Below are 72,089 nucleotides of genomic sequence, written 5' to 3' on the forward strand. Positions count from 1 at the left end.
AAATGAAATATATTTGTAATTAATTGCTCTGCAGTATGGAACTGGGGAAGATGAAGTTTCAGAGATTTAATAGTGTATGGACAAGAGGAGTGAACTCTTCCAAGATGTTTAAAAAGCTAACAAGGGGATAATTCTTAGAAATAAAACTATAATTATTCCCTGAGAGACTTCTCACATTAGGAAACTCCTACATATACTTTCATCTTATAGATGGTCAATCAAAAAGCTATTGATGTTTTCTTCAACAACCGCTTGTCCCAACTTCCTTGATTAGGAGGAAACATAAAGGTTCTCCCAAATCAGGTCAACACTATTGGGAAAAGACTGGAATTAGAAAAGATGTAAATCCAAACACTTGATATAAGAGGAAAAACATAGTATCTGTACCCAAGGGAAAGTTATGGGTTTAGAAGTATAAGGCATATTTCAACAAAGATGAAACTCTCTTTGAGAAAGGAAAACAGAATAACAAAAGGTTGATTCTCTGTAGGAGATAGATATTAAATGGATAAATGATATCTCTTGGGTGGATTTGCAAGGGTAGAAAATGTATGTTTGAAAAAATGAACATTTTTATGAAAATTAAGGTTTGTAGAATTCATAAGCTTTACTGTGAGGAATGGAAAAGATTTTAGGAACAGAAATGTCTATGTCTGAAAGCAGAGAGAGAGAGAAATGAAAAAAGGCCCACAGATTTAGGCCTACAGAGAAGGTGAAATCTTCAGAATAGCTACCATTTTACAAACTTAAAAATATTTCTCATAGATACAGGAGAAAGAAAATGAGAGATGGAATGTAGGTGGCATATTCTACTGTTGAATAAAAATGAAGGAACGAATGGTCTGCTCTTACTGAAGTAGTACAAGTTGTGTGCGGTTTGGTAAATTCCAAGAGTGAAAGTAAGCCAAGTTCTTAAGAAGAGCCCTTGGCAAAACAAGTCTTCTCCTGGGCCTAAGCACCAGAGATATGAAGAATTCTCTAAGTTGGAAATTAGCCAATGCAGATGTGAACACAGGATAAAAGTCTTTTTCTTGAAGGGAGGGTCATACGCTGGGGAAAAAAAAAAAATTACAAAACATGAATCTCCATTTTATAGGGGTAAAAACTGTTCAGAGTCCCTATGGGTAGAGAAATTGAGAGACAATAGGAAATCAAGACTGAGAAGTCTTTAGAAAATTTTCTTTTTTTCTTTTTTCTTTTCTTTTTTGAAGAAAAAAAAGGTAGGAGGGGTAGAAGGAAAGGAAGAGAGAGAATCTTAAGCCAGTATAGTTCTTGATCTCATAACCCTGAGATCATGATCTGAGCCAAAATCAAGAATCAGACACTTAACCAAGTCACCCAGGTGCCCTAGAAAATTCTCTGATAAAAGATGGGGCACATTGTTCACAAAGAAGTGGAGGCTATGACTATAGAATACGCCTTTTATTTAGCCCTAGTTTACTGGGTACACAAGATAAATACAAATGAAGACATTTTAAATATGTTATGTTGTAAATAATCTAGAGGTTGACTATATCACTAATATTCTGTCTGTCAGCTCTCTCTTTCTAATCTCTATATCCATCTCTATCTTTCTTTCTTAATAGAATTATGATTTTATTTTTCTATTTCCTGATGGACATGAGTTTCCAGAGAAGAATTATTATTGTAAACCAATTCTATTTTTATTTTGTAATACCAGTTTAAAAATACCATATCTGTGCCATGAAGAATGAGATATGAAGATGACATGCCAATGAGATATGAGGAAGACTTACTGAAATTAACTACTTCTGAAAAATGTATCTTCAATCTCAGAAAAAAAAAAATATCATGCTTCCACAGAATTCCCACAGCATTCCAAGGATGTGCCATCATCCTTGTGAAACTATCATAATTCCCCAAACCCCAACAACTATTACTTCTCATGGGGAAGAAGACTTATGGCTAGCGTCAAATAGTTTTCTATGCATTTTTAAATTGAAAAATAATTAACATATAACCTTATAATAGTTTCATCTGTGCAACACAATGATTTGTTATCTAAAACAAACCAAAACCTAAACTCATAGATACAGAGAAGAAATTGGTAGTTGCCAGAGTTGGGGTTGGTGGTGTGGTGGGCAAACTGTGTGGTGGTAGTCAAAACGTACAAATTTTCCATGCTTTCCCAAAACATTCTTCTTACGTAATCTTATCTTTAGGACGAACTCTAGAAACATGCTATAGTATATTTGAAAAAGTTGTCCTTAGATACCTCGCTAAACAGAGGAGGGAAGTCAAATAGCTTGAATTGAAAGATGAAAAAAAGAAATATATAGATTTAAGATATTTAAGGGGCACTTGGATGGCTCAGTCAGTTAGGCATCTGACTCTTGATCTCCACTCAAATCTTTATCCCAGGCTTATGACTTTGAGCCCTGAGGTGCACTCCACACTGGGCATGGAGCCTACTTTAAAAAAAAAAAAAAAGAAAGAAAGAAAGAAAAAAGGAAAATCATTAAAATATTGAAGATCTAGTGTGTCAAGTTCATGGAGAGTAGTGAATTATAAGTCGAAATCTTCAACTTATTTTTCCCCCTGATTTTAGGACTTAATCATTCTGGGAAGTCTGATTCTTTGTTGCTAAGAAAAATAGAAAGAAATAAAAGAGCTGCTTTCAGTTTTACCAGTATAAAGCAAAGACTCTTTCAGGTCCAAAGAATTTTTGGAATAGCTTTAAGAAGCTGAACAAATCAAAACTGCTTTGAGGTCTTTGCTACTTACATGAAGGAGAGACGAATTTACCTTTAATAGAAATGGATTTTCTGAAGACAGAAAGGGCAAAGGGAGGACTGTCAGATGAGCATTGCTTACCTATCTGGACCCCTGAACTGATTTTGAGCTTCATTGTTATTTTGACAGCTACAATCAAAACCTAGGGAGTATTCTAGAATCCCTCATAAAACTTCAAATATTTGGATTCCAGGTTTTTTGATTTGTCCAAAGGTTAGAAAATATTTCTGATATTTGTCATTGTGCCATTAAAATTATTGCACCTTTTCCTAGGAAAGAAGGCTATGTAGCTCTCTCATTGTTTTAGAATTACCTCCCGTTTTTCCATTTGCTATATTTAATCTATATGTTTCAGGTATGTATTTGGACATAGAATAGTCATAACACCAAGCTATTTTGTAACATTGGATCCTTCAGAGCTCCAGATTTGCAGCATTGTCAATTGTACACAGGGAGGTTATAAGGGAACCCCCACGTCAGAATGAGGTTGACAAGCTGATGTTCTTCTGTCTTCTTTGAACAAGCCTCATTTACTCTGCTCCCTTATATCACAACACATTGCAAAGTAGCCTACATGAAATGTGAAGACTAAAATCAATGTAAACTGAAGGCATTTTTTTTTACCAAATAAAATTGTAAATGTATAATTTTGAAATGCTGCATTGTCCACCTATGAACCTTTCTATGCTACTTGCAATAAATAGAATCCCTTATTTATTAGAGAGTTGTGACAATCTGTCTTTGTAGTTTGCTTTAGGAACCTCAAAGAGACACAAATGGTGAAGAAGGAATATTGACTTTAGGGAGTGAAGACCAGGAACTTTTTCATTGTGGTTGTTTTCACTGTTTTTCATTAGAAACATTAACTGGGATACTGTTCAAGAAGAGCAACTGGAGGCTAAGAAAAGAGTTAATAAGAACAATTTCAAGGGCACTTAACTCAGTGGGTTAAGCCTCTGCCTTCAGCTCAGGTCATGATCTCAGGGTCCTGGGATCGAGCCCCACATCGGGCTCTCTGCTCAGCAGGGAGCCTGTTTTCCTCTCTCCCTCTCTCTGCCTACTTGTGACCTCTCTCTGTCAAATAAATAAATAGAATCTTAAAACAAAAAAAAGAAAAAAGAAAAAAGAAAGAAATGAAAATAAATAGAAAAAAATTTCAAGATGTACTCTGCGGTTTAGGTGAGAAAATATCAGAAGTGGGTAGAATGATGTTTTCTCTGCATACAGCCGGAAAAGAAGGTTAGCCTGACACTCAAGATCAATGTCTTAGGCACAGCATTTCTGCTATAGATCAGAGATTCCCAAACTTTCTCAGCTCACAGACTCCTTAGTATATTAAGACCTTTCTCATGGTGGACCTAGTTCAAGAGAAATACCAATCAGTTTCATTTAAATAGTTAATCTAAATTCATATAATCATCCAAAGCTTAATAAGCATAAATTAAAATATAAAAAGAATACTTTTACTTCATTCTAAACATAATTTCTTATCATTGGATAGGTATAACTTTTGTACATTTCATAGCTTCCCAAATATTGGAATTAATTGAATAGCATTACCTTCAAATTTTGTTCCATAGTAATTTTTGCACAATATTTGGTTTTTGCAGCAGCAATTGCTAATAATCTAGATTTACAAAGATGTGGTGTCATTAAAAGAAATGCTGTGTGGATTATGTTTAACTGTGAACTCTCAAGTGATACCTGATGTTGAGCTGAGTATTACTGTGTTTCTCTTAAATTTTTAAAATACTCAATTGCCATTGGTTGAGTTTACCTGGGCATGTCAGTTTGGGAACTGCAGCATAAACACTGAGATACTCTAGGGGATATAAATTGTAATAATAACAACAACAAACTGGGGTTTTTAATGGCTTTGCTGTTATGTTAGTGTAGTGTCTGATGGTATGGATGCCAGGAAAAGAAACACCATATAGAACCCCACCACTGTCCTTTACCAGCTCTGGTCCAGTGAGCTCTTTGTTTTTCTGTACCTTAGTCTCCTCATGTTAAGCTGAAGTTAGGCAAAGCCATTGTTCTCTATAAAGGGCAAAATCCAGATCATACATAGAATGAAAATAAGAAGAATAAATAGTACCTGTCTCATAAAGGTGTTATGAGTAGTAAATGGAATAAAATATACAAGGTTTCTTTAAGTATATGGCAGACTAGTCATGCACAGATTTTTATTTAGAATTATTATTATTGCTGAATTTTTCTGAAGAAATGTTATATTAACAATTACTGCCCCCAGAACCTGGCCAACAATTGGTATGCTATATATAAATATAAATTGAAATAAAAAATCATTAAAAATAAGTCCACATAATTATTTTAATGATTCAGCATGCCATTATTAGTTTTAACCTTATTGAGGTAAATCACATTAGCAATTAATATTTAAAAATGTTTTGGCTTAATTCTGTTTATTTGTATACACATCCCTTGCCTCATCTAATGGGTTAAATCTTCATTAGAATAATGATCACATCTTGTGAAATTTTAACATTTCTCAAACATCCAGGACTTGTCATATATATACACACATACATCTATATTTTGTTAGATGACTAAGCTTCTTGCAGTTTAATAGCCTACAGTACAGTTGCTGTGATAATACATTAATTTTTTAGATAAACATATCTAATAGTTGTTGTATATCAGACATTGTTCTAAATACTTTAAAATATTAATTCACTTATGACTTATAACAACATCCTAAGTTATTGAACACTAGGTTAAGCTAGCATTAAGCTTTCTTTAAAAGGCAAGATCCAGAACAAAAATAATTAACAATTACTTGTGTTTTATTATATGTGAGGCAGTATCTTAAATGCTCTAAATGTATGTAAATAGTTCAATCTTTGTAATAATTTGAAGAAACAGAGACAGAGACAGGCTATAAAACCTACTGAAGATAAGGAAAAAGTCAAGTACAACTAGAGAAGGATATAGAGAGAAGAAAAGAAGTAGAAAAAGGTGAGAGAGAAAGAAGAGAAGAAAAAGGAGAAGGGGAGGAGGAAGAAGAGGAAGATAATTTGAGGTGGTTTATAAAAGTGCTTCTAATGCCAATCATTGGAAGTAAAAAAATCACGGTCATGAAATGAGAACAAAAGAAGATAACTAGGTTCTTTCCATCTAGGTTCTTTCCATAGTTTGGCTATTGTGGACATTGCTGCTATAAACATTCGCAGACCTGTACCCCTGGGGATAAAAGTGTATGTTTATAAAAAATAAAAAATTAAAAAAAAAAGAAGATAACTAGATAACTGTTTTTTTAATTACTCAACCTGACATTTGATCACTTCTCCTTAGCCATTACATTAAAACCTAGAGGGATTCTTGCTAAATTTTACCATGAGATTTTCCATTCTTACTTAACTTACTCCCTGATTTTATTTGTTTTGGCATTGAGAAATCCCATAGAGGTAGCTTGATATTCTTAGGAAACTACAGATTATTGTTATAAGCTGTCATATAGTTGTCATATAGTCATAGTGATAGTTTGATTTTTTAAATTTTATTTACTAAATTCTTGGATTATATGATCTACAATCCTGTATTATAAATGAGAGACACAAGTTCTGCTAATTTAATAAAATAACATGTCTACATTTTTATTACTTAAAATTGTCCTGAATCAAAACCGATTCTTTAGGATACCATATTGGAAAACTCATTCACTACAAGATTTGTAAATAAAACTTGAGTCTGTGTATGTAGTAGGCAGCTTTTGTGGTGGTGAGGGAGTAAGGTGACTCTTAAAATGTATTGGTAAATGGCTATCTTGTTCTTAGAATAGTTATAATTTTGTGGTCTAGAAAATTAAAATTAAAGATTAAATGAACCCTAGAGAGGTCATCTAATATTTTATGCTTGTTTATTTGTCTTTTTAACATTCTAAAAAGACTGGGCACCTGGATGTCTCAGTCAGTTAAGCATCTGTTTTGAGCTCTGGTCATGATCTCAGGGTCCTGAGATCAGGCCTCCAACAGGCTCTCTGCTCAGTGGGGAGCCTCTCCCTTGGTCTGCTGCTCCCCCTGCCTGTGTTCTCTCTTCCTCTCTGTGTGTAAAATAAATAAATAAAATCTTCAAAAAATAAATAAAACAAAAGTCAGTAAACTACCTCAATATGTGATTATCCATCATATTTCAAGACTACAGGAAAAGAACAAGCACATCTTTCTTCAAACGTCTTTTACATTTTTTAATACCACTTATATTCAGAAAATATTTCTTTGCAGTCAATCCAAATATCTTCCACTTTATCTTAACTCTTTCCTCTTACTTTGTTCTCAGAGAACCTGTAGAGTAAATCTTCGAACTGAGCCTCATCATGACTAGGGCAACAGGTATTTCCAATTAACAGGTTAAAAATCTCAATTTCCATATTTTCTCTTATAAATCTTACATTTTAACCTCTTTATCTACTCTGTGTCTCCATTTTAGATTTTTAATATCAGAAACCCAAATGAGAAGAAAATTACTCCTCAAATATCTAAGTATAAAGGATTATTTTAAGATTCTTAGAAAATATTTAAATAACCAATGCATGAGCTCCCTCCATCTCTCTCTCTCTCATTCTCTTTTCTGATCCTTGATCCTTTTCTTGATACTTTATACAAATATTCAAATAGTACATGAAAATGATAATTGTATTATTTAGTTTGAATTACAATTTTAATTAGCAATGATAGTAATAATAACACCTGCTAGATCAATGAGTAATTTATTTGGTATTCCCAATATGTGACATATGTGTATGTTACTATATATATACATTGCTTTCATTGCTCACAATAAACTCTACAAAATCCCTGTTATTTGCCAAATATAAAAAAGATAGAAATTAAGATTTGGAATGGTCAACAAAATTGTCTATGATCATGCAGTTATTAATGCAGCTTGGATGTGACCCCTGGAATTTGTGAATATTATTTTATTGAAGTAGACATATACTCAGAAGGGGACTGGAAATCCTTGCTTTCTATAATGGTGGGTAACAATATAATGTGAATCAAAGTTTCCCTTGAAAACAATAGTACATCAGTAATTATATTTTTTAGTTTTTTAAAAAGTTTCAGAGAGTTAACAATGCAATGAGGAATTTATAGATCAAAACTCAAGAATAAAAGAAGGGAAAAAGGGAAGAAAGGAAAGCAAAATGGAAAAGGAGAAGGAAGAAAGGAAGGAAAGAAGGAAGGAAGGAAGAATGTAATCTCAATAACCAAGGCCTATTATTCTGAAGCCATTTATAATCAAAGAATAAATAACTTCAAAAAAGATCTGCGTGTTTAGTTCAAGGACCTAGAAGAAGACCACAGTCTGAAAAATTTGGGGATTCTGATTAACCATCCAGTATGTTAAACTAGGTCTTTTAAACTAGTATGTTAAACAAAGGTTTTTGCCATCAAAGTTAAGGTTCAAACAGACTAAAGCAGCCTATCGTGCCTTATAGCCTGTTTTCACATTGTCTTCTCCTCCTTTCTTCTCCTTTCTCCTCCTCCTCCTGCTCCTCCTCCTCCTCCTCCTCCTTCTTCTTCTTCTTCTAATGCTTTTAATTCTTCTTATTCTTTATTTATTTGAGAGAGAGAGAGAGAATGAGAGAATGAGAGTGAGCATGAGCAGGGGAGGGGGGCGAGGGGTAGAGGGAGAAGGAGAAGCAGACTCCCTGAGGAGCAGGGAGCCAGAAGCAATGTGGGACTCCATCTTAGAAACCTAGGATCATGACTTGGGGTGAAAGCTGACACTTAACTGACTGAGCCACTCAGGGACCCTCACATGGTCTTCTAAAGCTTGAATTTAAAAATAAATTCTGAACTTAGATTTATATGATCTGAGATTACAACAAAAACAAGCACAACATTTCATCTTTTAAAGAAAATACAATCCACTAAAGTTAAATAAGCAAGTATTACTAGAAATATTTTTTCCAACACAAAATCCAGTATAAAGGCAAAAATACCCAAGCACACCAAGAAATGAGACATTGATCAAGAATAAGCAGAATCCACACATAATTGAAATAGTCTTATATGGACTATTTAGAAATATCAAACAGGCTATAAATTCAAATTACGGTTACTATAAGCTATAGCAGTTAAATTTGAATACTTTGACATCTGAAAATAATTATATTTAAAAAGGCATGAAATATTTGAAAAATAAACTGAAATACATAAACATAACCAAAATTAAGAACACAGTTGATGTCTTTTATAACAAATGAGACAGATATGAATGGAAAAGTAACGAATTAGAAGGCAGGACACAAAACACCAAACTGAAGCATAATTAAAAAAACAAACAAACAAACAAAAAATTTCAAAACAAACAAAAAAACCAAAGCTTTTCTTTAAAGCAAGTATTAAAAATATCACAGGACTAAAAGCATACCAGATATTTTTGTTATATGCATTATAGCTAGCTGAAAATATTCATGTACTTGAGCAATAAGAAATACATTTAGAAATACTATATATACCAAAGAAAAACTTACCAGAAAAGGGGGATTATTTTATTTATTTATTTGTTAAATAGGTTTCATGCTCAGCGTGAGGTCCAGTGCCAGACTTGAACTCATGATTGTGAGGTCAATACCTGAGCTGAGATCAAGAGTCCACACACTTAATCAAATGAAACACCCCAGTGCCCCAATAGGGAAATATTTTAAATTACAAGATTATTCCTAAGAAGGTAAAAAGAAGGTAAAATTCACAGCTCATTTTCACAGACAGGAACACTTTACTATGAAAACCTAACAGTGAAATTAGGTGAAAGGACAACTATTAGCAGCAACCTCTTTCTGTAAAGGATGATGAAGCAAACCTTTTAAACTTCCCAGGATCTGTGTTAAACAGATTCAAACGGGCTATTGCATCCTGAAAGCCACCAGAGACAATATATAAACAAAAGAGTGTGGCTGTGTTTCAGTAAACTTTATTTACAGAAATTGGTGGTTGTAGTGGGCTGAACTAGATCAAGTTGCCCTAAAATGATGACTCCGGAACTTGAAGCAAGAATGGTCATATATCACCATGGGGGAAATTGTAGAAGGAACAGTTTATTAGGAACAAAGTTTTTGACATGTTATGTAGGAGATGTTCCTTTAACGTCTTAGTAGAGATATTGGGAATGCTCTTGGACAAAATATGCGATCCAGGAGAGGAATCTGGCTGGATCATGTACCATCTGTATGTTTCCTAATGTAAGTTATGAGTCATTAGTATAAAAACACGATACAATGCAGGAAAGTGTATAGTTAAAGAGATAATCTCTTCTCCGTTCAGCTTTGCTTTACCAAGAAAAATAAAGAAGTCACATGATGCAGCCAAATCTCCTTATAAATATGATAATGAGAGTCTTCCTGATAAAGAAACAAATAATACCTGATTGCAGAAGAATCTTTATCTTTGGAATGGTTTTTAAAAAAATGCATTTGATCTAAAATTGCTTACAGTACACTTATAATCTGTGAATTTATGTAAGTGGCCTCCAGAATATGTTATGTATCTTATTTATCTGACCAGAAAATGTTCTAATTTCTTGACCAAAATGATCCCTTCTTTGTAAGTGATCTGAACCACATATATCACTTAGAGACCACTTGCAATAATCTTCACTCAGAGCAGGTCCAGGGCAGAATGAAAGAACCTGTGGACACCTCTATTGATAGTCCTGGACCTCTCTGTGCTTCAGTTGTGTCTCAAAATTCATTAGTCATCTTTGATACAGGGTAATATTTCTGAATTATAGGAGTCTGAGTTGACAATGTGATCCTATGTATTTATTGATAATAGCATTATATAAGATCAGATTTTTATGGGGGTGACTTTTCAGAAGAAAAGAGCCAAGAACAGATATCCTTAAGGTCAAAAGAAGAGGGAGACATGCAAAGAAGACTGGCCGGAGGCAGGAGGAAATCCAAGACTGAGGCTAAGCCAGAGGCCAGTGAAAAAAGAGTATCAAAGAGGAGGAAGTATTGACTATGTCAAAACAGCAGGGATAGGCATTAAAATTGAGCATAATACATAAAGCATGTTGGTGACCTTGGCAAGAAGAGTAGTTTTAGTGAAAAGTCTGGGGTAAATCCTCACCTCAAAAGAAAATGTGAAACAGTTATTTGAAGGTAGTGAATATAGACAGCTATTTCACACAGAATTTTGCTGCAAAAAAGATCAAGGACATTAGAAAAGTAGGGGTAAAAGGTTTTATTTGAAGGGCGCCTGGGGGGCTCAGTGGGTTAAGCCACTGCCTTCGGCTCAGGTCATGATCTCAGGGTCCTGCGATCGAGCCCCGCATCGGGCTCTCTGCTCCCAAGGAGCCTGCTTCCTCTTCTCTCTCTGCCTGCCTCTCTGCCTACTTGTTCTCTCTCTCTGTCAAATAAATAAATAAATAAAATCTTAAAAAAAAAAGTTTTATTTGAGATAAAATTAAAATATATACGTGTGTGCGCGCGCGCACCTATTTCAGTGCTGGTTGAAATGATTAATCAGAGAAAGACATTTTAACGATGCAGAAAAGAGTAATGTGGGAGCAATGTCTGGGTGGGGAAGAGAAGAGATGTCAAGCATGCAGACTGAGCAATGGACATGAAATAGGTAAATAAAGAATTCATTTCTCATGAAAGGCCGAAATTTGCTCCTTTGTGTACAGATTCTCATATCTCATGAGTAGATATCATGGGGAAACTGTCAATATTTTCTGGTGTGCTTCAATTTTTGTAGTGAATTTAGAAGCAGGGTTATTATCGAAGAATGTAGATGGGGTAGGAAATGTTGACGGTTTTAGGAGTGAAAAGTTTTGAGATAATACTGTAGAACATTAGGAAAATAAATGGATCAGATAATTATAGTATGATTCCCTGGCAGCATTAAGAACTCAGTTTGGCTTTTTGTCCATACATTTAAATAGGTATGAACATTTTCCTTATACACAAAAACCAGCACAGGTTTGCAAACTGAAAGAAATTAGAGATTAAATTAAATTGTTATTTTGCCAGCGGTATGAAAAAAGTGATCCAGGTGCCTGAAATTCAAGTGAAGATGCAAGGGAATACTTATAATGATTGGCCATGGAACTGGGGCTAGTAAGTTTGTTTTTTTTTTTTTTAATGTGTATTAGAACACACACACTCATGCACACATGCACACTTAAATCATTAACCTGTATCTATTTTGTCTTCATATTAAGGTTTGCTATCATAGTAAACTTTTTTTTAATTCTATGTTCTTTTTGCTAAGCTAACAGATGAGGAGTTTGTCGACTTAGCGCCCCACTCCTTTTTTTTTAAATTTATTCTACTTCTCAGTGAAGAGGAAAGAGCTATTGAAACAATTGCAGGGTCCTATGGATTCTGATGCAAAAAGGCCTAACAGGTGTCTAAATTACTCTTGTAGGTACAGATAAAAGTCTAATTGTCATTGAATGCATCCAAAGGCAAAGTACTTTACTTCAATGTTTATAAAACAGAAAAACCAAAACAAAACAGTAATGTCAGTTTTATCATTTACCACCCTCAATTCTACTTCATAGATGAGGCACGAGTGTTCATAACAACACAATATAGACTTGTGAGCAGAATTCAAGTTCAACTGATATTTTATCTTCAAACATAGCCTCCCCTTTTTTTTGGCTAGATGGCTCAAGTAAGCAGAGTTCAGCTGTTGAGTAGATATTCCAAGAACAGAAATTATGCCATGACAGAGAGCTAGATATCCTAACTATTTACTTGTTTTTCTTACACTTTATGAATGTATGTGCATGTGTGTGTGGGGCTAGGGGTGGGGTATGGCAAGAAACCAGAAACCCAGGTATTTCTTTTTAAATAATTTGAAATGTTATTTTGAACTAATTTTAAATTTTAGATAATATACTAGATCACAGGAAAAATATGGGTAGGTATGGAATGCAATTTAGAAACCATTAAACTTCATCCCATTTTAGAAACAAGTAAACTAAGCCCCAGAAAGTTCATGTAAATTGTTCAAATTTTGACAGCTATTTCTTGACAGTGGCAGAGGGGGACATACAAAATATTGAAGCTTGTTAGTCATTTTTAAACCTTTTTAGCAAGATTCATTTGTATACAAACAATGTGATAATTTTACAGTTTTCATTTATTTATTAGAATAAGTCCAGGAGGAATTATAATAGGCAAAATTCTGCCACCTAATTTTCAGGCTGATAAAACAAACAAACAAACAAACAAAAAACTTCAATTATTTAAAAGGATGAAATTTTATTCTGTGTTTACAACTAACCTTCAGAAGAAATTTATGAATTGCCTTGCTTTAAAAGTAGCTTTGGGTTTTTATGCCCTTTAGATGAAATTACTCCTTGAAATCATTCAGAGATGAAGAACTGAATTATCTTTTATTTCACAGCAGGTGACTAATATTCACTGATCCAGAATGCTGATTTCTGGGAAAGTGAATGAAGATTTACTAAAATGAAACTACACTGTTGTCAGCTCCCTAGACAATTGTCTATGTTGTAGAGTAACAGCCACTGTCTTCCTCTTCTTTCTCTTCCCATCTTCCAAAGAAGCTGTTCCATTTGTATTCCCAACAGCTGTGAATCTGAATTCCTGCCACTCCAAGTCCTTCTACCATTTGCACTTGTCTGTGTTCAAGATTTTGGTCATTCTCAGAGGTGTGTAGTAGTAACTCATTGTTGTCTTAATTTGCATTCCACACAGGATGTGGAGCATCTTTTCATATACTTATTTGCCATCTGTATGTTATCTTTGATAAGGTGCCTGTTAAGGTATGTGGACCATGTTTTAATCAGGTTGTTAGTTTTCTTATTGTTGAGTTTTAAGAGTTCTTTGTGTATTTTGAATAAGAGTCATTTATCAGATGTGTATTTTGCAAGTATTTTCTCCCAGTCTGTGGCTTGTCTTCTAATTCTCTTGATAATTGTCTTTCTCAGAGCAAAAGTTCTTCATTTTAATAAAGTCTAGAAAGATCACATATTTTTTTCCATAGCAATAATAGCAGTGTTGCTATAGATGTTGGTCTTTCTATATTTGGAGTTTCATAAGAGAGAGAATATTTAATAAACTTTTTTGGACAGCATTTATTTAACAAATACCAATATTGAACATACTATGTTCCAGCCACTGTTCTGTATGCTTTATAAAGCTAACTCATTTTATTTTCATAAAAACCCATAGGTGGCTTTTTCATAATCCCCATTTCATACATGAGAGTACTGTAGCATAGAAGGTACTTAAATTACTTGCCTAAAATGAAGGGTCGCAATTACTACTCAGGCAAAGAGGTTACGGTCTCTGTATCCTCTGTTACCATACTGTCTCTTTTATGTTGAATATGATTTTTGGAAGCATTGTTTTCCACTCATTGCTTGATAATCAGGTGGTGCATTCCTTCTCTTCCTATTATTGGGCCTACACCAAATGTCATCTTCAGAAGCATGATACTTCATATATAATTCCAGGTGATTCCTTACATTCACTCTTTAGTCCACTAAGGCTTTCTCAGAGACCAAAACATTTGTGACTTTAGAAAACAAGTTTGGTGAAAGAATCTAAAATGGAGAGAGAAATCTGGCATTTCCTTTTCTGAACAGCAGAACTGTAAATTCAATTGCCGTCATGATCCATCTGGTTTATTGGTCAATTTATAACAATTTTTGAGGAACTATTTAACATGCCTAACTTTGAATATCATAACATGAAAAAGAATTGCTGATTACTGATGGGAAAAAGAAACCCAAAACTACTGATATTTGAATCATCATATAAAAATTCTCTTTTTAAATTCTAACTGAGCATTCAAGGTTGCTGCCAACCCTTCTGTACTTTAGTAAGCTCATTTGATTGGTTTATTTTCCTATGTTCCATGAAGCTATTTCCAACTTCTTCCATTCTTGTAAATCTATAAGAAAGTCCCTCGCTTCTCTGTCCCGTATTTCATTCTGTAGTCAAGATAATGTGGAAACACTGTAATAATCTACTACTGTGTGGGGCAGGAATTCTTGTTCAGCCATTTTACAATGAGCATCTTTTAAGATAATCTGTTCTCATATAAATTAGCAATATTGAGGAAGACTTGGGACTCTCTTCCTTTCTCCATCTGCAGAATGGAGAATTCTAAAAATATTTTATTAAATATGTTTTAATATTCCTTAATTATAAACTTCTCTGGGAAATTTCAAAGAGCAGAAAACTTTAGGTTATATACAGAAATTCTTGAAGAAAAGATGACTACTACTTTCTTCATGTAATTTCTTCATCCATCCATAATCTATGCCAGCCATTTCCATAAACTCTTCATAAGTAGCTCATCTGGGTTGATGTCTTTCTACTATTCTCCCCATGTCATATGAAATGTATTAAATATCACGGATACTAGGGTATTAAACACCTAAAGTGAAACCAGAGTTGTCTATTTGTTTTACAATTTTTATTTCAGAGGCTCAACAGTAACTAACTTGCTTAGAACAATTTAGCTATGTTTCTTACCATCAGTCTTAGGACTAGATCTACCAATATTAATATTTTTTATTCTGTTATGACCCATTGTACTCTTTTTATACCTATTCTACAGACCAGCAAGTTATTCTATTGAGTTCTTTAATATGTTTCACCTAGACCTTTTCATTCCATTAGAGTAACTTGAAAATTGATGCCATAAAGAAACATATTGATTTTGGCTCTAGAGGGCTTTTGTGATGAATTTTATAATATTCTTATATCCCTTTTGTAATTAAGCCCACTTTAACTCCAGGTCCATCACCTTCTTAACAACACAGGTGCATATATGAATAGAATCATACTGCCAGTGGGAATGACTACATATTGAATTTGCAAGTCATTTTCCTGATGAGTTCTTATTTATTTAGTCTGCTCTGCTTGCCTTTGAGGTGATTTTATTAAACAAGTAATAAAGAGGTGTAGGTACAAAAGGGTATATGTGGAAACATGTAGGCTACATCACATGTTGAATACAAATGTGCTGTTGAGAATGCATAATATCACAAAATAATGAGATGAGAAAATTTTGCCGGTAGATATCCAGAGCAAATATAACAGTCCAGGATTGGACTGAATCAATCAACTTCATATGTGACCGGAGACCAAACAGTCTTTACAAACATGAAGATCCTTATTTTTATTGGCCTTTTTTCATTATATTTAATAGGAATGAATTTGTGTCTTTTGCATATATTAGAGTAGTTACCCAGGAGACAATTAGGGCAGTGGGTGAGGTAGAATGGGGTTAACCATCACTAGTGGAACTTTCATCTGCATATGCTTAATATTTGCATTCAGGTACAAAAGTGGAGAATGAATAACAATGTTTAGTATGAATATAAATTGACAGACTGTATTAGCATAAACATGCTATTAACATAAAAATACTCTGACATTTTTATTTATTTTGAGAGAAAAGAATAAAATAAATACCCTTGTGCTGCATTTGTGCTAAGTAGTATTGCAATGTCCAGAGAATGTCTGCGATTTTGACCTTGAAGGAAAATATCCCATGCACTCATTTAGTCAACTAGAAGTGGGGACATCTATGTACCTTTTAAATAAAACCATAAGATTCTGATAATGATTTATCATATTGAGTGTACACACTTGGTCTGGTGTGAATACAGCCACACTCTGCTTCCCACAGCATGCAAACAGCAGTTGGCTGCAGGCAAGTTCTCCTCTGATGTCACTTGTAAGCCTGATTGAAACAAAGAACAAAGAAATGATGCAGAGGTGTACTTTCCTCTCAGACATGCCTTTAGTGCATTTAGGTATTCTAGACAGAAAAATAGTCTCTGAAGTTTAACATCTCAGTATGATTTTTGAAAGACCAGAAAAATAGAGGCCAAGCTTTAATTATATACACGTACAATATTTCTTTCACTTTATGTTTCTCTAAACCTAAGCTTTGTGTCTACTTTTCTTTTCTTTAAATCCTTAAAAATCCATAAATACATAAATCACTACAGTATAAAGTGATTTCTGATCAGGGAAAAGAAGGGGGATTATTTTGCTTGGATAACTTGAAAATAGTAAAGGTGAAAGACAATTCACAAGAAGTAATCTCACATAATACAACCATGGCATGACATACAACGAAGAGAAGACAGTATTGTGAACACTGTGATATTTCAGAAAATCATACATTAACTATTTATGAATAAACATCTCTAAGATCATTACTTTAAACAAACAGTTGGGATTGCTCTTCATTTGAAAAGCCATTTCTTGATATACGGCGTTCTTTTTAATCCACTATCTGAGAAACTGCTCTGCTCAGTCTTTCTTGCCAATATAGTCATATACTGCTACCTGCAGTTTACCAGATGCCTTGTGGACATTTTTAGATGCTAGACACAGATATCTGCATTTGCAGCTAAAATTTGTATAAAACATCAGGAGTCAGATGTCCAATGTTACTACAGGCTGGTCAAAAAAAAAAAAAAAATCTAAATTTGTTCTTCTCTTAAATGATCATGTCTAGGGCTGCCTGTGTGGATTAGTCAGTTGAGTGTCCTACTCAGGTCATGATCTCAGAGTCCTGGGATTGACCCCATGTGGGGTTCTGTGCTGGGCAGGGAATGTGCCTGAGAATTCTCTTTCCCCCTCTACTCTCTCTCTCTTTGAAATAAATAAATCTTTAAAATCAATAAATAAATTCATGAAATAAATGATCATCTATTTAGAACAGTGGGCTTCCGTTACACATGATATTCCTGAGAGGTACATTGATGAAGAGGAGCAGTCTCGTTTGATATGCACAGCACTAGAATTTATTTTTTGTAAACCCTTAACCATCTACTATTTAAATTGGAAAAGTGATTCAAGAACACAAAATACTTTCTGCTTATGGATACACCACAATTAATCACTGTTTAGTCTCAACAATTAGCGGTTAAGTCACATAATATGACCACACATAATATAACATAATATAATTGAAAAAATATTTTAATAAAAACAACAGATTTGATCAAGTAGTGAAAACAGTTTAAAATGTGATGTTAATATTTGGAGAAAAATATTCCAATGATAATAATAGTTCAGTTGAGGAGGGTATGTGCTGTGGTGAATGCTATGAATTGTATAAGACCGGTGATCCACAGACCTATACCCTGATATTCTTATGTAGTGACTGATACTACCTATTTAAATTTCCTTAAAATGTTTATATTTTATAAATATTTCCACATATATATTATTTTAATGTATATTTAATTTTAAGATTATAGCCTCACTGGTGTCATGAAATGGATCTTCCTCATTTTAATAGTAATGATAGTAGTCATAGTATTTGCATACTGGGGTCTGGACATAACTATATGTTAGAGTATTAATTCTTATAAAAATCTTTTCTTGGGGCACCTGGGTAGCTCAGTGGGTTAAAGCCTCTGCCTTCAGCTCAGGTCAAGATCACAGAGTCCTGGGATTGAAGCCCTGCATCAGGCTCTCTGCTCAGCGGCGAGCCTGCATCCCCCTCTCTGTCTGCCTGCCTCTCTGCCTACTTGTGATCTCTGTCAAATAAATAAATGAAAATCTCTTAAGATTTTAAGATTTTAAGAAAATCTTAAGATTTTCATTTATATCTTTATTTGATTTATTTATTTGATTATTTATTTATTTGTGATCTCTGTCTCTCTGTCAAGTAAATAAATAAAATCTTTTAAGATTTTTATTTATTTATTTATTTATTTATTTGACAGACAGAGATCACAAGCAGGCAGAGAGGCAGGCAGACAGAGAGGGGGAAGCAGGCTCCCTGCTGAGCAGAGAGCTCAATGAGGGGCTCGATCCCAGGACCCTGGGATCATGACCCGAGCTGAAGGCAGAGGCTTAACCCACTGAGCCACCCAAGCGCCCCAATAAATTAAATCTTTAAAAGAAAAATGTTTTCTTGACTTACGACAAACATTTTTAAGAATGAGAAGACTCTTTTCTTTTAAAGAATAATGATATAAACTGAAAGTTCTCTATCTCATTGTGAAATTAGGTCTGTGAAGTTGCCTGAGGTAATCATTCCTAACCAATATATGGAGTAAGATTGAGGTGGAAAAAGAAAATGAGAAGTAAAATATTTCAATACTCCTGACTTGATCCAAAGGCAGATGCTTAACTGCCTGAGTCACCCAGGAACCCCACAACATTCATTTTATTTTTTAATTTCTTTTTTTTTTTTTTAGTTTTATAATAGTTTTATTTTTAATAAGATTTTTTTTAGGAGCAGTTTAATGTTTACAGCAAAAGTGAAAGGAAGATGCAGAGATTTTCCATCTACCACCTGATCCCCTACATGCACTATCAAAAATCCCCCACCAAAATGGCCTAATTATTATAATTGATGAACTTACATTGACACATATTAATCACCAAAGTCCATAGTCTACACTAAGTTTTTGACTCTTGTTGTTGAACATTCTATGGGTCTGGAAAAATGGATGATGATTTGTATCAGTCATTATATTATGATTTTATAATTATATGTATTATATATATGATTATATTATATTATATTCTACAGAGTATTATACAGAGTATATTATACAGAGTATATTATACAGATTATTCTCAGAGCCTAAAAATTCCTCTGTGCTGCAACCTATTCATCTGCCCCTACACCCACCCCGCAACACCATTGCTCTTTTTTTTTTTTAATTTTCTTCACAGTTTTACATTTTCTGAAAAGAAATTCATTTTAATTTGATTTTTTTGCACTTACTTTCTTATGTTTATTTTAACTGTACTATAATAGAAGATGATAGCATGATCTCAGGGTCCTGGGTTGGAGCCTTGTGTGGAGCTCCCTGATCAGCTGAGAGCCTGCTTCTCCGTTTGTCTTGTGCTGCTCCCCCTGCTTGTTGTCCCTTGCTCACGTGCATGGCCTCTCTCTTTCAAATAAATAAAGAAAATCTTTGAAAAAAAAAAAAAAATGAATGCCTTCAATGGTGTAAGAAAGGCACCTTAGGAGCATTAAGGAAAGTTTTCTCTTTGGAAGAAGTAGAGAAGTTGAAGCCTTAATATTCAATAGCATTTCTTTCTTTAAAGCAAAAAAGAAAAAGAGATATTCCTTCTGTTGTGTATTACCACTGTCAAGGCAAAACTGAGTTCTGGATAAGTATAGATAAAAATGGTATTTGAGACCAGAAATAAATATAGGTTGAAATGATGGTTGATACTAGACTGTCAAAAACTTAATCTTTAGACAAAATAGCTTTTATTTGATAATGTAAACAATAGGAACTTGGTTAATTAAAGTCTTCTTTCCTGCTTCTTTTCCCACCCGAGTGGATAATGCTAATTAAACTCAAAATATCACTTAGACCTTCCTCATGACCCATCAAATACCAGGAGAGAGATGAAATAAAGTTATCTTCTGCCCTGAAGGGAGCAGCATGCTCAAGCACACCTTTAGAGAGATTGTCTTTTGCTTCATTCCCTGCTGAAGAGGTTTCTGGTAAAGTCAATCTGCAGACTTTTTACATTTTTCATAGCACAGTAAATGACTTTATGTTACTACATCTCCAGACAACATTGCAGGAAAATAATAAAGTCATTAAAACACTGGTTCAGGAATAAAGATGTTTGCATGTTATAACAAGAAAATCTCTCCCCATTGTCAAAGAAGTTGGAACTTTTTTTTTTTTTTGAGAATGTGCAAAAATGTCAATCAAGCAATGTTAACTGCTACCCACAGAATTGACTCTCTGTCCTATTGGATGTCATCCATATAGAAAATAAATCTCTTTTAGTAGAATTAAACTACATGAATGACCCTATTTAAAAAGTCATATTCATGAATATTTACATAGTTCTGCATTTAAATAAGTTGTCCATGTTCTACAAAGTCCAAGGGAATGTGCAAGATTATTTCTCAATAGTTAATCCTATTTTATAATCAAGTCCTTGTTTTTCAGGCTTTTATCATAAACTATTTAATTATATCATTATATATTTTTCATATAATTAAATATGGATAATCTACAGTGGAGTAGCAGCATAAAAGCTTCTATTCACTCATCAATAAATTATTTTAGATTGACTTTGTGCCAAGTCCTGCCCTAAGAGCCATGGATACATGGTATATAACACAGGCTGAAAACCTATCTGTATGAATTTTTATTCTATAAGATCCTGCTGGTGTCTTAGTCATTTTGGGCTGCTATAATAAAATACCATAGCCTGTGGGGCTTAAACAATAAACATTTATTTCTCTAAGCTCTGGAAGCTAGAAAGTCCAAGATAAATGTGCTGGCAGATTTGTTGTCTGGTGAGAGCTCATATCCTGGTTTGCAAGTAGCCACTTCTTGTTGCATCCCTCATATGTTGGAGAGAAACTGAACTGGGTTTTCTTCTGCTCTTATAAAGACACTAATACTCTCATAGGAGTTCTACCATCATGACCTCATTTAAACCTAATTACCTCCTAATGACTTCATTTCCTAATACCATCTGTAATACTGTGATTTATAATAAGAAATGTATATTTGGTCTTTCACCCACTTTCTAGCACAAAGCTCCTAAAACTGTTGGAATTGATCTAAGTGAGGGAAGCAATAAAGGTACCTTTTGTTCTGCATTTAAATAAGAAAGTGCCTAAGAATGTGGGCTAGTTGCCAAGAGAACCAGACATTTAATTGGAGGATAGAAACTCTCAGTTCCCCCACCCACTTCAGGGAGGGAATCAGTCACCAATGACCAATAATGTAATCAATCATGTCCATGAAATGAAGCCTCTGTAAAAACCCCAAAGGGCAGGGCTCAGAAACTTCCAGGTTGATGAAAACATGGAGGTGTTGGGAGAATGGCAGCTTGGAGAGGATTTCATAGAAACAGTGAAGAATGGTAGTTGCAAAGGTTAGGGAAGACATGGGGACTGTAGATCAAAGGTTTCAAAATTTCAGTTATAAGAATAAGTTCTGAGGATCTACTGTAAAAGGCATGGCAATTATAGTTACCAGTATGGCACTGTATACTTGAAAGATACTGAGAGCTCAACCTAAGCCTACTGACCATATTTACACACACAGAGTCAATTATGTGAGGTGATGAATATTTAATATCTTGAAGTAGATAATCATTCTGCAGTGTATATCCAGTCATCATATTGTACACATTAAAGATGTGCAATTATACTTGTCAATTAACCCCATTAAGTGGGAAAATAAAATAAGATAAAACGTTAGGAAACAAAAAAAAAAAAAAAAAAAGAGAGAGAGAGAGAGAGAATGTGAGATAAGCTGTTCTGGTTGGTTCCCAGACAGTCTGCTGGGAAATGATTCAAAGATTTCCAACTTACACATTTATACTCCTCACTTCAAAAGTTTGGCTGAAAATTGGATATACATTTCAATGTGTCTTATGGTTTGGATGAGAAAGATATCTAGCAAATGGAGGCCAAAATGGGATTAGCAGATGCCCTAGTCTAAGTGAAGAGGATTAGAACCCAGGGCCCCACAGACATCAACCAGGCCAGGGAAAATAATGACAGATGAAATTTAAGATCCTAAGAAATTAGGTAAACCCCAGCATTGGGGTTAGGAAGAGAAGGGGAATAAACTAAACATTCTGAATAAACTAAACATTTATGCCAAAAAAAAAAAAAAAGGTCGGTAAACATTCTTTTTTTTTTGTAAATTGGAGTGAGAAAAAACATTGACACTGCTAGATGAATTTATTTTGCTAGTGAACTCAACAAGAACTCATGAACAAAGTTAAATTCCATTATAGAACTACAAATAAGGTAGATGCTCTTTTGTGGACATTTGAGATTTGATTGTGGATTACATACCTGTCTTTACTCTGGTTTTACAGTTTTTCCAGGATTAATTCTGTCCTTTAAATCCTCCTTCTGAGTCCCTTTCATTTGCTCTCCGCAGGAACTCATTGCCCTCAAGTCTCATGATGCATTGGCTGTAACACTCTGATTCTGCCTGGTCCTCTCAAAAAAAGGACCTTTCTCTGGACCTTTCTCACCCCTCACCATAATTGCATTCACTCCATCAAAATTTACATGCTCCATGTGCCACTATTTCTGGCTTAGAAAAAATGATAACATCAATCAATTTAAAACCTACCATCTAAAGAATTATAAAACTACCAGGGTTACTTAACCTGGAACATTGTGGCCTTTAGATATTTAGATGGTAGTTATTTTGAAGAGGAATTTGTTGAGGATGACTTCAATTGAAATTTGTGACATTATATCTGCACTTATTACTTAAATTGTAGAGGTGGGCCATGAAAACCACTTTAGGACTAAGCAGTTCTAGAAAGCCCTCTGTGAGTGTGACACTTGGTACAGTTGCAACATACAGTGGGGAGCATTTGTAACACAGCTAGTATGAAGAAGAATCTGAATTTTAATTTACTTAATATATATTAACTTCTACTTCAATTTAGAAACTGAGGGAATATGAGATAACATCCTGTAAATGCAAATATTGTTTTGTTAACACTACATTTCAGCTTAACTGTTGCACTGTGTATGACATTTTGGCTGTATTGTAGTTTGAGTCTCTGGCTCCAGTGTCTTTTTGGTATTATACAAAAGTATATTTAATCAGTATCAATGGATTGATCCAGCTCAAATGTTTTTGTCTATAGACTAATGTCTATATTTGTACATCAGTACAAATAACATTTTAACATGTTTATTGAAATATTTTATGCAGACAGTATGAGTTATAGTGGTACTACTTACATGATAATTTTAAATTAAATCAAAGTACTTATTATTTTAATTATATACAATTAAACTATCCTTCTAGTTAAAATAGAATACATGTGTTGATTTTAAAATGAAGAGATATTACCAAATCAGAATGGATAAAATGTGGAAAAGCTATTACTACAATGGGAAAAGTCATAAAAAAAGACTCCAAAAAATATGCAGTTAATTTCATAATAAATGCCAAGTACAAATCACTAGGGAGAATAAAATGAAAACAAAATTATACGTTTGTTGCCTAAAGTAAATTTGCACAAAATAAGTTTGACAAAATTGAGAAATATCCATTGGATACTTACTTAATTCATAAAGGAAACTTTTCCTAAAGTAAAAGAAATAAAATTTTGACAAAATTAGTCACCTGAAATCAGAATTAAATATTACAACAAATTTTAAAAATCATATTTAACAAACTCTAAGTGTGTGACTTTGACCCGCTATCAAATGACTTGGTTCTTACACAAAATAAAAACTATTTTTGAATGGCAAGATAATTAAATATATTACTAATGTATTTTTTGGAAATTGTATAATACAACTATACAATAAAGACTAAGAAAATATATTTTCACAAAGTGAAACATCTTCATTTAAGCCACTAGACAATTACCTATGCAATATAAATCTTCTTAACAATATTTATGATCTAGGGCGCCTGGGTGGTTCAGCAGGTTAAGCCGCTGCCTTCGGCTCAGGTCATGATCTCAGGGTCCTGGGATCGAGCGCCGCGTCGGGCTCTCTGCTCAGCAGGGAGCCTGCTTCCTCCTCTCTCTCTGCCTGCCTCTCTGCCTACTTGTGATCTCTCTCTGTCAAATAAATAAATAAAATCTTTTAAAAAAACAATATTTATGATCAATTGATTAAAAATATTAAAGTAGCAAGTACTTTTCTGTGGTTTGAATTACTTACGTGGCGCAAGAGACATTGCTTGGTTACAACACTGAGAGTCTGTTTTTTCAAAATACTTCAAAAATAAGAAAAAAAGGTTGCCAATTTGCAGACTGAAAATCAAGCTCATGGCAGAGATGTTTTAGGTTTCATTGTGTTTGTCTGGAAAGAATCTCGACTAGATACAAAATAATTAGTTCTTATGGCAGATGATGCTCAAGTTATTTTAGTTTTAAAAATCTGGATTTACTGGAATTTTAAAACAACCAAATGTTAGTTTCTGTATTCCTTTACTTCACTTTATAATATGTATTGAAAAAAAAATTAAACTCTGAAGCAGATTCTACAGAAAATTTAAGTATATGGTTGTTAATACAATTTGACATATATTTGCAGATGTTATGAATTGTCACTAGTTTATTTAACAGTTAAAAGAAGACAATGAGTTATAAATTATTATATTCTTTGTCAGAGGTCATTGGTTGACTCATAGAAGAATATTACTGTGGTGTTAACTCCAACTCTAGATTTTCTTTAAAAAGGGAATGCTTTCTAAATATTAAGTAATCAGGTACAAAAGTTGCTGTTATTTATATTTTTTCCTATCACACTGTGAACATGCAAGTCAAGTTTAAAGTTTCAAGAAAAAATAAATCTTGCTGCTTATGTAGAAAATATGAGCAGTTTCATAATTTTAGATGTCTAGTGCAAAATGAAAATGCAAGACCACTTGCTAAAAAGCTATCAAGAATTTTAAGATATTAACAACAGAGCATTATATCAAGCAGAGCCTTTCAAAGTGTGAGGTCTGTACAATTGAACAATTTGTGCACTTATGAAGCCAAACTTGTTATACAAGTATAAAAATTTATATTGAAATTGAACTTTTATGATATACATCAATAATAATTATTTTGCCCATTTTTCAAATATGAATCCATCTGCAAAGGATTGTAATTTCAAACTACAGCATTATGTATAATAGCTATAAAAACTACCCAAAATTTATATAACACTTCATTGATATTGATAAATTTGTAGATTCTTTTCTATTTATTTGATACCTCTAAATTTTATGTTAGCAATACTGAGTTGACATTATAGTTAACGAACTTTCTTAATTTCAACAGAAGGTTGAAACTGATATGTTTTTGCTTAAAGGTCAAATAAATTCTTAGAAAAAAGATGAGTCAGTTTTTTTTAATATGGACCATAAAAATAAGATGATATTTTCATTCAACTATTGATTCAATTATTAGAAAATCTTTAAGTATGTTTGGAACTGTGTGGGAATCTTTATCTACTTTCAACTGTAAATTTTATGAAATCTAAATGTAAATTAAGTATGTCTGATGAAAATTTGTGGTCTTATCAAAATATGATATAAATGTAAAATGTACATTAAATTTTAAAGTTGTATGAAAAGTGAATAGAAAATATCAGTAATCTTGGACTTTATTTAGAATTGATGAAGTTAAACACTATTGCTAAAATTTTTATCTGATTCTTCTCACTTTCTTGCATGAGTCTCCATGAAGAGTTAAATTTAAATATGTGACCTATATGGTATTTTTCTTGCACTAGTGCTTTCATATGCTACTTTTCACAGCGGTCACCTAATGATTATTCATGCTATCTTCTATTTCGTCAAGGCTTAGAACTACAGTGGGACAAATTTATTCCGCAGCTTCTTTTGTAGATAAAATTTTACTTGGACGTAGATAACTTCTCTTTTTATGTATGTCAATGGATGTTTTTATGCCATAACGGTATATCTGAATCATTCTGCCAATGGTAAATTGAGCCACATAGACCACAAAGTCTAAAATAGTTACTACCTGACTCTTGATTTCTGTTCTAGATGACGTATAGTATTTGTCTTCTGGGCATTTGGTCAATTAATACTGTACTTGGGGAAAGGATACAAGCAACAAAATGCTGATATGACTATCGCAAGACTCAAATCTATCAAAAGACTATCACAAGACTATCAAATCTCAAAGGAAGAGCTGGTTCTGGGGAGATCTCTTGGATATGCATTGGCCATTGTTAGTGTAGTAGTTACAAGAGGGTAAGGTGACTTTTCTTGAAGTTTCAGAGGCTAAAACTGGGGAAAAATGTGATTTTTGCAAGGTGACAGAAAAACATTTTTTTCTTCTCTACTATACATATTTATTTTAAATCTCTATTTCAGAACTGGATGTGTGCTCATAGTAGTCTCAGCCCTAGAATTTACAGGTATTTGTCATGATTTTTTTCAAGATTCTAAACTGAAATTTGTCTAAAATTAGGTTACTAGGGGCGCCTGGGTGGCTCAGTGGGTTAAGCCTCTGCCTTCAGCTCAGGTCATGATCGCAGGGTCCTGGGATCAAGCCCTGCATCGGGCTCTTTGCTCAGCAGGGAGCCTGCTTCCTCCTCTCTCTCTGCCTACCTCTCTGTCTACTTGTGCTCTCTCTCTGTCAAATAAATAGAATAAATAAAATCTTAAAAAAAAAATCCTGTTAAATTAGGTTACCATAGAAATCCCAAAGCCATGCTACTGGGAAGAGATCTTTGAAATCATTTATGTAATTGACTTTTGGTGTGATCCTAGGGATCATATAGAAAACCAATAGGTGAAAACTGTACATTTCTGGATCCAATAGCATGAGGCTTTTAAGGCAATGCACATCAAAACCACAATGCGATACCACTTTATACCTGTGAAAATGCCTGTAATATTTTTAAATGGAAAATAAAGTATGTTGACAAGAATGTGGCAAGATTGGAAAATTGGAACCCTTAAAAACTGCTGTAAGAATGTAAAATGGTGCACAGCTGTTGTGGAAAATAGTTTAGTAATTACTCAAACAACAACAACAACAACAAGAACAAAAAATGACTATATGATAGCTATTGTACTCTTAAGTATGTATTCAAAAGAGATGCAAACAAGTGTTGAAATAAAACTTGCATATGAATGTTTATAGCAGCATTATTAATAAAAGTCAAAAGGTGGAAACAACCCCAATATCTGTCAATTACCAAATGAATAAATAGAATGTGGTCTCTCTGTGAAATGGAATCTTCTTCAGTCACACACAAAAAATGAAGTACTGGTATTTGCTACAACATGCATGTACCTTGACATTTCTGTCTTAATTTAAAAAGTCAGACAAAAAGCCATATATTGTATGATTCCATTTATATGGAATTATCCAGAACAGGTAAATCCAGAGAGAAGAAAAATGGATTATTGACTGTCAGGGCTTGGGAAGAGGGGAGAATGGGAAATAATGGCTGCAGGGTTTCTTTTGGGAAGATAAAAATGTTCTGGAACTAGATAGTGGTAATAGTTGTACAAGATTGTGAACATGCTAAATGCCACTGTATTATGCACTTTAAGTGGCTAAAATGATAACTTTTCTTTGTATTTATTTTAACCACAATAAAACAATTATAACAATTTAGAATATGAACCGGCATACTGCTAAAAACTCTTAAAATTATCTTACACAAATGGATTCTCTGAAGGATTAATGAACTTCTGAGAAACCAATTGTCAGTATGTTGTCAGTGACACCACGTGTTTGCTAAGCTGTTGGATTTCATGATTCTAAGGATACCATAAAATTAATATTTTAAATAAAAATCTAATTCTGCTAAATAACACTTAAAAACCTTATACATTTATATTTCTCAGCCAGCTGGCTATCTAATTTTGAAAATTTTAAATGTTAAACACGGGGATATATTTTTATTAAAATGGCCATTTTTACATAGCACAAACCATACATTAATGTTATGGTTTAGCTCTTGCCAAATTCTACTGCTTAGCAATGACAGTTTATTTCAGGGAATCTACTAGCTTTGGATGGGGTAAATAATTAGCTTACTTCCCCTGGGGAATCTCATGGTATCATTTATTAGATTGTGTTATACATGGAATTGGTTGTTTTACTGTTTAGTCTGTGACAAGTGTGTAATTATTTTAAAACAATGACAGTTATTTGCTGGGCTACCCTGGAGAAGGTGGGAATGGGAAGAGGAGGAATTACATAAGGATTGCACAGAGAAGCTATTCTGTATTCTGTCTATATGGTATTAAGGAATGAGAATTATTAGTGTATTTTCAGCATGGACTACAATTCTGGAATGAACTCTCAATAAGTATCCTCATTAAGACTAGAGTAGAATGTTTCTAGTTCTTCAAAAGTATGGGTTCAGAATTCTTAAAGATCCCTGTTGTTGTTGTTCTTATTATTAAACATCTTGAAAGGTATTTAAATAATTCTTTATAGATATTATTATATAAAAGTATGGGGGGGTGAATGAAACCTGTATAAATACCACAATTAAGATTGTGGGTCCAGTGAGACATATAATTCTCCATGAGTATTTTATGTTCACACAGTCTGTGTTTTCCAAGCAAAGGACACTGAAAATCTTTGCAACATTATTTGCATATTTACAAAAATATATTCCCTTTACTAGACTATGCTGTTATGAGTAAACATTCAATTTTTTTTAGACTTAAAATTTTGTTATGCATGAAAATACTCTTTGAAGGAAATGCATGAAAATATTCTTTGAAGATACAGAGAGTGTCTGCCTTCATGCCAGGGAAGGCAGCTTTTTTACAGCACAGATAATGTCTCCCTCCCCAGAACCATTCCAGGAAAGTAAAATACCATTTCCCTTTCTGGGGATGTTCTAATATTGCAGAGTAAAGACAGGTTCCTGTCTCTCTATTTCTCTAATAGACAGATCACCAACAGCCCTACATAAGATCATTGTTCTCTCATTTAGGGTTCCTCTTCTACGGTGTGTACCACTGCATGAGCCGATGCCATTTAGCCCTTACCAAGTCACCTGGGATGGGGGGGGGCTAGTACAAAAAACTGATGCAAAATATTCTATAATTAATACTATTTCTATGAGTAGTAAATAGTCTTTTTCTCTGTCCTCCAAGTCCTAGATCTTCTGCATACATATACATGGGCACATATACACACACGCACGCATATACATTATATGCATAAATATTTATAATCACATAGGTACCATAATTATATGCATATATATAAATGTTATGTATATATAACATTTATAACTGTGGTAGGCTAACCTGTTAGCTTGCAAGAAGGTAAAATCTCAGAGTCTTTGAAGTTCTGAATAGAGTAGTTAATTTGATATAGTGTTACATTTTGTATTCATTTCAGTGAATATGTATTATTAATTTCCATTTCTTTATTATTATTATTGATGTATATATTTTTAGGTTTTAGGTTTTTTTTTTCTTTTTTTCAGGTCTGGTATATTTCACAGACGCTTGAAAGCACTATGTTTGTTTCAACTAATTAATGGAAAAATATGTCCCTATAGCCCCACTTAAAATCTTGGTTTACTTTAAGGATTTTCAGGATAATTCTATGTTCATAAGAGAGACATAGTTTGCTAATTTCTATTCCCTCATGACCTGTGGATCTGTATACCCAAACCCCCAAGGGTACTATAGCTATCATTCTTTTCCAGAGATTATTTCAATAGAAAAAGCTTGGGTTCTAATTACACTAACTTTCTAAGAGAACCTCAATTCTGTGGCATTTTTTATTTCATCAAAAGAGTAGAACATGAGTCATGCACAAAAAAGAAATCTTCAAACTACTTGAGATCAAAAGAACCCAAAAGAAATTTATGTAGATCATAAGAGGAAAGACAAAAGACCTGAAGTCTCCTGAGATAGGTTCATATTGCCTAAACATCCAGCCCTAAAATGTGAGAAAATATGGAAAGTTTACAATCTCTCCAGTGAACATTATACTATTTCAGGAAAGGGATTATTTATTTTTTATTAAAGGCATTACTTATTTTTTTTTAAGACTTATTTACTTATTTGACAGACAGAGATTACAAGTAGGCAGAGAAGCAGGCAGAGAGAGAGGAAGCAGGCTTCCTGCTGAGCAGAGAGAGCGATATGGGGCTCAATCCCAGGACCTTGGGATCATGACCTGAGCCAAAGAGCGAGGCTTTAACGCACTGAGCCACCCAGGTGCCCCAGGAAAGGAATTATTAATGTATTTTATAATTTTCAGAGATGCTTTAGTATAAACCATGAATTAAAACACTGATGACCACTATAAAAATGTTCTTTACAATTTGTTTTAAATTTTGTGTTTTGTTTGTATAGAAGAGAGTATTTTTATTTTGCTTTTTAAATTTTACATATATAAAGTGTAAGGGATTTATAAGAAAAATGATAATATTTACTTTTTCATAAAATCTCATAATTTTGTAGGATGTTACAGTATAAAAGAATTTGCTTCTTTTCTTTTCTTTATTTATTTGACAGAGATCACAAGTAGGCAGAAAGGTAGAGAGAGAAGAGGAAGCAGGCTCCCCCGTGGAGCAGAGAAACCAATGTGGGGCTCGAACCCAGGACCCTGGGACCATGCCCTGAGCTAAAGGCAGAGGCTTTAACACACCGAGCCACCCAGGTGCCCCAAGAATTTGCTTCTTTTTTTTTAAATCCTTAAATGAAAGTATATTATCTTTAATTTACAAAAAGCCCTTAATAGAGAATTTAAAAAGTTAGTTGCTCTGGAAACTGAAAAAACTCACAGCTTTCTGAATATTTTATTAACCTATTATCATGCAGCTGTGATACCACAGTTAAATAAATGGCAATTGATTTTATGATTACAATTTTTTTTCTGATGTAAGTTTATATAAAGTATTTTAACTTGAAATCATTGTTGACTTTGAAACACATGAAATTCCTTTCTCCCCCCTACTAGAAGTTTTTACTTAGGATTTTATACATTCTTATTTTTATTATTTATCATATTTCTGTGCATTCAATTATAATTTTTTGTGTGTGGAATTGTTTTGTATCTCCTTTTTAATGTTGTTTGTAAATTGTGCTGAAACAGAATTATTCATTTTTGATCATATTAGATGATACACAGTTTGTACCATTATCTCTAGTTACACTTTAAAAAACATTCAATTTGGTTATTTTAAGTAATAAGAAAACAAATTGTAACCTAACTCCTTATGGTCATCTGGGTTAAACTGGGATCAATTAGAGAAGTTAGTAAATCGGAGGCACCTGGATGGCTCAGTAGGTTAAAGCCTCTGCCTTCAGCTCAGATTATGATCTCAGGGTCCTGGGATCCAGCCCAGCATCAGGCTCTCTGCTCAGCAGGGAGCCTGCTTCCTCCTCTCTCTCCACCTGCCTCTCTGCCTACTTGTGTTCTCTTTCTGTCAAATAAATAAATAAAATCTTAAAAAAAAAAAAGAGAAGTTAGTGAATCAGTACTTCAAATAATAGTCATTAAAAAAAAATGTTACAATGCTATAGTTATCAAAACAGTATGGGACTGGCACACAAATAATAAAGCTCAGTGGAACAAGATAGAGACCTCAGAAATAAACCCACATTTCTATAGTCAATTAATCTATGAAAAAAACAGGCAAGAATATGCAATGGGGAAAAAGACAATCTTTTCAATCAACAGTGCTGAGAAAATTGGGAGCTAAAGAATGAAACTGAACTACTTTCAGACACCATACAAAGTTAAACTCACAATAGAGGTACCAGGGTGGCTCATTTGCTAAGCATATGACTTCAGCACAGGTCATAAACCCAGAGTCCTGAGATGGAGCTCCAACCAGGCTCCTTGTTCAGCAGCGAGCCCCCTTCCCCTTCCCCTCTGCCTGCTGGGCTTCCATGCTTGAGCTCTCTCTCTTTCTGATAAATAAATAAATAAATAAATAAATCTTTTAAAAAAGAAATCAACTCACATGAGAATAAAAACATAAACATGAGACCTGGAACCCTAAAAATTCTCAGAAAAGGGTATAGGCAGTGATTTCTTTGCCATAAACCATAGCAACATATTCTTAGATATATCTTTTAAGGCAAGGGAAACAAAAACAAAAAATAAACTATTTGGACCACATCAAAATAAAAAGCTTTTGCACAGCACAGAAAATCATCAACAAAACAGAAAGATAACTTACTGAATGGGAGAAGATATTTGCAAATAATATACACAAAATGGGGTTAATGTCCAAAGTATAGAATAACTAAATACAAAGAAAAAACAAGCAGCCTGATTAAGAAATGGGCAGAGGAATGTTGAGGAATGTCTTTACAGATCTTTTTCCAAAGAAGATGTACAGATAGGCCAACAGACATATGGAAAGATGCTCAAAGTCACTAATGGTCAGGGAAATGCAAATCCAAACCACAATCAGATATCACCTTATACTTGTTAGAATGACTTAAATTGAGAAGAAAAGAAACAACTAGTGTTAACAAGGATATAGGAGAAAAAGGAGCACTATGTATTGTTGGTGAGAATTTAAATTAGTATAGCTACTGTGGAAAACAGTTTGGAAATTCCTCAAAAAATTAAAAATAGAAATACCTTATGACCCAACAATTCTACTATTGGGTATTCACCCAGGGAGAACAAAACACTAACTCAAAGAGATAAATGCACCCTTATGTTTACTGAAGCATTATTTATAATAGTCAAGACATGGAAGTAACCTAAGTATCCATCAGTAGAGTAATGGATAATGAAAATGTGGTATATATGCATGATTGAATAGAACAAAGTCATAAAAAAAAAAAAAATAAGATCCTGTCATTTGAGACAGCATGGATGAACCTAGAGGGAATTACATTAAGTGAAATAAGTCAGATAAGAAAGGCAAACACAGTAAGATTTCCCTCATAAGCAGAATCTAAAAAGTGAATAAGCAAGCAAAAAGCAGAATCAGCACCATAAATACAGACCACAGACTGATGGTTGCCAGAGGAAAGGCTGATGGGAATTGGACAAAATGGGTGAAGGGGAGAGGGAAATACAGGTCTTCTGTTATGAAATGCGTAAGTCATGGGAATAAAAAGCAGAGCATGGAAATAAAAAGGAACACAGTCAATGATATTGTAATAGCAATGTAATGGGACAGATGGCAGCTGTACTTGTGGTGAACATAGCATAACGTATAAACTTGTCAGATGACTAAGTCATACAAGGGAAACATGTGCCAGCAATATTAAAATTAAAAAAAATTTCAAGTAATTTTTGTAGATATTTCTACCTCAAGGACTTGGAGGATAACACCTCACACTTTAAGTGTGGAATGAGCATAGTTACTTCTAAAGGGTACAGCATGCAAAGTTGAAAAAGAAAGATGTGTTCTCTTTTTTTTATTTATTTAATTTAAATTTTTTGTGTGTTCCAAAATCCATTGTTTATGCACCATACCCAGTGTTCCATGCAATACATGCCCTCCGTAATACCCACCAACAGGTCCACCCAACCCCCCATCCCTGTTCCCTCCAAAACCCTCAGTTTGTTTCTCAGAGTCCACAGTCTCTCATGGTTTGTCTTCCCCTATGATTTCCCCCAACTCACTTCTCCTCTCCATCTCCCAGTGTCCTCCATGTTATTCCTTATGCTCCACAATTAACTGCAACCATAAAATAATTGACTCTCTCTTCTTGGCTTATTTAACTCAGCATAATCTCTTCCAGTCCCATCCATATTGATACAAAAGTTGGGTATTTATCCTTTCTGATGGAGGCATAATGCTCCGTTGTATATATGGACCATATCTTCTTTATCCATTCGTCCATTGAAGGGCATCTTGGTTCTTTCCACAATTTGGCAACTGTGGCCACTGCTGCTATGAACATTGGGGTAGAGATGGGCCTTCTTTTCATTACATCTGTATCTCTGGGGTAAATACCCAGTAGTACAATTGCAGGGTCATAGGGAAGCTCTATTTTTATTTTCTTAAGGAATCTCCACAGTGTTTTCCAAAAGGGCTGCACCAACTGGCATTCCCACCAATAGTATAAGAGGATTCAACTTTCTCCACATCCTCTCCAACACTTGTTGTTTACTATCTTGTTAATTTTGGCCATCCCAACTGGTGTAAGATGGTATCTCAATATGGTTTTGATTTGGATTTCACTGATGGCTAATGAAGATGAACATGTTTTCATGTGTCTGTTAGCCATTTGTATGCCTTCTTCAGAGAAGTGTCTGTTCATTTCTTCTGCCTATTTTTTGACGTGATTATCTGCTTTGTGTGAGTTGCATTTGCGAGGTTCTTTAGAGATTTTGGATATCAGCCCTTTGCTGTAGTGTCATATGCGAATATCTTCTCCCATTCCTTGTATTGCTTCTTTGTTTTGTTGACTGTTTCCTTTGCCGTGCAGAAGCTTTTGATCTTGATGAAGTCCCAAAAGTTCATTCTTGTTTTGTTTCCTTTGAAAATAAATAAAATAAAATAAAATGGAAAAAAAAAAAAAAGATAAAATGGAATTAGAGTAACCAAAGACTTGAAATTGGATTACTTGTCTAAAACACCCTCTGAAAACGTCTTGCTATATTCTCCCTTCCAGAGGCAATTTTTAGTTCAGATTTACTCATTCACAGAGAAAGTCTGATTCAAAACTAAACATACTAGGACAGAATTTCTTGGTAGTGTCAATTTGTGATGATGGCTTCTTTCTCCTTTAACAGTCTCATATTCATTAAGAAATTGGTTTTTAGAAATTAAGAGCCACATGTTAATCTGCTTCTTACATTTCATCTGACCATTGTTTTCTTCTTCTAACTGTAGAACTAGTTAAATGATATTAATTTCTTCTATGGCTACTGACACACCTAATCTTACCACTTAGAAAATCTTAGGGAACCTGCGTGGCTCAGTCAGTTAATCTGACTGAGGCCATGATCTCAGGGTCCTGGTACAGTTGAAACCCAGCATCAGGCTACCTGCTCAACAGAGAGTCTGCTTCTCACTACCCCTCTTCCCAACTCTCTCTTTCAAATAAATGAAATCTTTATAAACAATATAATAAAACAATTTTAGAGTGGGCTGCTGAGTGACACTTTAGAGAATAAAAATGCTTTTTATATTCAAAGTCTGAAAAACTTTTTTTCAATTTGTATCAATCTTCATCATTTTAGTCCACATTATACTATGTATGCTGCACACATAGTGATAGATGTATGATAGATAAGTGATAGTCTGTGTATGATAAACATGTGATAGATAGGTATAGATATATGATAGGTATAAATAGGTATGATAGTCTTTATACTTTGGGATTTGAAGTTGGAATTTTCTTTAGTGTTGCAAATGCAGAACCTAACATTTGTTGCATATAATAGCATTCAATAAATATGCAGTCAATGGCTGAATTAATGAATGCACATTCTTTGCATCACAAGAAAAAAGTAATAAAATATCTATGATCATTATGAAAAATGATAGTTAAGCTATATTTAACACACTATTTTCCTGTTGTGATACAAAGATTACTTAAGATATTTTAACAATAAAATTTCTAAAAATGTCAGAAACATTATTTAAAGTTGAAGAGATCAAGAAAGAGGAGGAGGAGTGAGGAAGAAGAAAAGAAGGAAAGGAAATATTAATTGCCACATATAGGTGGATGTCTACATGGTTGAGACTGCTCTAGAAATTACTAGGCACTAACATTTAGAATACCTATGAATTTTGTTTCTATATTATTTCTCCTAGTTTTACTTGATCATGCTGTGTGTTCAGTAAGGAAATAAGGGTAATGAATAGCCAAAACCTCTCCATACAGAAGACAGAGTATCCTATGCAATATCAGAAAGACACTTCTGGTTTATTTGTCCAATCCAGAATATATCATGTATTCAGATGAAGTGATAATATGATTGTCTATGTTTGGATCGGTAGACTATCCCCGGGGCCGTTTTTTTTTTTTTTTTTTTTTCCCATTCCTTTGTGTATTTGTGTTACAGTTTATATATGAATAATACATACTGAACACTTTGTATTTTGTGTGGCTCATTGAAAAGGAATAAAATCTCTTAGAGCATATTAATAGTCTGAATGATAGCCCAATTTATGTATGTGAAAACATTTTTAGGAGTCTCAAGCTAGAAACTATGTTTGTCAAACACTACTTGTAGGCTCCCTTTATAGATGGGGAGGAGGGGCTGATTGAGTTTCATTAGAGGCCCAGGAGGACTGTCTCCTGGTGTTTATCTTATATGGATGTTGATATTGGCAGGGAAGGGATTTCTAAGGGCTTCTATGCTTGTCACTGACTTCAGGGAACAGTGACACCTGTGGAGAAAGAGAGATACTGCTGAAGAAGACATTAAGAAGGAACTAAATTTTATAGCATTAGAAGGATTTTTATTTTCCCACTCTTGAGTCCTAAGAGTTTTTATCCTACATTCCACTAGTATGTTATTTACTTTTATCTTAATAGACATATTAACCAGACTATATTACCTGGAAATAAAAAATGTATTACATGAGCTTTTAAAAGGCTAGATCACAATGCTTTAATTCATAGATAACCACCTGAACAATCATAACACAAAATGTGTGTTGCTGTTGTTACTAACCTTGAATTGTTGTCATGAAGTTAGTGTCATTAAGTTCTTCAAAAGGAATCAATAAGAATGATTTTTTTGGAAAGGTTCAGTTTGATAAAAGATTTGAAGAGAACTTTTGAAAAGAAGATTCAATATAATAGACAAATGATCTAAAAAATCAAAACAATGTGGACTTACAGAGTGAGCAGGGGACATAAGAATCCTCCTTCTAGTAGTGTTTGTAGTAGATGGTTTAGTCTGGGATTTTCAACTAATTGATTTCTTTTCATTACTTAATCATTAAAACAAAAATGCAACTATTATCAAAATAAAAATAATTACATTATTTTATCATTTTCAGAAAATATTAAGGACAAATGGAAATGCTAGCATATTTTGAATTATGACTATTTGAATACGAGCTATTTTAATTTTATGACAAACAGGTTAAAGTCTGTGAGGTGTTTAATTATTACTGGTTAAGAACATTTTTCTAAGTGTTAGTGTAACCACATTTTGTTATAGTTAAACTAACATCTGCTGTAACCTCAAACATACCCTAGGGCATTTTAAAAAACAGATCGTAGTAAAGGATGATGACTGTTTTCAGGTACCTGCTGTGACATGAAATTTATTCTTGGGAATCAGTAGTGCTGTTTTGCTTTGGTTTATTGGTTTGTTTGTTTGTTACCAAATTTTGTGTATCTGACTGTTTGAACTGATAATATGAGAGGTGTGTCATAAGATTTTACACATTATTTGTTAATGATAGCATTTCAACAAGAAAACTAGCTTTGAAAAGATAAGAGAAAATTTTTGATCAAACATATTTTCTCAACCTCAAGGCATACATTGCATAAATTAAAATACACACATTAAGTGCACAATTCAATAACTTTTTACAAATATATACCTTGATGTAATCTCCACCTTAATAAAGATCTAGAACATTTCCTTCATTCAACCAATTTTGTGGTTCCCCTTTGCAATTAATCCCTCCTACCTTAGTACCAGCTATGTGAAAATATTCAAATAACTTCTTTTAATTCTGTCTCTTATATACAACATCAGAGTCATCTGGTGTAGGTCTCTAATAACAGATTTTTACTCTTGCCTATGTATCACATTTAATGTTTTTCCACATGTTTCATTTATTTTTAATTTTGACAAGATATTTTTGATGATTCATTGAACACCCCCAGAATTATTATATTCTTCTAAAGAGTGCTGATTTTTTAAATATATGTTAATAATTTTCCAAGCATTTCAACTCGTACAACTTGCTTTCAGGTTCTGCTTATACACATCTGTGAAAAATCCAGTGATTTCCAACTCTCTTTAACACAGTAGGATTCAACCTTCAATTTGTCTCTGCTCTTGTTTGCAAAACTTGCTCCTAGTCTTTCTTAAAACAGCAATCCATCTAAAATCTAAGACTTATAATTTTGACTAATAAGGTATAGTGTTTCTGTTGTCACAGTTGAATGCTAGGGGTGATAACATGTACATTATGACTGGCTCAGAAATCCAGCGCTTCCATAGCACTATTTGCCATCTAGTGTCTCTGTTCTGTTTTCAATCCCGTGGCAACTTGGTAAGCCTCCTGTGATAGTGCACTGTGCATGTCCTGCCCTGCTCAAGGGAATTTTTCAGGAAATTTCCACATAAGAGTTCTGGAGTTTTTGTCTGGGCAGCACCTTCCTTTCTAGTGCTCTACTGAGTTTAGCTACTTCATCTGTCTCTGAATGCTGATATCTGCCTCCTCAGCTCACAGGGACCATCATAGTCTGTTTGACTAGAGCTCTCCGTGCCTGTCAGGAAATAGAACTATAGAGACCTGGAGTGATTTGCGGGCCTGCATCATGAGTTTACTTTCTTCTGGAATTGCAGTTTACACTACCAAATGCTTAAAAGCATTTATCTCATATTTTCCCCTGATATATGTTATTTTAGAGCATGAGAACAGCTTGATATCACTTATTCTTTTGTTGCTGGAGCTGCAGTCCCTTCAAGCATGTCTTTAATTGTATGATTTCCCACCAAATTTCAAAAAATAGGAATGATTCATTACTTACGATGATAGAGAATTGTGCATGTCTTTTCCTTCAAGTAGACTTTTGAATTTTTATATATTTGGCTTTTTAATGCTCATCTTAAACGATTTAAGTCATCTTTAAAGATTTATATAAATTATTTAAATAATATCTATATATTTATTTAAATAATTTTCAAGTATATATAAGATACTGGGATCTTGAGAAGGTTATTACTATTTACTAAAAAAATCAAATAATGACTCTGTGGCTGCTTACACACCAATTCTTATCACTAAAGCATTGCAGTGAAAAAGCCCTAAATATCCCATACAAATAAAATGCTAAGTCTATATCACAGATGAGGAATAAAAATGATTTCTTCTGCTTATATACATTAGAACGCTGAAGCTGCCAACCTTTTCCCTCTTTAGAGATTGAAAAATCTTTGCTATTTGGAGACAAAATGGGAAGAACTCTGAGTTCACACACTAACATTTTAGAATGTAAATAGATGTCTCCAAGGACCAGATATGTCTTTGTGCCTCAGAGTTTACAACTTACTGATATCTTTATGTTCCCATCCTCATTTTCCCTTGCAATGTATTTACATACCTTTTGAGTTAGGTAAATCTCTCTGGAGTTCTCACACAATCTATACAGATGTAAATGAACTTCCCAAGGCTTGTTCTTTACCCAGAATCCTCAGTTCTTAGCAAAATTAATGCAAGAAGTCTTTATTCTGAGGAAATACAAAAATATTTCTATACACTCAAAATATCCCAAACAAAGAAAAAATTAAGAAGTACAGAATATTACAAAAAGTTTTGAGATTTTAACTCTGAGTAGTTGTCTGAAACAAATAACTGATACAAGCAAATGGAATATTGTGATGTCCTTGATATTTTACTTGGAATCAAATCATTATGAATATATGTCTAATATAGACACAAATGGATATATGAGACTGATGGATATGTGAGACAGACTGATGGCTCAGTCTGTACTATGAAGATAATTTTTTGGGTGATGAACCTTTTAAACTTGATTATAAATGTGAGCAATTACGTGATTTAATTCAGAAGTGTTCTTCAAATTATTGGATTTTATTTTATATAAATAGCAAGTTAGTAAAGAAATATAATGGTAAAAAATTTGTTGCCATTTAAGATGCTCTTACTAACTTTTCAGAAAAAAAAAAGAAAAAGAAAAGAATGGTTTTCTAATCCCTTTCATTTGGTTGTGAGCATTAAATAATACCAATGATGAGCAATCCTTTGAAATCACTAAGTATAATATGTTATTTGTAATATCTATTTATGAATTATGGTATAATTCAAATTAACAACAGTAATAACATAAGTACTACCAAAAACTGAGTAAGGATTCTAATTCAATATCAAATGAATAGGAATAAATAGGAATAAAAACAATGTCAGGATATCTGTAGTTAATACATACCCACTGGTAATTCTAAAAATATGTGGAAAGAAGTCATCATCTCCCCTAAATATTAGTCATATTATAGTATAGCTTTAAATTACCATACTATCATGTTTATTCTACTCCTAAACATTCAATTTATAATGGCATATGTGAAACAGCAGAAAGGTAATTTACCTGTTTAAAAAAAAAAAAAGTATGATGAGTATGACTCATCTTTCTTGAAACAGTTAACTCAAAATTAATGCTTAAATTTAAGACAAAGACTTTCTGATTATTTGTTTTGATTTTAACAAATGTTTGAAACCACAGTCTTCTAGATATGTGCCTTGTAGAATGATGTAAAGGTCTTCATTGTATGCTGGATTTGGTAAACTTTGATCCTTTCCCCTCCTCTGTCTATCTTCCTTTGATCAATCAAACTTAGTTAACTAAATAGTGTCATAGAAAGATGGAGTTATGCCTTTCAAACTTATTTATAATTCATCGAAGATACAGTCTTATGTATTGAATAAAGCTGCAATGCCGTATTTTTTTCTACATGAATACAAAAATGACACATCATTTTTTTAAAAAATTCATGTTTTCTCAATAAATCTCTCTTTCTGCCTCTATCAAACATGTGTCCATATATATGTGAGGGTTTTCTTTATATATCTGTTTCTATTTATTTGTCTATCCCCATTATTATTGTATTAATTACTGTAATTTATATAGACTTTATGTCTGATATAATGGGATGATGAAGGAATCACACCTGTGTTTAATGGCAAAAACTACATGTCATGCATAAGGAGTACATTTTCAAATGGTTAAAGTACCTAGATAGCTCTTTGTATTTTGTTTGTTTTGCTTTACTTGTGTGTGTTTGAGGGGGAGGGTGTGTGAAATATAACTGTAGTTTGTGTACAAAAGCAAATTACAGGTGGACATGTGTGTGCCAAAGAATTAGAATGTTCTAGAGACCGCTTATTTTCCACAATATTTTTCTTTATCTGTCTTTTTGTCTCTTTATCTCTATCTCTTTCTCTCTCCTTCTCTCCTTCTCTCCATCCATAGCATTGAGAAACCCCTGATCTTCGTCAAGACACACAACCACCCAGATTCAGTTATATACTTCTCTCATGAAGCCAATTGTGGCCATGTTTATATATCTTAACAAATAGTTTGCAAATAAAAAACACTTTTTTTTTTTTAATAATGTGATACCCTTCCTCATCTCATCTTCTTTCCTGTTGACTAAAATGTAGACACAATTCCTGCACCTCTAGGAAATGGAAGTCATAAATGACAGATGAAAGAATGAATGTAATTTGGTCTCTAACAAGAAGAAACATCATAGTTCTAGATTGACTATTGGAAGACTATATGTACTTGAGAAAGCAACATTTAAAAAATAATCTCTTTGTTTAAGAATAGTTTTCTATTTACAGAAAAATTACAAAGATAATACAGAGTTACCATATACCCCATACTAAGTTTCCCCTATTGTTAACTTATTAAACTTATCACAGCTAATAAGCCAAAATCAATTTGTTATTATTAATTAAAGTTTATAATTTACACATATTTCCTTAGTTTTTACTTAATGTGCTTTCTCTGTTTCAGGTCTCATCCAGAAAAGTAAAATACCTTAAGTTCTTAGGTCCCCTAAATTTATCTAGATGATGACAAATTCACAGCTTTTTTTGTGCGTAGGATGACCTTAACAGTTGTGTGGAATATTGCTTGGGATTTTGTAGATTATCCTCTAATTTGAATTTGTCTGATGTTTTCTTCATGGTCAGACTGAAATTAAGGGCCTTTTGAAGGAAGATCATAGTGATAAACTGTTATTCTTATCATATCACATCAACAGTACTTGGTATTAACATGACTGTCACTAATGATATTAATCTTGATCATCTGTCTTTGGGAGTAAGTGTGGATTCTGCACAGAAAACATTACTGTGGGAGGAGGGGCAAGATGGCAGAGTAGTCGGAGACACTGTTTCATCCAGTCCCCTATAGTGAGCTAATTATCTATCAGAACACTCTGAATGCCCATGAAATCAGTCTGAGATGTAAGATTATACACTTTTGGATCTCTATGGGGGCATAAGATGGAGGTGGAGAGTTAAAATGAAGTGGAAATAATCATATTGATATTGGAGGATAAACAGAAGGGGGGCAGAATCACCAGAACTAACCCATTGGAAAGTAATATCCCAATATGAAAGCCCTGTGATTGGAGACCAGCATTAACTTGGAGTCTGGTTAAAAGCACTCAAAAAGAGCAAAAAATCTTAAGGGGAAACTGGTGGAATTGGGTGGTCACAGGCATAGGCCTAAGCCCATGGTCCCAGGAGGTCCACTACCGGTGACAGCCAATGCCAGAGAATGTGACAGAGCCCATGGGCTGTGCTCCCTGAGTCTCCCTCTTTCTGCTACTTGCACCAGCATTGGGCTAAGTACACTCCCACCAGCACATGTGAGGGGAGTTTGATGGGTATGCCAGCTGGTGCTCTCTGGAACCACAGCCTTTTGTGCTCTGCAGGTACTGCATGAATGGGATCTGAACTGCACTCCCACTGGCACCTGAGAAAGCTCTATGGGGCTGCTAGCCAGTGGTCTCTAGGACCAAACAAGAGTCTGAACTCTCCCAGGCTGGGCTTGAAAAACTCAGCACACTATCTCTGGTTGGGATCTTTGGGACAGACATTGACCTATGAAATCCAGAGGTCTGGACCCCAGACAGCAGTCCTGGCAAAGACAACCACCAGAAGCAGGCTTCTTGAATCAATATCATTCACAGTTTTAGTGGCACAGGGGTGCACTTTGGATGACCTCTGAGACAGTGGCTGGGGATGTGCTCTGCCTGTGGGAGGTTGCATAGCTCAGTGGAGTTTACACAGGGGGAGTCTCCATATTCTGGACCATCCAGAGGGGAGCAGACTGAGGCTTCTCTCTGAGATGGAGGTCTAGGTGCAGTTCGTTTTCCACCAAACCTCAGAAAAGCCGCAAAAAGCTGCCAAACTCCAGAAAACAAAACCCTGAAAAACTGGTTTCCACAGAGCCTAGCCCCATGATAGGGGGCAAAAAGACACAACCCAAGCAAGACTGACTGAAAAACATGATGCAGCAGGACACTATCTCAGAAAGCCAGTCAAAATAATGAGAGGACAACAACCACAGGGTCCCCATAAAACTGTAAAAGCCCAATATCAGGGGAAAACAATATATTAAGCTCCCAGTATTACTCTAAAACCTGTATATTTCATAGATACAACTTTTATTTTTAATTCACTCTTACTATTCTTGTTCTTTTTAAATTTTTTAACCTACTTACCATTACAATGAGAGGTTCAATACAACATATTCCATAATAACCTTTGAATCTTTTTTCATACATATATCTGTGTTTTTCTTTTGCTTTTATATTATATATGTATAGATAGATAGATAGATAGATAGATATAAATTTCAAGATAATCCTCTTTTCCTAATCAATACTACCCCTATATATAAATCAGTCTTAATATCCCTTTATCTCTGGAAAGTTGAGTCCTTTAACAAAGATATCAAAATATACCCAGGAAGAATCAAAATAACCTTCCTCCCCACATTGAAGATTTATAACCACCCTCCCATCTTTTTCTTCAGTTAGTATTTCTGTGGATTTATTTTTGTTCTGATGTTATATAAATCTTATCCTTGGGGTTCATTTTGGCTGGATCCTTTTTTTTTTTCCCCTTGTCAATTAGTTTTGTTGGTCTTTTTGTTTGTCTGTTTTTATTTGTATACCTTATAAATCTTGTCTTTGGGGTCCATTCTGGCTGGGTCTTCTCTTCTCTCTCTCTCTCCCTTTTTTCCTTTTTTTTTTTTCCCTTTCTTTTTAGTGGTGTTTTATGATTGCTCAGAAGCATTCCAGGGTGCATCTTGCCTAGATCGTGGTTAATATGTACAACTACACATCCCTTCACACCTCTCACCAAAATGACTAGAAGGAGGAACACTCAACAAAGGAAAAAATCAGACTGTACCCTCTCCATCAGAACTATTGGATATGGACATAAATAGTAGGTTGGAAAGGGAATCCAAGGTAACAATAATCCAGGCAATGGCTAGGTTGGAGAAAATGATTAGTGACAACATGGAATCTCTAAGGGAAGAAGTGAAAGCTGTCCAAGGAAAAGTTAAAAATGCTATCAATGAGATCCAATCTAATCTAAATACTCTATCAGTTAGGATAACCAAGGCAGAAGAGAGAATTAGTGATCTAGAGGACAAACTGATAGAGGAAAAAGGATCAGGAGGAGGCATGGAAGAAACAGCTTAGAAATTATGAAAACAGAATTAGGGAAATAAATGATGCCATGAAATGTTCCATCAGAATTATTGGGATTCCTGAGGGGGAGGAGAAAGAAAGAAGACTAGGAAATATAGTTGAACAAATTCTCCATGAAAATTTTTCCAGTCTGGGGAACGGAACCAGCGTTAGTGTCCTAGAGGCAGAAAGATCACCCCCAAGATCAATGAACCTAGAAAGACCTCGAGACACTTGTTTGTGAGACTGATGAATCATAATTTTAGACAAAAGCTCTTGAGGGCAGCCAGGGGGAAGAGATTCCTTACATACAGAGGAAGGTCCATCATAATAATGTCAGACCTGTCCACAGGTACAGTAACCTGGTAAGCCAGAAAGGGCTGGCAAGACATATTCAGGGCACTAAATGAGAAGAGCATGCAGCAAAGAATACTTTATCAAGTAAGGTTGACATACGAAATGGATGGTGAGATAAAGAGCTTCTAAGACTGGCAAAGTTTAAAGCAGTATGTAACCACCGAGCTGGCATTGCAAGAAATACTAAGGGGGCGGGAGGGTTCTATAAAAGAAGAAAGAACCAAAGAGTGACATAGAACAGAAATTTACAGAGATAATCTATAGAAACAATAACTTCACAGGTAACATGATGTCAATAAAAGCGTACTTTTCAATAATTACTCTCAACCTGAACCTTCTAAATGATCCCATAAAATGACACAAGCATTGGATAAAGCAACAAGACCTGTCCATATGCTGTCAACAAAAGACCCATTTGGAGCCTAAATATACATCCAGACTGAAAGTAAAGGGATGGAGAAGCATCTTTCATGCCAATGGGCCTCAAAAGAAAGCTGGCATAGCAATTCTCATATCAGATAAATTAGATTTTAAAGACTATAGTCAGAGAAAGCAGAAAACAGAAAATCAAAAAAGAAACAAGAGCATTTAGTGACACATTAGACCAAATGAATCTCATAGATATATCAGAATATTCCACCCTAAAACAACAGAACATTTGTTCTTCTCAAGCACACATGGAACTTTCTCCAGAATAGACCACATACTGGGTCACAAATCAGGACTCAACCAATACCAAAAGACAGATTATTCCCTGCATATTCTCAGACCACAATGCTTTGAAACTGAAAAACCACATGAAAAAGTATGGAAGGAATACAAACACGTGGAAGCTAAAGACCACCTTGCTTAGGAATGTTTCGATCAACCAGGAAATCAATGAGGGATTTAAACAAGTCATTGAAACCAATGATTATGAAGACCCTTTGGTCCAAAACCTATGGGATACAGCAAAGGTGGTCCTAAGGGAGAAATACATAGTCATCCAAGTTTCCTTCAAAAAAATTGAAAAATTCAAAATACACAAGCTGTCTTTGCACCTTAAGGAACTGGAGAATCAACAATAAATTAAGCCAACCCCACACATAAGAGGGGAAATAATCAAGATTAGAGCAGAGATCAATGAGATAGAAACTATAGACACAGTAGAACACACCAACAAAACTAGAGCTGTTTTTTTTTTTTTTGTAAGAATCAGTAAGATTGATAAACCATTGGCCGAACCAATCCAAAAGAAAAGAGAGGACCCAAATTAATAAAATTATGAATGAAAAGGGAGAGATCATGACTAATACTAAGGAAATAGAAACAATCAGCAGAAATTATTATCAACAGGTATATGCCAGTAAGTTAGGCAATCTAGATGAAATGGATGCATTCCTGGAAACCTATAAACTTCCAAAACAAAATCAGGAAGAAGTTGACAATCTGAATAGACCAATATCTGGTAACGAGATTGAAGAGGTTATCAAAATCCTCCCCCCAAAAAACAAGAGTCCAGGACCTGACAGATTCCCTGGAGAATTCTACCAAACATTCAAAGAAGAAATAATACCTATTTTCCTGAAGCTGTTTCAAAAGTTAGAAACAGAAGGAAAATTTCCTCTTTTTATGAAGCCAACATTACCCTGATCCCCAAACAAGGCAAAGACCCCATCAAAAAGGAGAATTTCAGACCAATATCCCTGATGAATATGGATGCTAAGATTCTCAACAAGTTCCTTGTTAATAGGATCCAACAGTATATTAAAAAAGATTATCCACCATGACCAGTTGGGTTTTATCCATGGGAGCAAGGGTGGTTCCAAATTTCACAAATGAAGCAATGTGGTAGAACAAATCAATAATAGAGAGAAAAACTGCATGGTTTTCTCAATTGATGGAAAGAAAGCATTTGACAAGATACAGTGTCTGTTCCTGATTAAAAACCTTCAAAGTTTAAGGATAGAGGGAATATTCCTCAACCTCATAAAATCTGTCTATGAAAAACCCACAGCAAATATCATCCTCAATGGGGAAAAGCTGACAGCCTGAGGAGCATGACAAGGATGTCCATTCTCACCACTGTTATTCAGAATAGTACTAGAAGTCCTAGCAATAGGAATCAGACAACAAAAAGAAATATAAGGTATTCAAATTAGCAATGAAGAAGTCAAACTCTCTCTTTTCACAGATGACTTGATGCTTTATGTGGAAAACTCAAGACTCCACCTCCAAACTACTAGAACCCATACAGCAATTCAGTAATGTGGCAGGATACAAAATCAATGCACATAAATCAGTTGCTTTCTCATACACTAACAATGAAAATATAGAAAAGTAAATGAGAGACTTGATTCAATTTACTATATATAGCACCAAGAACTATAAGATACTTGGGAATAAACCTAACCAAAGAGGCAAAGGATCTGTACTCGAGAAACTACAAAACACTCATGAAAGAAATTGAGGAAGACACAAATGATGAAAGACCATTCCATGCTCGCTCATGGATTGGAAGAATAAACATTGTTAAAATGTCTAAACTGCCTAGAGCCATCTAGACTTTCAATGACAACCTGGTCAAAATTCCACTGGCATTTTTCAAAGAGCTGGAACAAATAATCCTAAAATTTGTATGGAAACAGAAAAGACCCCAAATCGCTAAGGAAATGTTGAAAAAGAGAAACAACACTGGGGGTATCACATCGCCTGATTTCACGCTTTACTACAAAGCTGTGATCACCAAGATAGCATGGTACTAGCACAAAAACAGACACACAGACCAGTGGAGCAGAGTAGAGAGCCCAGATATGGACCCTCAACTCTATGGTCAAATAATCTTCAACAATGCAGGAAAGAATATACAGTGGAAAAAAACAGTCTCTTCAATAAATGGTTCTGAGGAAATTGGACAGCTACATGTAGAAGAACGACACTTGACTAGTCTCTTACACCATACACAAAGATAAACTTGAAATGGATGGAATACCTTAAGGTGAGGCAGGAATCTATCAAAATCGTAGAGGAGAACATAGGCAGTAACCTCTTTGACATCGGCCACAGCAACTTCTTTCAAGCTATGTCTCCAATGGCAAAGGAAACAAAACAAGAATAAATTTTTGGACTTCATTGAGATCAAAAGCTTCTGCACAGCAAAGGAACAGTCAACAAAACAAAGAGGCAACCCAAGGAATGGAAGATATTCACAAAAGATACTAGAGCAAAGGGCTGATATCCAAGATTTATAAAGAACTCCTCAAACTCAACTCACACAAAGCAGATAATCATGTCAAAAATGGGCAGAAGACAGGAACAGACACTTCCCCATTGTATCTTCTAAGTAGGACTGAGATTACCCCCTAGTGCTGAATTTCTGGCCCCACTGGACTTCAAAAGAACAAAAGAAAACTGTGATTCCTATTAAAAGAGAAAGATAAACCAGAGATAAAGGAAATGTGAGTGGAGAGCATATGTCAAAAGATGCATACATGAACAAGAAGGAAAGACTTCAAAGAAAATAGAAAAACAGCTTGTGCAGCATTCTACTGTACACATTTGTGAACACACATACACTTGCTGTCACCCATTCACATGCCATGATTAAAACAAGCAAACACAGTATGTTTGATAAAAATATGATGAGATTAAGATAAAACAAACTCTTCTGTTAAATATCTCCCTTTACAAACATAATAAATGACACACATATGTAATTCATCTTCTTCAGGATGTTGTATTTTCTCTCCAGGGAATCATTTGCTAAACAAAAGCTCAAACATGAACCATTCTCATAAAAAATTTCTTAATTCATTTCTCTTCTTTACAAAGCTTCATTTGCTTTCTGCCAACACCATCAGATATCTTAATTACTTTTGAATTCTTAACATCGTTAAAGTGCCTTCACTTTTGTATGGCAGAGATCATGACTGAAAGATCTGCATGTCTTCTTGACCAAAGTAGTGTCAAAAACTCTTATAGTGGGTGCTCAATAGGTAATAGCGAATTGAAAGCATGAATATTATTTTAATTAAATGACTGGCATAATTTTTCAGGGCTGGTAGATTTTTCTCTCTCCTACTTCCTATGAAGACTGGAGAAGTATTTTCATTATTATTTTTTTTTATCATGAAGTGTGGAGAATCTCAGAACTGATTGTATTGATGTTTTCAATGAGTGAGAATAATTTAGAAAATGCTTTTCACTAAACATTCATTAAATCAGGCAAAACTACTTCTTTTTCCTTAACCTTATACCTAAAGATCTTAAAATTGTCTTTTGTTTATCTCCACTATTTAATCTGACCAAAATGGCTGATTCCAAGTTTATCAATAATTTATTTTTGATGAGAAACATCAAAATACTTTAACAAATAAATACTTTATTAAAATACTTTACTTTATACAAAATACTTTAATAAATTAAGTATCAAAATAGGTTATTTATTAAAAAACATCATGACATAAAGGTAATATAAAAATAAATGTATAAAGATATGTGTGGTAAATAAGCTTGACTTAAATAAAATATATAATTCCATATGAATGTCACAAGAGATTTCCTCATTTTGCCATGTGATTTTGTGGTTTTCAGAAGTATTCGCATTGGTGGTTTGAGGTCACAATATTCTCTCCTTAATATAACAGTATACTTCACTTTAATATAATTTAAATTTTATGACAGCACTGTGTACACTTTTTTTTTTTTTTTGACAGAGAGAGAGAGATCACAAGTAGGCAGAGAGGCAGGCAGAGAGAGCAGGGGAAGCCGGCTGTCTGCTGAGCAGAGAGCCTGATGTAGGGTTTGATCCCAGGACCCTGGGATCATTACCCGAGCTGAAGGCAGAGGCTTAACCCACTGAGACACCCAGGCACCACTACACATAATTTTTAAAAGTCAATTTTTAGTTTTAGTTTTTGGTTGTTGGCTAATTAATGCATGCTTTAGTTTGTTTTTCACATCAGAGCATTTCTTCAAATAGCTGATTATATTTGAACTTTTTTTTTTTATCTTTAATAATGAGACATTCAAAGGTTGCTGGGGTTTTGTGAGGATGGGTGAGACTTAATGACTAGAAGGCTTAATAATAACATGCTAGGCAAACATTCAGCCATTTCCTTCTAGGAGTCCCAGTAGTTGGCATTTTGGACCATAGAGGGATCTTCATATTTTTTTGGGTAGTGGTAGATGTGGGAAGGAGACTGGAAGTATGAGGAAAGTGGATAAGAGACTGATTCTGTGTTTCCTAATAGCCAAATGAAACAAACTGGGGCAACTTACCCTAGACTTTTGCACACTTTTTGTTTTTCTGCATAGTACACTAGGCTTCACTGAGTTTCAGGAGATTTAACCCAATCTATTTCTTGTTAGAAGACCTGCAGAGAGTGAAACTCCAAAATTGCAACAGGTAGGGGAAGGGGATATAATTGTTTTATTTGCAAGGTTTAAGCCATAAGGCTTGCAAATCATGTCTTGAGATAACACCTATATACCTGCCTTCAGATGGATTTATTTCCAGAAATTTCTGAAATCTTCCAGAGTTCTGTTGTGTAATTCAGCTTGTTTCCATGCTGTCTACCCTTTACTCCTATTAGGTGTTTAGGTTTGCTTTCTCAGTTTCAACACATCAGTTAACACATGTGCTACAGTATAATCAAGATACTAAATTTTGCACCAATTGGATACAAAACTTTAATGACAAAGTAGGACAAAGAACTGCTAACTTAATAAAATAAAATATTAAAAATATTTTATTTGGAAAATACTCTATCCCCAAAAATGTTTTTCTAATATTTACATATAAATATTTAAATGACACCATGTCCTCCCATCATTTAAAAAAGAATGTTTTGTTTCTATTTATGAGACTGAGCAAAATTGCCATATATATATATATATATATTTTTTTTTTCCATGTGAATTTTAGCTTTAAGTAGGTTAGTTAGACTGCACACTTCAAAGTTTAATATTTAACTGTTTTTCTCAATAATACCTTACCCATTTTAGCAAACAATTCAGTAGAATCTTATTTTAGAGCATGTAGTTCTTGGGGAAAAGACAAAAGCAAAGTTTTACAACTTAAAAAAAATAGAGCTTTTTGGTTAAATTTGCATTGACCTTCATTTTATATATAAAGACATATAATTATATATGAAATACAAATACAATTTTATTTTTCTTCATAGGCATGTTCTATAATTAGAAGCATATAAATCTTGGGATGCTTAGGTGGCTTGGTGGGTGGGTTAAGCACCTCAGTTCAGGTCATGATCCCAGCATCCTGAGATTGAGTTCTGAATCAGACTCCTCACTCAGCAGGGAGCCTGCTTATCCTCTGCTTGCCACTCCCCCTGTTTGTGCTCTCTCTGTCAAATAAATACATAAAATCTTTAAAAACTACAAAAATAAATAAAAGCATATAAGCCACAAATGAAAAAAAGCATAGCAATGAATGAAAATTTGAAAATGAGAAAAGAATACAAATAAATAGTAGTATCTTGGTTTTTAAGCTAATTTATGTTCAAAGTTCATATAAATGTCTCCTGATATTTTTGACGACAAAGGTATGATTGGGGAGGAGTCAAGATGGTGGAGAAGGAGCAGGCTGAGGCTACATTAGGTAGAGGAGATCAGCTAAATAGCTTATCTAAACATTGCAAACACCTACAAATCCAATGGGAGATGGAAGACAAGAAGAACAGCTATTCTAGAAACAGAAAATCAACTACTTTCTGAAAGATAGGACTGGCGGAGAAGTAAATTCAAAGCAAGGGGAAGATAGACCACGGGGGAAGGGGCTGGCTCCCGGCAAGTGGCGGAGCAACGGAGCACAAAATCAGGACTTTTAAAAGTCTGTTCCTCTGAGGGACATCGCTCCAGAGGCTAAACTGGGGTGAAGACCCTGCAGGGTCAGCGTGGCCCCAGGTTTCGCAGGGTCACAGGAGGATCGGGGGTGTCTGAGTGTCGCAGAGCTTGCAGGTATTAGAACAGGGAAGCTAGCTACAGAGACAGAGCCAGGGAGTGAGCTCTCAGCTCAGGGTTACCTTGAACCGGTCGCAGCCTGGGTGAGCTCGGAGCGTGGCCAGACGCCACAGAGACAGAAGTTATTGGGCACTATTCTCTGAGGGAGCACTGAGGAGTGGGGCCCCAAGCTCTCGGCTCCTCCGGGCTGGAGACTGGGAGGCCGCCATTTTCATTCCCGTCCTCAGGAATTCTAAGGAAAGCATTCAGGAGAAAAAGCTCCCAAAAGCGAACCTGAGCAGATTACTCAGCCCGGCCCCTGGTAAGGGTGGTGCAATTCTGCCTGGGGCAAAGACACTTGAGAATCACTACAAGAGGCACCTCCCCCACTTCTGTATTTCAACAAGAAATACAGCCAGGACCAAGTTCACCTACCGAGGAGTGCAGGTTCAATACCAAGGAGAGCAGCAGAATTCCAAAGGAGGAGAAAGCAAAGCACTGAACTCATGGCTTTCTCCCCACGATTCATTAGTCTTGCAGTTAATATAATTTGGGGTTTTTTTCAACTATTTTTCTTCTTCTGCTAATTTTTTTAACTTTTACCCTTTTCTTTTTTAACGTTTTTAAACTAGTTTATCTAAAAGAAGATGTGGTATATATACACAATGGAATACTATGCAGCCATCAAAAGAAATGAAATCTTGCCATTTGCGACAACGTGGATGGAACTAGAGTGTATCATGCTTAGCGAAATAAGTCAAACAGAGAAATACAACTATCATATGATCTCCCTGATAAGAGGAAGTGGTGATGCAACATGGGGGCTTAAGTGGGTAGGAGAAGAATCAATGAAACAAGATGGGATTGGGAGGGAGACAAACCATAAGTGACTCTTAATCTCACAAAACAAACTGAGGGTTGCTGGGGGGAGGGCGGTTGGGAGAAGGGGTGTGAGGTTATGGACATTGGGGAGGGTATGTGCTTTGGTGAGTGCTGTGAAGTGTGTAAACCTGGCGATTCACAGACCTGTACCCCTGGGGATAAAAATATATGTTTATAAAAAATAAAAAATTAAAAAAAATAAAATAAACTAGTTTATCATATATATATATATATATATATACACACACACATATATATATTTGTATTTTTTTCTTTATTTATTTTCTTTTTTTAATTGTTTCCTTTTTTTCTGAACCTCTTTTTATCCCCTTTCTTCCCCCCCCCATGATTTGGGGTCTCTTCTGAGTTGGTTAAAGCATATTTTACTGGGGTCTTTGCCACCCTTTTAGTATTTTACTTGCTCCTTCATATACTCTTATCTGGACAAAATGACAAGGCAGAAAAATTCAACATACACACACACACAAAACTAAAAAAAAAAAAAAAACAAAAGACTGTATCGAAGGCTAGGGACCTAATCAATATGGATATTGGTAATATGTCAGATCTAGAGTTCAGAATGATGATTCTCAAGGTTCTAGCCGGGCTCAATAAAGGCATGGAAGATATTAGAGAAACACTCTCTGGAGATATAAAAGCCCTTTCTGGAAAAATAAAAGAACTAAAATCTAACCAAGTTGAAATAAAAAAAGCTATTAATGAGACGCAATAAAAAATGGAGGCTCTCACTGCTAGGATAAATGAGGCAGAAGAAAGAATTAGTGACATAGAAGACCAAATGACAGAGAATAAAGAAGCTGAGCAAAAGAGGGACAAACAGTTACTGGACCACGAGAGGAGAATTTGAGAGATAAGTGACACCATAAGACGAAACAACATTAGAATAATTGGGATTCCAATAGAAGAAGAAAGAGAGAGAGGAGCAGAAGGTATATTGGAGAAAATTATTGGAGAGAATTTCCCTAATATGGCAAATGGAACAAGCATCAAAATCCAGGAGAACCCCCCTAAAAATCAACAAGAATAGGTCCACGACCTGTCACCTAATAGTAAAATTTACAAGGTTAGTGACAAAGAGAAAATCCTGAAAGCAGCCTGGGAAAAGAAGCCTGTAACATACAATGGTAAAAATATTAGATTGGCAGCAGACTTATCCACAGAGACCTGGCAGGCCAGAAAAAAACTGGCATGATATATTCAGAGCACTAAACGAGAAAAACATGTAGCCAAGAATACTATATCCAGCTAGGCTATCATTGAAAATAGAAGGAGAGATAAAAAGCTTCCAGGACAAACAAAAACTGAAAGAATTTGCAAACACCAAACCAGCTCTACAGTAAATATTGAAAGGGATCCTCTAAGCAAAGAGAGAGCTTATAAGTAGTAGATCAGAAAAAAAACAGAGACAATATACAGTAACAGTCACCTTACAGGCAATACAATGGCACTAAATTCACATCTATCAATAGTTACTCTGAATGTTAATGGGCTAAATGCCCCAATCAAAAGACACAGGGTATCAGAATGGATTAAAAAACAAAACCCATCTATATGTTGCGTACAAGAAACTCATTTCAGACCCAAAGACACCTCCAGATTTAAGTGAAGTGGCGGAAAACAATTTACCATGCTAATGGACATCAGAAGAAAGCAGGGGTGGCAATCCTTATATCAGATCAATTAGATTTTAAGCCAAAGACTATAATAAGAGATGAGGAAGGACACTATATCATACTCAAAGGGTCTGTCCAACAAGAAGATCTAACAATTTTAAATATCTATACCCCTAACGTGGGAGCGGCAAACTACATAAACCAATTAATAACAAAATCAAAGAAACACATCAACAATAATATAATAATAGTAGGGGACTTTAACACTCCCTTCACTGAAATGGACAGATCATACAAGTGAAAGATCAATAAGGAAATAAAGGACTTAAATGACACACTGGGCCAGATGGACATCACAGATATATTCAGAACATTCCATCCCAAATCAACAGAGTACACATTCTTCTCTAGTGCACATGGAGTATTCTCCAGAATAGATCACATCCTGGGTCCTAAATCAGGTCTCAACCAGTATCAAAAGATTGGGATCATTCACTGCATATTGTCAGACCACAATGCTCTGAAACTAGAACGGAATCACAAGAGGAAATTTGGAAAGAGCCTAAATACATGGAGACTAAACAGCATCCTTCTAAAGAATGAGTGGGTCAACCAGGACATTAAAGAAGAATTGAAAAAAATCATGGAAACAAATGATAATGAAAACACAACTTTTCAAAATCTGTGGGACACAACAAAGGCAGTTCTGAGAGGAAAATATATAGTGGCACAAGTCTTTTTCAAGAAACAAGAAAGGTCTCAAGTACACAACCTAACCCTACACAGAAAGGAGCTCGAGAAAGAACAAGAAAGCAACCCTAAACCCAGCAGGAGAAGAGAAATCATAAAGATCAGAGCAGAAATCAATGAAATAGAAACCAAAAAAACCAATAGAACAAATCAATGAAACTAGGATCTGGTTCTTTGAAATAATTAATAAGATGGATAAACCCCTGGCCAGACTTATCAAAAAGAAAAGAGAAAAGACCCAAAGAAATAAAGTCATGAATGAAAGAGGAGAAATCACAACTAACACCAAATAAATACAAACAATTATAAGAACATACTATGAGCAACACTACACCAACAAATTTGACAATCTGGAAGAAATGGATGCATTTCTAGAGACATACAAATTACCACAACTGAACCAGGAAGAATTAGAAAACCTGAACAGACCCATAACCAGTAAGGAGATTGAAACAGTCATCAAAAATCTCCAAACAAACAAAAGCCCAGGGCCAAATGGCTTCCGAGGGGAATTCTACCAAATGTATAAAGAACTAATTCTTATTCTGCTGAAACTGTTCCAAAAAATAGAAATGGAAAGAAAACTTCCAAACTCATTTAATGAGGCCAGCATCACCTTGATCCCAAAACCAAACAAGGATCCCATCAAAAAAGAGAACTACAGATGAATATCCTTGATGAACACAGATGCGAAAATTCTCACCAAAATACTTGCCAATAGGATTCAACAGTACATTAAAAGGATTATTCACCACGACCAAGTGGGACTTATTCCAGGGCTGCAAGGTCAGTTCAACATCCACAAATCAATCAATGTGATACAATACATTAATAAAAGCAAGAGCAAGAACCATATGATACTCTCAATAGATGCTGAAAAAGCATTTGACAAAGTGCAGCATCCCTTCCTTATCAAAACTCTTCAAAGTGTAGGGATAGAGGGCACAAACCTCAATATTATCAAAGCCATCTATGAAAAACCCACCACAAATATCATTCTCAATGGAGAAAAACTGGAAGCTTTTCCGCTAAGGTCAGGAACACAGCAGGGATGTCCATTATCACCACTGCTATTCAACATAGTACTAGAAGTCCTAGCATTAGCAATCAGACAACAAAAGAAAATTAAGGCATCTAAATCGGGAAAGAAGAATCCAAACTATCACTCTTCGCAGATGATATGATACTATATGTGGAAAACCCAAAAGACTCCACTCCAAAACTGCTAGAACTTATACAGGAATTCAGTAAAGTGTCAGGATATAAAATCAATGCACAGAAATCAGTTGCATTTCTTTACACCAACAAGAAGACAGAAGAAAGAGAAATTAAGGAGTCAATCCCATTTACAATTGCACCCCAAACTATAAGATACCTAGGAATAAACCTAACCAAAGAGGCTAAGAATCTATACTAAGAAAACTATAAAGTATTCATGAGAGAAATTGAGGAAGACACAAAGAACTGGAAAAATGTTTCATGCTCCTGGATTGGAAGAATAAATATTGTTAAAAATGTCTCTGCTACCTAAAGCAATCTACATATTTAATGCAATTCCTATCAAAATGCCATCTATTTTTTTCAAAGAAATGGAAAAAATAACCCTAAAATTTATACGAAACCAGAAAAGACCTCTAATAGCCAAAGGAATATTGAAAAAGAAAGCCAAAGTTGGTGGCATCACAATTCTGGACTTCAAGCTCTATTGCAAAGCTGGCATCATCAATACAGCATAGTACTGGCACAAAAACAGACACATAGATCAATGGAACAGAATAGAGAGCCCAGAAATAGACCCTCAACTCTATGGTCAAATAATCTTTGACAATGCAGGAAAGAATGATCAATGGAAAAAAGACAGCCTCTTCAATAAATGGTGTTGGGAAAATTGGATAGCCACATTCAGAAAAATGAAATTGGACCATTTCCTTACACCACACACGAAAATAGACTCAAAATGGATAAAGGACCTCAATGTGAGAAAAGAATCCATCAAAATCCTTGAGGAGAACACAGTCAGCAACTTCTTCGACCTCAGCTGCAGCAACATCTTCCTAGGAACATCACCAAAGGCAAGGGAAGCAAGGACAAAAATGAACTATTGGGATTTCATCAAGATCAAAAGCTTTTGCACAGCAAAGGAAACAGTTAACAAAACCAAAGACAACTGACAGAATGGGAGAAGATAATTGCAAAAGACATATCAGATAAAGGGCTAGTGTCCAAAATCTATAAAGAACTTAGCAAACTCAACACCCAAAGAACAAATAATCCAATCAAGAAATGGGCAGAGGACATGAACAGACATTTCTGCAAAGAAGACATCCAGATGGCCAACAGACACATGAAAATGTGCTCCATATCACTCGGTATCAGGGAAATACAAATCAAAACCACAATGAGATATCACCTCACACCAGTCAGAATAGCTAAAATTAACAAGTCAGGGAATGACAGGTGCTGGCGAGGATGCGGAGAAAGGGGAACCCTCCTACACTGTTGGTGGGAATGCGATCTGGTGCAACCACTCTGGAAAACAGCATGGAGGTTCCTCAAAATGTTGAAAATAGAATGACCCTATGACCCAGCAATTGCACTACTGGGTATTTACCCTAAAGATACATAGTGCTCCAAAGGGGCATGTGCACCTGAATGTCTGTAGCAGCAATGTCCACAATAGCCAACCAAGGAAAGAACCTAGATGTCCATCAACAGATGAATGGATAAAGAAGACATGGTATATATACACAATGGAATACTATGCATCCATCAAAAGAAATGAAATCTTGTCATTTGCGAAGACGTGGATGGAACTAGAAGGTATCATGCTTAGCGAATTAAGTCAAGCGGAGAAAGACAACTATCATATGATCTCCCTTATATGAGGTAGTGGAGATGCAACATGGGGGGTTAAGGGGGTAGGAGAAGAATAAATGAAGCAGGATGCGATTGGGAGGGAGTCAGACCATAAGTGACTCTTCTTCTCACAAAACAAACTGAGGGTTGCTTGGCGGGGGTTTTGTGGGTGGTTATGGACATTGGGGAGGGTATATGCTATGGTGAGTCCTGTGAAGTGTGTAAACCTGGTAATTCACAGACCTGTACCCTTGGGGATAAAAATACATTATATGTTTATAAAAAATAAAAATTAAAAAAAATTTAAAAAATTAAAATATTAGAATTTTTTAAAAATGAAGATATGATAGAATACAATATATATGGACATGGAAATTGTATTATTGAACACTGTTTTTGTTTACCTTTAATTTTCTTCACAACCACAGATTTACTTTCAGCATCATTGCAAGTAAAGCTCTCTTTCTTATGAAGAGTATACAATATTTTGCATTTGAGAGATAACAGTGATGTCAACATAAAATCAGTCTTAAGACTGGAACTTACTATGGAGCATCTGAACTTCACAAATCAACACTTTAGTCATCTACAACAACATATATTTTTAATTTATTTTTTTTTAAGATTTTATTTATTTATTTATTTGAAAGAGAGAGCACGAGAAGTGTGAGGGGCAGAGGAATAAGTAGAGCTGAGCCAAAGGCAGACACTTTACCAACTGAGGAACCCAGGCTTTCCCAATGTATTTTCAAAAAAAAAATTCACTGGGGCACCAGGGTGCCTCAGTGGGTTAAAGCCTGTGCCTTCAGCTCAGGTGATGATCCCAGGGTCCTGCGATTAAGACCCCCACCCCTCACATTGGGCACTTTGCTCAGCAGGGAGCCTGCTTCTCTTCCTCTCTCTGCCTTCCTCTCTGCCTATTTGTGATCTCTGTCTCAAATAAATAAATAAAATATTCTTTAAATATTTAAAAAATTTAAAAAATTAAAAGCTGTTGATTTAATAGCAAAAAAATACAAATGAAGAGATAAAACACTGAAAAAAAGTATATACACAGTCACATGTGTGTGTATGCGTATGCATCTTTATTTATTTCTTTAAATATTTTATTTATTTATCTGACAGAGAGAGAGATTACAAATAGACAGAGAGGCAGGCAGAAGGGGAGGGGGAAGCATGTCCCCTGTTGAGCAGAAAGCCACATGCAGAACTCTATCCCAGGATACTGAGATCAGGACCTGAGCCTAAGGCAGAGGCTTAACCCACTGAGCCACCCAGGTTGCCCCACATACATGCCTTTTATGCAAAAATATTTCAAGCAAGACTGGGGCATCTGAGAAAAAGAACATACTTGTAAGTGATATATGTTTGAAGAGTGTGGAGCATAAAACTGCCTCACGTTAGTAGCTTCATTAAAGAAGAATTATATTAGTCTATTATCTTGTCTATAAAATTATTATAAATTGAATTTACTTTGGATTTTAACAAAATAATATTAATTTTAGTTGTATTATATTAGGTAGGAAATATCAAATGAAATATTCTCTAATAATATTTATTAATGAATGAAATCAATTAATTAATGAAATTAATGTAATTAATTAATGAAATTTTGAATGATAACTACTCCAGAAATGTGAGAAAATTCAGCACATGGACTTTGTAGTGAAAGTAAGAACAAGCATTTTTCTGTATGTGTGTGTGTGTGTGTATATATATATATATATATATATATATATATATATATAAAATTTTATATATGTTATATATGTAAGATATATTATTTTTTCTGGTAATTATGTTGAAAAAAGTGAAGGAAGCTATAAAGTTTTTACTTTAACGTCTCCAGGTGTTATGCATATTTTTCTTTACTAAATACATATTATAAATCATGATTATAAAATACAAATATGAAAACTGCTTATTATACAGTATGTTGACAAGAGTTCTTCTTTTAACCATCAACAAGTTAAGAAGTGTTTTTAGACTATGAACAAATATAAAAGCTATACTAACCATGAAAAAACTTAGATTAAAAGTGTCAGGGAACTATGTAGCTAGTAAGATTTTAGGAGTCAATATCCAACAGTAAAAGAAAGGACTAGACATTTGCATATTTCCCAACAGATAATTATTGGTTCCAAAATTAGAAAATAAAAGCGTGAAAATTTGAAGGGAGATTTTTATACATTTGTAGCTGAAGAAAAATTGGTATAAGGAGCTCATCAAGAATAAGGTCCTCCTTCTTCCTACCATCACTTACTCAGGTTTTATCTGTCTGTTTGTTTTTTAATTTGGACACTTAAAGGCTAACTTATGTTGGCAGAAACTAGTAGTACTAGAAATTAATATAATCACCATGATTTTTACTTACATGTTCAGTATGAAATATGGCTAGGAATAGAAATAGATAGGATATTATTGAAAACCCAGAGGGAAAAATTCAAACAATAAAAACTTATCCAAAGGAGATCCAAATATGTGAAACTATGAGATGTTAACTTTAAAATAAATGTATGAAAATTTACAATAATTAAAGGATAAAAAGCAAAATTTAGACCTAGAATTGAAAAATATAAAAATAAAACATAAAAATTATAAAATAAAACTTAAGTATTTGAAATTAGAGATCAGTGGATAAAGAAAATTATAAAATAAAACTTAAGTATTTGAAATTAGAGATCAGTGGATAAAGAAAATTATAAAATAAAACTTAAGTATTTGAAATTAGAGATCAGTGGATAAAGAAAATTTAAAAAATCATGACAAAATGTTCAGTCAAATATTTGATTTTCATCTTCTCTGTGGCAATATTTTTCTGGAGTCTATTCTCTGCCATTTGTTTTCATGGTCATTTTCTTTCTTTCTTTTTTTTTTTTTAAGATTTTATTTATTTATTTGATAGAGACAGAGATCAAAAGCAGGAAGAGAGGGAGGCAGAGAGAGAGGGGGAAGCAGGCTCCCTGCTGAGCAGAGAGCATGATGCAGGACTCCATTCCAGGACCTGAGATCACGTTCTGAGCTGAAGGCTTTAACCACTGAGCCACCCAGGTGCCCCCATTTTCTCTTTTTTTAATTGTATAGATCTTGTGCTGGCTCTTTTTATTTATTTATTTATTTATTTATTTTTTAAAGATTTTATTTATTTATTTGACAGAGAGAGATCACAAGTAGACAGAGAGGCAGACAGAGAGAGAGAGAGAGAGGGAAGCAGGCTCCCTGCTGAGCAGAGAGCCCGATGCGGGCCTCGATCCCAGGACCCTGAGATCATGACCTGAGCCGAAGGCAGCGGCTTAACCCACTGAGCCACCCAGGCGCCCTGGCTCTTTTTATTTTTAATTTTTAAAATTTTAATCTTATTTTTTCTTTTAAAAGTTACTTCACACTTGTTTAGTATTTTACAAGTTAGAAGTGTAAAGTTCGTTTATGATAATCTTATACATTTTCCTCTTAGTAAATTTAATTTGTTTTGTAGGAGTTTCATGTCAGTGAGCATATAACTATTTTTAGTTTAGTTATATATATATATATATATATTTTTTTTTTCTCATCAGCTAATTTTTTTTCTTTGTGTAATTTTTTTTTTCTCTTTACCTCTGTGAGCCATTGGAGTTAATCAGGTGATTATAGGGATGTACATAATGCAAGAAGATTCCCATTGCTGTCTCCCCTTCATACTGAACAGATAAACTGTTTCTTACAATTTACATTTCTTCTTTTATGATAATTAGTAAAATATCAGGATTGATTTGTACTTATCTTTCTGAATTTTCCCTCTCTTTGTTAAATATGTGCAAAAATACACCTTCCAGCTTAAAAAAAAAAAAAAGGAAAGAAATCAATGCATAAGAATGGCAGTATGTTAGAAACAGATAAAAAGATTGGTTATTGGAAGGTTGATCAAAAGAAAATTTTCAGAATAAAATACAAAGAGCATGAGAAACAGAAAAAACAATGAAGTAGTATATGGGACATAGTAAAATTGTCTAATAGTATTATAATTTATGCCTTACTAAGAGAAAATAAAATAATGCCCAGAAACAATATAAGAGAGATAATGCCTAGAATCTGTCCAAAACTAATAAAAAATATCAAACCACAGATGCAAAGGTTATTAAAAATTTTAAGCAGAATATTTATTTTTATTATATTTTCCCCCTTTGTAGTCATGCTGTCATGTTCTTGTTTTATTTTTATTCATAAAATACACTTATATACATATTGATTGATATCTGTACAACTGGTCATGACATTAATGGTAAGTTTGCAACTCATTATGAAAAAGGAAGGAATTTTTTAGGTAATCTGCTTTAGTGCTATAAATCCTTTATATATGAGAAAATGTTAAGATATGTAGTAGTTGACATATTGGGACATTAAAAAGTAGATTAAAATAGGGCCTATTACCTTTATTTCTTCTTGTATAGATTAAGTTTATGGAAATTCCCTCAGTTTATATTATTTACTTTATATTCATTGTTTAAAGAGCATCAAGTTCTTGTTTTCTCTCTGTCCTTATTCTCTCTTTATATATACAATTACATGAAGACACCAATTTAACAAGTAGTTTCATGTAAGGCAGATATGCATCAATGACTGCTTCTAGGCTACCATGCCAGTAAATTAAAAAGTAAAGTAATTTTATCAGAAAGAATCATGATTTTATATTTATATGATAAAACATGATGTTTGTTTGTTTTCTTAATATACTGATTTCCTGTTATTTTCTTCTTAAAATTAGTTCAAATAATTTTTAAAATAAGGTTTTTTTAAAGGTTTTTTGTTTTTTTTGTTTGTTTGTTTTATTTTTTTCAATTTATTTATTTTCAGAAAAACAGTATTCATTATTTTATCACCACACCCAGTGCTCCATGCAATCTGTGCCCTCTATGATACCCACCACCTGGTACCCCAACCTCCCAACCCCCGCCATTTCAAACCCATCAGATTGTTTTTCAGAGTCCATAGTCTCTGGTGACTCACCTCCTCTTCCAATTTACCCCAACTCCCTTCTCCTCTCTAACACCCCTTGTCCTCCATGATATTTGTTATGCTTCACAAATAAGTGAAACCATATGATAATTGACTCTCTCTGCTTGACTTATTTCACTCAGCATAATCTCTTCCAGTCCCATGCATGTTGCTACAAAAGTTGGGTATTCATCCTTTCTGATGGAGGCATAATACTCCATAGTGTATATGGACCACATCTTCCTTATCCATTTGTCCGTTGAAGGGCATCTTGGTTTTTTCCATAGTTTGGCGACCGTGGCCATTGCTGCTATAAACATTGGGGTACAGATGGCACGACATCTGTATCCTTGGGGTAAATACCCAGGAGTGCAATTGCAGGGTCATAGGGAAGGTCTATTTTTAATTTCTTGAGGAATCTCCACACTGTTCTCCAAAGAGGCTGCACCAACTTGCATTCCCACCAACAGTGTAAGAGGGTTCCCCTTTCTCCACATCCTCTCCAACACATGTTGTTTCCTGTTTTGTTAATTTTGGCCATTCTAACTGGTGTAAGGTGATATCTCAATGTGGTTTTAATTTGAAACTCCCTGAGGGCTAATGATGATGAACATTTTTTCATGTGTTTGATAGCCATTTGCATGTCTTCATTGGAGAAGTGTCTGTTCATATCTTCTGCCCATTTTTTGATATGTTTACCTGTTTCATGTGTGTTGAGTTTGAGGAGTTCATTATAGATCCTGGATATCAACCTTTTGTCTGTACTGTCATTTGCAAATATCTTCTCCCATTCCGTGGGTTGCCACTTTGTTTTTTTGGCTGTTTCCTTTGCTGTGCAGAAGCTTTTGATTTTGATGAAGTCCCAAAAGTTTATTTTCGCTTTTGTTTCCTTTGCCTTTGGAGACATATCTTGAAAGAAGTTGCTGTGGCTGATATCGAAGAGATTACTGCCTATGTTCTCCTCTAGGATTCTGATGGATTCCTGTCTCACATTGAGGTCTTTTATCCATTTTGAGTTTATCTTTGTGTACGGTGTAAGAGAATGGTCGAGTTTCATTCTTCTATAGCTGCCAAGTTTTCCCAGCACCATTTATTGAAGAGACTTTTTTCCACTGTATATTTTTTCCTGTTTTGTCAAAGATTAATTGACCATAGAGTTGAGGGTCCATACCTGGGCTCTCTACTCTGTTCCACTGGTCTATGTGTCTGTTTTTATGCCAGTACCATGCTGTCTTGGTGATCACAGTTTTGTAGTAAAGCTTGAAATCAGGTAACGTGATGCTCCCAGCTTTATTTTTGTTTTTCAACATTTCCTTAGCGATTCGGGGTCTCTTCTGATTCTATACAAATTTTAGGATTATTTGCTCCAGCTCTTTGAAGAATACCTGTGGAATTTTGATCGGAATGGCATTAAAAGTATAGATTGCTCTAGGCACTATAGACATTTTAACAATGTTTATTCTTCCGATCCAAGAGCATGGAATGGTCTTCCATCTATTTGTGTCTTCTTTAATTTCTTTCATGAGTGTTCTGTAGTTCCTCATGTACAGATCCTTTACCTCTTTGGTTAGGTTTATTCCCAGGTATCTTATGGTTCTTGGTGGTATAGTAAACAGAATCAATTCTCTAATTTCCCTTTCTGTATTTTCATTGTTCGTGTATAAGAAAGCCACTGATTTCTGCACATTGACTTTGTATCCTGCCACGTTGCTGAATTTCTGTATGAGTTCTAGTAGTTTGGGGGTGGAGTCTTTTGGGTTTTCCATATAAAGAATCATGTCATCTGCAAAGAGAGAGAGTTTGACTTCTTCATTACCAATTTGGATACCTTTTATTTCTCTTTGTTGTCTGATTGCTGTTGCTAGGACTTCTAATACTATGTTGAACAAGAGTGGTGAAAGTGGGCATCCTTGTCTTGTTACTGATCTCAACGGGAAGGCTGCAAGCTTTTTCCCATTGAGGATGATATTTACTGTGGGTCTTTCATAGATAGATCTGATGAGATTCAGGAATGTTCCCTCTATCCCTATAAATTGAAGCGTTTTGATCAGGAACGGATGCTGGATTTTGTCAAATGCTTTTTCTGCATCAATTGAGAGGACCATGTGTTTCTTCTCTCTTCTCATATTAATTTGTTGTATCACATTGATTGATTTATGAATGCTGAAGCATCCTTGTAGCCCAGGGATGAATCCCACCTGATCATAGTGGATAATCTTTTTAATGTGCTGTTGGATCCTGTTGGCTAGGATCTTGTTGAGATTCTTAGCATCCATATTTATCAGTGATATTGGTCTAAAATTCTCCTTTTTGGTAGGTTCTTTGCCTGGTTTGCGGATCAGGGTAATGCTGGCTTCATAGAAAGAGTCTGGAAGTTTTCCTTCTGCTTCAGTTTTTTGAAACAGCTTCAGGAGAATAGGTGTTATTTCTTCTTTGAAGGTTTGGTAGAGTTCCCCAGGGATTCCGTCAGGTCCTGGGCTCTTGTTTTTTGGAAGGTTTTTGATCACTGCTTCAATCTCGTTATTAGATATCTGTCTATTCAGGTTGTCGATTTCTTCCTGGTTCAATTTTGGTAGTTTATATTTTTCCAGGAATGCATCCATTTCATCTAGTTTGCTAAGCTTATTGGCATATAACTGTTGATAATAACTTCTGATGATTGTTTCTACTTCCTTGGTGTTCGTTGTGATCTCTCCCTTTTCATTCATAATTTTATGAATTTGGGCTTTCTCTCTTTTCTTTTGGATTAGTGTGGCCGATGGTTTATCGATCTTATTGATTCTTTCAAAAAACCAGCTTCTAGTTTCATTGATACGTTCTACTGTATCTCTGGTTTCTACCTCATTGATCTCAGCTCTAATCTTGATGATTTCCCTTCTTATGTGTGGAGTTGGTTTGATTTGTTGTTGATTCTCCAGTTCTTTAAGGTGTAGAGACAGCTGGTGTGTTCTGGATTTTTCAATATTTTTTAGGGAGGCTTGGATGGCTATGTATTTTCCCCTTAGGACCGCCTTTGCTGTATCCCATAGGTTTTGGACCGAAGTGTCTTCATTCTCATTGGGTTCCATGAATTGTTTCAGTTCTTCTTTGATCTCCTGGTTGATCCAAGCATTCTTAAGCAAGGTGGTCTTTAGCTTCCAGGTGTTTGAGTTCCTTCTGAAATTTTCCTTGTGAATGAGCTCCAGTTTCAAAGCATTGTGATCTGAGAATATGCAGGGAATAATCAGTTGAGTCCTGATTTGTTACCCGGTATGTGGTTTATTCTGGAGAAGATTCCGTGTGCACTTGAGAAGAATGAGTATTCTGTTGTTTTAGGGTGGAATGTTCTGTATATATCTATCAGGTCCATCTGGTCCAATGTGTCATTCAATGCTCTTGTTTCTTTATTGATTTTCTGCTTTGATGATTTGTCTAATTCTGAGAGAGGCGTGTTAAGATCTCCTAAGATTAGTGTATTCATATCAATATGACTCTTTATCTTGATTAACAGTTTTCTTAAGTAATTGGCTGCTCCCATATTGGGAGCATAGATGTTTACAATTGTTAGATCATCTTGGTGGATAGTCCCTTTAAGGATTATGTAGTGTCCTTCTGTATCTCTGACTACAGTCTTTAGTTTGAAGTCTAATTTATCTGATATAAGAATCGCTACCCCAGCCTTCTTTTGAGGCCCATTGGCATGAAAGATTCTTCTCCATCCCTTCACTTTCAGTCTGCATGTATCATTAGGTTCAAAATGGGTCTCTTGTAGACAACATATGGATGGGTCCTGTCGTTTTATCCAATCTGCAACCCTGTGCCGTTTTATGGGTGCATTTAGGCCATTCATATTGAGAGTGATTATTAATAGATACGTTTTTATTGACATCGAGTTACCTTTGAAGTCTTTCTTTCTGTAGACTGTGTCTATATTTCTGTTCAATGCTATTCTTGGGATTTTTCCTCTTTTATAGAACTCCCCTTAATATTTCCGTCAGTGTCGGCTTGGTGGTTGCATAGTCTTTTAAGCCTTGCCGGTCTTGAAAACTCTTTATCTCTCCATCCATTTTGAATGTTAGTCTTGCTGGATAAAGTATTCTTGGCTGAATGTTCTTCTCATTTAGTGCCCTGAATATACCTTGCCAGCCTCTTCTGGCTTGCCAGGTTTCTGTGGACGGGTCTGACATTATTCTGATGGGTTTCCCTCTGTAAGTAAGGAGGCTCTTTGCCCTGGCGGCTTTCAAGAGATTATACCTACAATTATAATTCCTCAATTTGACGATCAGGTGTCGTGATTTTTTTTTTTTTTTTGTGGAATGTGTAATCTTGGGTGGAGACCGTTCAGCCTCTAGTACATGAACGCTGGTTCCATTCTCGAGATTTGGAAAATTTTCATGAAGGACTTGTTCCACTATATCTTCTAGACTTCTTTCTTTCTCCTCCCCTTCAGGGATTCCAATAATTCTGACGTTGGAATGCTTCATGGCATCATTTATTTCCCTGATTCTGTTTCCGTGGTTTCTAAGCTGTTTGTTCCAGGCTTCCTCCTGATCCTTTCTCTCTATCTGTTTGTCTTCCAGATCACTAATTCTATCTTCAGTCTCAGTTACCCTAGCTTTGAGAGAGTTTAGATTAGATTGGAACTCATTGAGAGCATTGTGAACCTCCTCCCTGGTAGCTTTAAGCTCCGCCCTAACATTGTGAACATCCTGTCTGGTCGCTTTCAGTTCGGCCCTAATCAATTCTGTTTGGTCATCCATGGCTTTCTCCAACCTAGCTATTGCCTGGATAATTGTTAGCCTGAATTCTCTTTCTGACATATTGTCTATGTTGATAGCCGTTAGCTCTGCTGCAGAAGTTCCATCCTCTGTATTTTTCTTCTGTTGGGCATTCTTCCTCCTAGTCATTTTGGTGGGAGATGACTGAACAGATGTAGCTGGATGAATCAACTGTGGTGCAGTCAAGGTGCAGCCTGGAACACTTCTGAGCAATCAGGATTCCCCACCCAAACGAGAGACAAAAGAAAAGAAAAAGAAGAAGAATAGAAGAAAAAAAAGAGAGAGAGAGAGAGAGACAGGAAAGAAAGGGAAGATGAACAAAAAAAGTTCAGCCCAGATGGGCCCCAAGGTAAGATTTATGAAGTAGACAAACAAAAAAAGATAAAAAGACTGATACAAGTATATGACAAGAGAAAAAAATATATATACATGCAAATAAAGAAAGAACCTCGTCAAAAAGAACCACAAGTGTAAAATTTATATGCTATCAGGACAAACACAAAAAACACAGAAACACTGGTGGAAGAAGATGGGAGAGTTCTTATAAATTCTCAGTGTGTGCGAGGAAGGTTGTTTTGATTCTTCCTGGATGTATCTTGATATCTTTGTTAAAGGACTCAACTTTCCTAAGAGAAAGGGGATTAAAAATTGGTTTACCTATAGGGGTAGTATTGATTGGGGAAAGGGGATTACTTTGAAGTTTAACTCTACTTGAATATTAGAGGATAAAAATAAAAAGGAATAAACTAGACTAAACTAAACTAAAATTTAAAAAAAGGAATTCAAAAAATAAAAATGCAAAAGAAAAAGATAGGTGTATGTATCAAAAAGTTCAGGTTAGAAAGGTATTATGGAATTTGATGTACTGTACAACTCGCTGTGATGGTAAATAGGTTAAAAAAATTACCTATGTGTAAAAAAAAAAATGAACTGGAATAGTGGGAACGAGTGAACAATACAAGTTTTCCTATGAAGTAGTGGTTGTTCTCTTGTAGTCCTTTTTTTTTCTTTCTTTCTTGGTTTGTTTTCTGGAGAAGGGGCCTGCCACATGGGTTGTCAGTCAATGATGTTTCCTGAGTTAAGTCCTCCCGCCCCCCTCAAGGGGGTCGGCTCTGAGGAAACAGGTTTTTTTCAGGCTTTTGTTCTCTGGCGGTTTTTATGCTTGTTCACTTTTTTTTCCTCTCACCTTGACCGCCTTTGATGGTTTTTGTAGTTTTAGAGGAAAACAAACCGCACCCTGATCTCCCTCTCAGAGAGAAGCCTCAGTCTGGGTGCAGAGCTTAAATAATTCCCCCTTGGCCGCTGGCAGAGCAGGTTCCAAGTTGCAGACCCTGGGGGCGCAGGATCTTTTGCTTGTACCCAAAGCCAAGGCAGTGGCGGCTGTCTGGGAGCTCCCCACTGCCAGAGAGGTTCCAAGCAGCATTTGCACACTGAGATTTTGCCGCTGGCCCAGGCTGGGAGTGCCCGGCTTGTGTGCGCCTCTTTCAGAGGCGGCTATGGGTTGGGCACGCGTCTTGGGCGCTGAGAACGGGGCGCTGGTCCGTAAGCACCAGGCTGGGCTTTTGCGCACCTCTGTCAGGGGAGAGTTTGGGGTGCGCAGTTTAGGCTTTGAAACAATGGTGCGGGTCAAAGAGCGTCAGCCGGGCCTTTGTAACTCAGGGGAGCATGAGGGATGTGCGCGCCTATCTCAAGCTTTGTGGTAGGGCTCGCGCGTTCTGCCAACTGGCGTGGCTCCCATCCCCTCACAGGAACTAGAACCCAGGCATTCTCGGGTGCGCTGGCGGCTTAGGGACCAAGAGCCGGTTTCTCCATCGCACTCTCTCTGCCTCAGCACCGGGGAGGCTGTCCTGGGACCGGGGACTTAAGCCCCTGTCCCTAGCTGCCCCGATTCCCACAATTCCCCCCCCCCCCCCGCGATCCTTTGCTCTTTTGGAGTGCTTTCAACCAGTCTCCAAATTAATGCTGGTCCCCAGACGCAGGGCACTCTCACTCGTATTGGGGTATTACTTTCCAACCGGTCGCCTCTGGTGGCTCCCTCCCCCTTTTTTTTATCTTCTGATATCAGTCCACCGTTCCCATTCTGCTTTACCTGCCCGCTGGTGTCTTCTGCCCCTGTAGAGATCCAGACGTGTGTAATTCTGATCTCAGGCTGATTTCATGGGTGATTTCATGGGTGATTGGAGTTCTTTGGTAGGTAATCAGCTCACTTTGGGGTACCAGCTGAAAAGGCGCCTTCTCCTACTCCCCTGCCATCTTGTCCCCTCCTCTGTTTGTTTGTTTTATTTATTTATTTATTTATTTTTTTAAGATTTTATTTATTTATCAGAGGGAGAGACTGGGAGAGAGCGAGCACAGGCAGACAGAATGGCAGGCAGAGGCAGAGGGAGAAGCAGGCTCCCTGCTGAGCAAGGAGCCTGATGTGGGACTCGATCCCAGGACGCTGGGATCATGACCTGAGCCAAAGGCAGCTGCTTAACCAACTGAGCCACCCAGGCGTCCCTGTTTGTTTGTTTTAAAGTAGACTCCACACCCAGTGCAGGGCCTGAGCTCAGGATGCTAAGATCAAAAGTCTGAGACGGAGACGTGGGCTGAGATCAGAGTCAGACACTCAATGGACTGAGTCACCCAGGCACACCTAGAAGTTTCTTACCACTATAATTTCCTACACTTTTGAATCTTAGAACATTTAATAGTCTTCAGTGATTCATTTCTCCAGTCAATATCTTTTATTCACCACTTTCCACAAATTTTATCATTTGAACATTTTAAAATATCAGGAAAAATAGTTGTCTATTTTAAATTAAATAAGAGTTAAGTACTAGGCTGTTTTAAGAGTGAATAAAAATAACAAAGATCAAGAGCTGGAGAACATAACAAAGTAAACATAAAACTCAAAAATGGGATTTTTCAAATACTTATTTTTCATTTTATTTCATTTGTTCCTTTCAGCACTAAGTATCCTAATGCAAATAGAATTTAGTCAAAGATTTTTATTACTATTGAAAAGAGAACTTCAGTTTTGTATCTTAGCTGGAAAGAAAATCAAACATGAATATATGTTTTATATGTATTAGTAACTAAGCACAATCAATTTTTAAAACTATAAAGTCATGTACAGAATGCTAAATTTTAAGGTTTTTTTTTTTTTTTTTTTTTTTTTTGGTCATTAACTGAAGGAAACCCTAGACACATGAGTCAATAAGGAAGAATTGAAACTATTTTTTATGTATTTCTTCTTCTTTATATAACCAGTCCCATTTAGAATACTGCAAATTTATCTTTCAATCAAGGCATAAATTTGTAAATTCAAAAAGAACAGACTATTTGTTGCAAAACAAGAGAAAATGGGAAACAGAATGAAGACTTACTTTCCCACTGAGGATTCAAATCAATTTTTTAGTTGTTTTTTAATTTTAATTCCAGTTAGTTAATACATAGTGTTACATTAGTTCAGGTGCACAATTTAGTGATTTTACACTTCTTTTTTATTATTATTTTTTACAGATTTTATTTATTTGTTTGACAGAGAGAGAGAGAGATCACAAGTAGACAGAGAGGCAGACAGAGAGAGGGGGAATCAGGCTCCCTGCTGAGTAGAGAACCCAATGCGGGCCTCTATCCCAGGACACTGAGATCATGACCTGAGCCAAAGGCAGAGGCTTAGCCCACTGAGCCACATAGGTGCTCCATGATTTAACGCTTTTAAACCTTACTCAGTGCTCATCATATGTGTACTCTTTAGTTTTTTTTTCTTTCCTTTTTCACTTTGCCTTTATAAAATTTATCATTTTTCTTTTTTTATCCCTAAGTTTTTATTTAAATTCCAGTTAGTAAACATACAGTGTAATATCAGTTTCAAATGTAGAATTTACTGATTCCTCCCTTCCATACAACATATGGTACTCATCACAAGTGCACTCCTTAATCCCCATCACCTATTTCACCCATCCCCCACTCAACTCCCCTCTGGCAACCCTGTTTGTTCTCTAAAGCTGAGAGTGTTTCTTGGCCTGCCTTTTTTTTTTTTTTTTTAAATCCCATATTCATTTGCTTTCTTTCTTAAATTCCACCTGTGAGTGAAATCATATGATATTTGTCTTTCTCTGACTGACTTATTTCACTTAACATTATGCTCTGTAGCTCCATCATGTCATGGCAAATGGAAAATAATACTATTTTTTAAAAAGATTTATTTATCATTTTAGATAGAGAGTATCATGAGTAGGGGATTATGGGGAGGGCAGAAAGAGAAAATCTTTCAAGCAGACTCCCCACTGAATGAGGAGCCTGACTTGGTGGGTGCTCAATTCCACAACCCATGAGAATATGACCTGAGCTGAACCACGAGTCAGATGCTTTACCAACTGAATCACCTGGTGCCCCAGGAGATTTCATTAT

The sequence above is a fragment of the Mustela erminea genome, chromosome 2 (genome assembly GCF_009829155.1).
Source record: "Mustela erminea isolate mMusErm1 chromosome 2, mMusErm1.Pri, whole genome shotgun sequence".
Classification (NCBI taxonomy): domain Eukaryota; kingdom Metazoa; phylum Chordata; class Mammalia; order Carnivora; family Mustelidae; genus Mustela; species Mustela erminea.